Raw genomic sequence first — 60,821 nt, forward strand, 5'->3', positions numbered from 1 at the left:
GATGGACTTTCGTAGTCCTTTCACACAACTACCATTTTGTAGAGTTTAAGCATTTATAACTGTGTATTGTACCTTTTCTTATACCCTTTAATTTAGTAAATAATTGTACGTCATATTTTATATTTATGTATATGATTCCTGGACCCCATGGAAGACCAGCAGTGTCGTGCCTGGCACAGCTGAATATGGGCTATCCAGCCGTTTTATTTACACTATGTATATACTTGTATTATATGTTTGTTTTTAAAACGGAAAATAAATACTATACTATACTATACTATAACATACTAATATGAGATACCAAAAGACCACTTCCGCCATGCATTGAAATCCAATCGCAAGGAAATATCAACAAGATCTCACATTCGCCCGCCGGAAGACACTGCACTCCAATAATTTAGAACGCGGACCGCGAAAAGCATAATATTCGTCCAGTCCAGCAACGACTTATAGTAATACACGCACTCCGCACCCGAACACCGATACATCGAGTTTCTGCCCTTTCATATGACACCTCAGTCAAGAAAAACGGGTTAGGAATAACAAAGTTCTGCTTGTTTAAAGTAGTGCTTGCATTTCCATAATTTTATCAAACGAATTCGTTTTCACTGGCTGCCTGCCGTAGCAACAAGCAGAATTGACAAAAGACTTAACTCCGTTTCGTTGACAATCAGCCATGCATGAAGTCTTTCGTCTACGGCTGATTGTCAACGAAACGGAGTTAAGTCTTTTGTTAATTCCGTTTGTTGCTTCTGCAGGCAGCCAGTGAAAACGAATTTGTTTAATAAAATTATGGAAATGCAAGCACTACTTTAAACAAACAGAACTTTGTTATTCCTAGCTCCTTTTTCCTGACTGAGGTGTCATATGAAAGGGCAGAAACTCAACTTTCTAGAAATGTGATTTTCTCTTTGAAATTCGGATACCGTCCGCAAAATGACTTTTTGGTTTCCTCTCTTCAAATTCACTTTAATCACTCAAGCGTGAAATATGCGAGTTGCATCAAATGAACGAGGAGGATCTAAGCTTTACAAATATGTGTCATCTATTAATTATAATTGTGATCAAGTTATGATAAAAACATCGATAATTCTCGGTTTCGTTTTTTCTGGGACGCACTGTATGATTCCACGACTTTCAAACCCATGTAAGATTCTCTTCATGAAACGCATTATGTTCACTGTTTTTATTATCACAACGTATTATTTTATGTGGTTTCTTTAAATGTTATTGCACAAACGATTCATTCATTTGTGTTATGTTGGCACATTGCATATTATTAATAGAACTACACAAGCTTGTCTACTTTGTTCCCTCTTTACTTCTGCATGTGGCTATTAAATGTCATGTTCATAGTATCCCAAAGGTTCATCATGCACAATGTATAAACACGTTCTCGCTTTAATACCATCTTACTAGTTTCATACGAAGAGAATGTACGAGACCTTGCCGGGAAGGTTGGATGTATCGTGCTCTTACTGCAGTGAGTATTATTTTTTTTCGCTCTCCATATTCACATGGGCCATTCAAATATTGACTGAAATCAAATAACTTTTTTTAATCGCAAATCTGACGCCGGAAACAAACAATGCACACAAGTAGAAGGCACTGGTTTTAGCGATTTGATCAAAATTCAGTAAATGCACTTGTTAATGATAAGAACAGATTAATAAGAATTAATAAAATAATAAATAAGGACTAAAACACTAATTATGAGAATAATAGCTTATATAAACTCACATTTCCTTTAAAGTCATGTCACTAAGTCCATTTATTAAAATTTCCAAAATACGTTCGATTAATATAGTATCATAGACAAAGCAATGTCAAACACTAACTTAAAGTACAATTTTATTGCTAGTTATATCTGTATCGGGTGGGTAGCACCGGACTGTATTCAAAGAGTGCCCAAACTTTCACCGATGTGCTTCTCTGAATTTTCCTTTTTTCATAACACCTTGTTAATGATGTTCGCCTTTCGCTTTCACATTGACATCCACATATAAGTTGATTCCTGTCGATGTACAGGGCTGCATACAAATCATATTTTGTTTTTTAAACATCTAAATATATTTTCATATATTTTTAAATATTTTTTAAAATAATTTTCTCAGACTTGCTAAGCTCCACCCTAAAAAAAATGACCCAGATCTTATCTACTTGTGACATCATCTGTCAATCATTGGCGAGCCCCTAGCAGAATAATATTTAGATACGCACTGTTTATCACTCTCGTCAATTCATAAACATGATCTTGTAACGTTTCTCCTAACTTCTGTTACCCGAAATGTTCTAATTCTTTTTTCTATGTCCTTATTTTTGCCAAGCTATTTTGTTTACAGAATTCTGTCCCAAGAGTCTTTCTGACTTTATTATCTCAATTCCAAGACCACTTTCTACACCTATTTGTTGTATTATTATGTTCTATGCATACATAAATGGCACTGTTTCATATATCACCGTTTTTCTCCCTGAGTGTCGCGGCAAAATGCTGCAAAATATATTTATGGATGCAGCGAGAGAAATTTAGTTACAATTACAAAAATGGAAAAACGTAGATTTCTTGAAACTTTAATATAAATAACCACTGTCGTATGTAATTGCATGAAGAAATATCATATTAAGTAATACAAAAGTGATTTTCATGCCCGCTAGCTGCGCTCTCTCGCCTCTCGCAATGCGACAATGCACCAGCTTAGAGCACACTGCAAGAACATTAGTATATGAATAACTAGAATGATGATACTATTATAACAATAGAATTAAAGGGCCCCTTTTCCGATTATTCTTTTCGAGGTTCGTTATATTATGTAGGCCTATCGAAATATTTTGAAAGTGTAAGGGATCGAGCAGAAAGAAGGTATGGCACAATACAGGGTGAGTCAGAAAGAATGTCCCACTTTTTAAAAGTTGTATTGTTTGTTATCCTCCCAGTAAATTTAGGAACCATTTTCATTTGAATCCCTTCACGCATGACTTAACATCAGACAATCTTTACAAGACTGCCAGATTTCACTTGCGCCAACTTACTGGGTGAGGAATAAAACAGTGCATTGAACAAAGACAGGCAGACAGACACAGACACACACACGCACACACATACGCACACACACGCACACGCACACGCACACACACACGCACACACACACAAACACAGACAACACACACGGTTACAAATGTCTCAGAATTTCTTTTCTTTTTTCTTTTCTGATTAAGCATTGATTTTTATCAAGATCCCTGAATGTTTAAGTGGCATTTCCCTGACAATCTTTCCCTTTAGTACACATTCACTACCACCATATCATCATCATTGTCATCATCTTAATCTTAATCATAATCATCGTCATCTTCATCATCATCGTCATAATCAAAATTGTTTGTGTGTGTGTGCTTGTGTGTGTGCGTGCGTATGCGTGTGTGTGTGTGTATTTGTGTGTGTGTGTGTGTGTGTGTGTGTGTCTGTCGGCCTGTCTTTGTTCAATGCACTGTTTTATTCACCACCCAGTAAGTTGGCGCAAGTGAAATCTGGCAGTCTTGTAAAGATTGTCTGATGTTCAGTCATGCGTGAACGGATTCAAATAAAAATGGTACCTAAATGTACTGGGAGGATAACTCTATCAAGACATATCATTAAATCCCTAATTAAATATTCATCCTTCAAACAATACAACTTTTAAAAAGTGGGACATTCTTTCTGACTCACCCTGTAGTACTCAGGTTCTACACAAATGATAAAAAAGTTAAAAATGTTAGTCCCTGACCAGAAATGAATTTCGAAATTAAGTCCGTAATTTACTTTTGAAGAAAAATAACAAAATAAGATGTAGTCCTACGTGATTTTTCTTCTTCCATACTATTGTGTGCATTTTTTAAATTATTAACTCTTTAATCATCACCACGTAATAATAACGATTCTGAATCTGTGCATTTCCTCATTTTTATTAGACCGTCTACTTTCGACCAGTACCAACAATGGATCAAGACAACCAAGAGGTTTACAGGTAAGTTTGCCCATAATTCGTTACGCTAGGTAGGACAATAAACCATATTATTATTATCAAGCCCTTGGTTGCACATCATCAATTTCGATCAAGTTGATATCGTGAACTCTCACACGGCCTTTGTCCGTTCAATTTGTAAATTAAATACCTTTCCCTTCCTTGTGCAAGCATGCTGATACTTTCCTCTTTTTGTACAGCCCTGTATTATCATATAATTGGCCTATGTGATTACAAATGTTCATCTTCATAATTGAACATGTATAACTATCTCCTGACTATCGATGTTTACTCCCTATTTCGGCTCTTAATTATGCAGTCTCCTTCCTTCATCATTCTTCTCTCTTCCCTGTCTCTCCCCGTCGATCCTTCTCTCACTCACCAGTTCTATTTACAATCCTAGAAAATGGTGTTATACTCTATGCGCATACAGCACGTGTAATGGCAATATTTGAAAGATGTGAATGGAAATTTACAAATTCGATCCTTACTCTGGTGTAAAAATACATCCCATCCTCCTAAAAAATGTCTGGTATATAGAGGTCATGAGTCGATTAAACAACTACTTTTAACTGATTCGTTTTCTTTTGGATAGGTCACGTCCCTATATGTGCCATGGAAACTACCGGGCAAAGTGAAGTCATCGAGAAGGCAAAAAATAAACTAAAAAAGCTCGGGATCACTGACATCTATGACCTACCTCCCAGTAATGACATTCTCTCATATGAGAAAGGGTTGCAGTGGCTTGACCTCCTTCATGGATGCCTTCAAAAAGGTGACGAAGGGATTTTTGCTGACTTAATACAGCTTTATTCGTTACCCAGCTTTGAGCGGTTATGGAACCAAGGGAGAAAGGATGTCACAGAAGCAGAGAAGAGACACGGAGAAGACATTAAAGAAGAAGAAGAAGCAAAGAAGTTACTCCAAGGAAGAATTACAGACTTAGAGCAGGAACTCAACGAGTCCCGTGCAAGTCGCGCAAGCATAGTCAGTGAAAATGGAAGACTACAAGATACCATGAAGGTTGAACAAGAAAGGCGTGAACATAGTGAAAGGGCAATGATGGAAAACGAGAAAAGAGCAAAACAGATAATGGAGACGTACAAGCAGAGGGAGATGGAATTTGAAAAGAAAGTACAATCACAGGGTCTGCGTATCGAAACAATGGCTGAAAAATTACAGGGGACAGAAGAGAAGGCAAGACGTCAGGTTGAGCGACTAGAGACCGACAACGAAGAAATGATGAAGAAATTAGTGTCTAAGCTACAACGGGAAGACACTTTGACAAAAATGCTAGAGGAGAAGAAGCGAAACGAGACGACTCTAAGACAGCAAGCTGAAGAATTAATGAAAGGAACAGAGGGAGATAGAGCGCGATTTGAAAAGGAAAAACGGTCAATAGAATTAAGTTGGAAGAAGGAGCTTGATCATAAGGAACAGCTTATGGAGCAACTTGAGCGTAGGACATGGAAGCTGAGAACCAAAATTCAACTAGAAAGTGAGATACGATCAGCAGAGCAGAAGAGGAAAGCAGAGACATATCAATCGAGTTTCATTCGCTGGGTGGCTTTTGGAAAACAAGCTCAGAGTGGTAAGACTGTATTTTTTCAATCTCATTTTCCTTTATTTTTTTTAAAATTTCTACATTATTCTATACTAGTCCCATCCCATTTTTTCCATTTTGTGAAGTATTTATAATGTGAAGCTTATCAAGTCAAATAATGGTCTTTATAGCTCCCTACCCCATTTTTGCTACTTTGAAATTACTTAGAATACCAAGCTTATCACAGTCCAAGATAGTCCCAAACCTTAGTTTATGTATGTTTCTTGTTGGTTGTTGTTGATATTATGCCAAAAATAACGCCATTTAATCACATTATCCTAGGAAACTCGAGGTATGTAATGCTTATTGATAAGTATTAATATTAACAGTATTTCTGTTAAACATAGAGATACAGTGAACGATAGAGAAAATTCCAAATTTGTATCTTATATTCTTCTTTTTTCACTTCTCTTTCAAACTGACTTCATTCCTTCATGACAGGCACATCATCATTTGAGGATAATTCAACCGGACTAACAGGGTTACTAACAGGGTGAGATGCAATATTTTTACTCTTTACATGAAAAATTGACAATGAACACATTATTTCTCTTATAGTGACAAAACTACTACGGAATGTACTTTGGTGTGTAAAATGAGTGGTGCTAGACTGCCTACAGCACTTCTAAAAGAACGGCAGCACTTATGTTCTATGAATCCAAAATCATGTTGAGACATTTCGTGACCACCTGTGATTATGTAAAAGGCAGAAGTGAATAAAAGATTGAAACTCATCAACAAAAACATAAAAATCCTAGCTGCATTAATAAAGTGAAATCCTTTAATGAATTTAAATCAATAATTTGAGCATGTGAGCATGGTCTCTAAATGAGATCGCTGTCTATTTGTGTCAGTCAGCTGCTATATGTTTAACAATGAAAACGTTCTGTAATGAAACTAGTAGAATAAAATACTCTTGATTAGAGTTATATTATAACATAATCCCCTAGTCTCATTAGAGTTATATTATAAAATAATCCTCTAGTCTCATTACCGGAAGAACGTATTTTTACCCTTTTTTTCTTCTTCACTTAAGTAAAGATTTGTATCAATTTTAAAGTTGATTCGTCAAACCTAAGTTCTCTGACTGCCTCCATGTTTTTTTCTTTGTTATTACTGTGAATCATTTAGAGAGGAGCCCCCAGATGATGATTTTGCATGCATATTACAGCAGATAGCTGACGACCTTTACGATGAAGCCAAGATCGACAGCCTTGCTGGTCAGCTGGGAATCCTACATGGTGATATACAGAGAGCGCTCATGACCAATGTGAAGTTCAATCGTGTTACCAGTGATGGAACTCGTCATATGCTAAAACAATGGAGAAGAGGTGTGTCCAGGGAAGATGAACGGATTGAGCTAACGAAGGCACTGCAAGCTGCCAACTTAGTCAACCTTACAGACCTGTATCTCAGCGGAGGTAAAGATATAATTTCATTAAGAACAATTGTAGTTTCATAATACGGTTCATGTGTTTCGAGTCAAATTGACCTAATTTTCTGAAGTTCATTTTTACACTCTTGATATTAATACTAAGGTGACGTAATGCAGACAAAATATAGGAAAAGAGAGTTTAGGTACATACTACTTTTAGTTAGCATTTTCCTAATGAATAAAAAACCAAACAAATGCTTATGGCCCTATCTCACTGAGCGGCGAATGCTTGTGAACGTAGCGAATTTTGATTCGCCAACTTTTCTGACGAATGTTGGCGAAAATCGGCAACCTTTAGTGACGTTTGGCGACAATTAGCAACATTTGAGTGAATGTTTCTGAAAGCGTTTGCGAAAGGCAGTTGGCGACTATTAGCGACTGTAAGCAAATGTTAGCGACAGTTTTTGCGAAGATTAGCAACTATTTGCCAATCCTTTGCCACTATTTGTGAACGTTTGAGACCTTTTGAGAACTCCTGGTACTCAATGGGTCGATTTTTATAAAGGAACCATATGGTAACGTGGTCGCTAGCATTGGCGAAACAAACAGAACTGGCGATAACAAAGAGCGACGTCGTCTTACAACCGTTTGCAATTAAGGCTTACGACTGTTTTGCAAACGCTTACGACTGTTTGGCAAACGCCTGCAACTGTTTGCGAAACAAAGACAAGAAAAACTGTTTGCGAACTTTCTTGCAACCTTTTGAAAACTTTTACGAACCCTGGCGAAACCCTAAATTCGCTACGTTCGAAAGCATTCACCGCTCAGTGAGATAGCGCCTTTAAGTTCTCTTCTTCTACCTGGTAAACATAAAAATAAAAGAAATTTGAAATTCACTGCGATAAGTTCTACACAATCATAATAATTCCAATTCGATGTGTTTTGAGAAATAACTTAATTATTTGTTTGCTTTCTTGCTGCCGGTTAGGTGTAGTAGAAGAACATATCGATGCTGAATATGAAAAAGAAGACGTCAATGATCAGCAGCTCTCTACTAAAGATGAGGCCTCTCTAGAAGAGGACCAGACCAAAGGACAAACTGATAACCAGGTACTTCAGGAAGCTACAGCAAGTAATGACCACACTCCTCGAGATGGGCATACGGGAGACATGGCTTCCAAAACCCAGGAGGACTTGACAGATAGAAGTAGGAGTCCACATCCTGACAAATCGCCGGAGAGCAGTACACAGAACTTGGATGCATCTAAAGTGACTTCTGAAGACATGTCCTCTAAAGAAGTTCAAGCTGGTGATGTAATGACCAATGTAAGTAGCATTCAACCTGCTGAGCAATCGTCAAGCCAAGAAATGCAAGACTTACCTGAAGATATGTCTGAGATAGCCCAACTGGTATCTTCTGGTGGAAAACCCGACGAGGAATCCACCATCTTGGAAGAAGAAGAAGATCTAATTTCTCAACTCGTTCTTATTGATCCATTCCCGGAGAAAATAATGCTCCTTTTCTTCGTAAAGATAATAATGGATGTTCCCCAGAGAGTACTCAGTTTATAAGGGATTACCAAGGAATCTTCATCAAGCCAAGTTACTAACACACATTTAAGCTTGCGACGATTCAGGTTTACTCCGGGAAGCTTCATCGGGCCGACTGGTCTTGACGCCATATGATTCTTGACCCGTGAACATGGCGCTCCGGTCGATGAACGTCAGGAAAAGAACTGCCCTTCTCTGATAACCTTTTAAAGACCCGTCGGTATAGTCGGCCTGATGAAGCGTCCCGCACTGGACGTTAAAGATAAACTCCAGTTCTGGTAAAAAAAAAGAAAATTAATTCTCACAGAATCAAACGAAACTTACACTGAATGTTCAAGATTACAAATAAATGACATGTGTCAAACAATTTTGGAAGAAAATGTATACTGGCTGAGTAATGCGCATAGAAAGATAAGGAAATCAAGGTAGTACTAGCCCCGACACCATGTGTGTTGTCCCATATATAGCTTTCTGTGTACAGTGCTTGTTACTTTACCAAGACTCGGTCAAATTTATTATGATTTTGATGACTCCAGAACCTTGCAGTGCACACCAATACTTGCATGCTACATGATCAACTGTTTCTGATCCTTTCCACACCTTTTCTTTCACAATGCAATCGCATTACCAGTACTAAAGTTTATCTTTAAGCGTCGAAAGCGGGAAAAAATCCAGTTGATTTGTTTATAACATTTGGTGTTACATGTATTAATTAATTACCTGAATGGCTGAGAACAGTAATTTCAACTATGTTTTTTTTTATATGACAAGAATGGCATGCAGGACGTGATTTTTTTAAAGAGTAGATTTCGATTTCTCTTTTGGTAAGTAACATGATATAGAACTTCAATTAATGTTAATAATTCTTACAATAGTCACTTATTACAGCCGGAGCAATTTTGATATATTTTAAAACTTTAATCTGTTCAAAAAATATTAGTTATGGTCAATCATTTAATGTTCGAATTTCACATTTCATTTAATTGCTTAAAAGAATAGTTCGAAGCAGAAGAATCGAACTTTTTCAATTAAAAAAGTTGCAACGCTCGTTTCTAATTTTGTACCTACCGCCAGTTTGAAATAGATAAGTAAGTAAATGAATACATGAAACAATAACGAAAACATGAATAATAATGAATATTAAAGTAATGAACAACCAGTGGTATACAGAATATAAACTTTGAATGTATAATACCCAACACATTGTACATAAGTTTCATAAAGTGAATTGTCATTGTTTCACATTCAAAAAGGTTATTTCATTTATTTATTTATTTAGAATGCTTTAATTCATTAAAAAACATTCGCGGCCCGAGAGCTGAATTGCAGTTTAAAAAAAAAGAAAAAAGTATACATCAGTGACAAAGTAAAATTACACGTAATACATACGCGTATTAACATTATGGTAGTAAAATTTCAATTCGTTTTGTACATATAACGCATAATTGTGCTTCTATGACACCTGCTCCGGCTACAATTACTCCGTGTGGCAATTCAGTACATGGATCAAACTCCCGATTCCAACCCCGGTCAGGAAACCTACATCGCACCTTAACCCCAACACCAAGCACAAACCCAGCCCCCAACCCAAATGCAACCCCAACCCCACATCCCTGATGAAATAAAGCCTAGAGCAACCGCCGCCGGAGCATTTGTCGTGTCACCATCGTTGTACATTGTGGCAGATTACTTGGCACATACATGTATACAGAAATCTGAATATTATAACCATACTTGCATTCAAATTATATATTGAACTTATACAATATATAATTATCAATATATTTGTTTGAAATTCCGATGAATTAAATGTTGTGGTGTAAATTGCATAGCCAGATGGCTAGTGTATTTTCATTAATAACAGAAACAGAGACAATAAGAGAAACCAATAAAAATAATACTAATACTTTTATATAGCGCGAATCAGGATTAAGTCTCTAAGCGCTTCCAAACTTGGAGATTATTACCCCGGTTTTAGCTGTGCTGCCATTACAGCGCTTTAGCATTTCAAGGTACCCATTTACATCACCTGGGTTGAGTGTGGCAAATGTAGATCAATGTCTTGCCAAAGGACATTAGTGCCGCGGTGGGACTCGAACCCCGACTTGTGATCAACAGTCCGGCGACGTAACCTCTCGACCACGACCCCAAATCTTGGAATTATATAATGAAATAGATGCTACAATGAATTAAACAAATTATGCTTTGTAGGTCAAATGCAGATTTTGTTTTGTCTTTGGACCAATTTAGTAAAAGGTAGGGTAGTGCATAACAATTATTTTCGCAAAAAAACATGGTTAAAAGGTTGCCATGGTAATGATCGATATATCAATAAAGAAACAAACAATATTTTGCACAATTAAATCTGATTCAGTTGCTCCCATGATTGGTATCATTCACACACCACATTTCAAATTATACATTTAAGGCTTTGGCAATTTGCAAGATTGTGAAAGCATCAGTATGAAATAAAAGGGAGAAAGAGAGAGAGAGAGAGAGAGAGAGAGAGAGAGAGAGAGAGAGAGAGGGAGAGAGAGGGGGAGAGGCATAGGAAGTAAAGGGTAGGAGGAGGAAGAGGAAGAAAGGGTAGGAAAGGGAATATTGAGACTTAGAAAAGATTAGCGATCGCATGCTTGTTCCAATGAGGAGAGAGAGAGAGAGAGAGAGAGAGAGAGAGAGAGAGAGAGGAGGGAGGGAGAGAGAGGGTGTCAACGAGTTTAAATTCCGCATTTTCACGATTTTAAATTAGTAATCATGATTTAAAATCAAGGCAAAGTGGGGATGAGTTGGTTGCAGGACATTAGTCGTCAATGAAAAAAAAGCCTACAGATGGCGCTCTTCCTATTGAAGAGTTTTTTTTTCAGCAAGAGTCGCGTAGTGTCGCATCAGATAAATAAATATTGGCCTACCCTCAAACATGTTCTCTCCCTCTCGAGAAATAGGCTGATGACTCAGATGACCCTCTCTCTCTTTAAAAGGATGCTTTTTTTAATAGATGAGATGTTCCTCTCCGACAATTAATAAGGTTCCGATATGCATTTACTCAAAGTCTTTGATGATATAATATTTAGAGACAAAAACAAAACTAAGACCAATCCATATTGCAATTGGCAATATCACGTCTTTTAAAATAAAGAGTTGAGCTCAAGAATTACACCAAGTCATGCTGACTTCTAATAAATTTTGCTCTCTTTTTAGCTGTTTTTAATTACTTGTTAAACACAGAATTAAACTTCAAAGCATTATTATACGAATTAAAACACAGTTTTCCGTGAAATGATAAAACTTGACTATTGAAATTTGGATTTTAGAATTTTATTAGAATTTTTTAAATGTTCATTTATATTGTGCCCTATCTCTATTTCCTTCTTTCCTATTAAAGCGCATAGGGACTTTGTTTGTGTTAGTGATATGCGCTATACAAGTAACGTTATTGAATACTTATTCTGTAATTACCTTACAATGGTACAAGCATTGGAATATAACATAGATGGAAGAATACATTGCATTTCTCCTCATAATTCATTAAAACGCTTAAATGCATTATGTTGTAGGTCAGGCGCGTACGCAGGGGGGGGGGGGGGGGGGGGGATTTGGTATTTTTAATGTGTGTATTTTGAAGAAACCCCCCCCCTTTTTTTTTTTTTTTTTTTTTTGTAATTAAAAAAATTTAAAAAAAAAATCATACCAATAGCTAACCTAAAAAAGTTGACCTTACCCCCCCCCCCAACGGAGCAAAAAGTCAAATCTTCAAGGCTGAGTGGTTGCCCGATTTTAAAATGTTAACCCCCCCCCCCTTGAAAAAAATCCTGCGTACGCTACTGTTGTAGTTTATTCTAACTTATTATCATTATTATTATCATTTGAATATATGACCCCCAAGCAAGCATATATTACCATGCATTACAATTTGCCGTGAAATGATGAAACTTGGCCATTGAAATTTGGATTTTAAAATTTTATTTAACAAGTTTTTTTGTGGAGAAATAAGTACACATGGACACCTGCTCATGCTAAATATGAATACAAATTCCACCACCTGGTAATATTATTTCTCCAAACCTGTAGAAATAGTACAGGCGGTTTTAAAAACAAATAAATAACACTTGAAATTCAGGAGAGTTGGACCACCACCTGAAACTATTGAGGACGGGTGCATATGGTTAAGTACACTTGAAGCCAATCTCTCGTTGTAGTGTCTAGCATCAGTTATTTTTCTCCACATAAGCAGGCTGATGTTTACAAGCTTCATATGTAATGTTTTTTGTAATACATCAATTCATAATGATCTGGATATTGAATTACTGGCCTATATTACCACACGGTAGCTGCACTTTTATAACTTCAAATCCAATTTTAAAAAAAAAGAACATCAATTCTCCTATATCTGCTATGTGTCATGAAATGAACAGAACAATTGTACGGTTTTCAGTATCATCATTGTTTGTGTCCGATGTATTATAAACCCCAAAGATTCAAACTTCATAGAACTAAATTTATACTCATTAAATCATCATTGCACATCTAGTATTTATTTATTTATTTATTTATTTATGTATTTCTAATCTTTTGACAGGGTAGCCCATTCACCAACAAGTAGTGGTCTTCCATGGGGCCCTGAATGAACATATTTACATCGTTTATAACATTTATACAGAACAGTTACAAAAATAATACTCGTTTGCAAAATAAACATGTATCATTAACCTAGTAAACAGTAATGTCAATAGGAAAATATTAATTAAGTCGCAATTATGTGAATAAGTCATATAAATATTACAGAACATGCACGTAGTGTATGTACGGCTGAGCCATTCACAAATTATAACTTTGTTTAAACAATCTCTTAAATGAATTGACAGAGGAAGCCGTTCTCAATGAATTATCTAGCTTATTCCATTCAAATATGGAAGAAACAATTGGGCTACACTTATAACAATCAGTGTGAAATCTAGGCACACGTAAACATCCACTGTCTATTTGCCTTGTATGATGCTCATGTACATCATTAGGATTGATTAAGCCTACCTGAAGGTAAGAAGGTGCTAAGTTATGAACGCATTTATATATCATCATAACGCGACTTAACTCAAACCGCTTGTCTAGTGTCATCCATTTAAGACTTGTGAACAAATCAGCCGACGGTGTGTCATATGTCTTGTTCAATATTATTCTTGCGGCCCTCTTTTGAATTTAGTATGATACAATGATATACATGTATATGTAAAACAATGTAGGGGAACAATCCAACATATTACAATTGTTCTTCAAGATATCTGGAAAATGATACATGTTATTCATAAGTTGTAATAAACACTAGAATGAAACTAAAATAAAAAATACACAATACATTGCAAGTTTTCCTCAATAGGCATAAATAGCGCCAAGTGTGTAGATAGCTATATCTTTAATCTAATTTATCAATTTAAATCGGGCATTTAAGATTGCTCTCCTCTTCCCTGGCCGCCATCTTTTGCACTCAGAATATTGCTACAAAAATTTGTATTTGTATAATTTTTGTCATTCAAATATTGTAATCACCTTGATTATATTGTTTCATTGTGATATTTCTTGAAAGTGCCGAATAAATAATAAATAGAATAAATAAATATTGCTAAACTTTAATTTGAAAAAAAGAAATTGTTACATCAACCATCATAGACTTGAATATACTCTGAAATATACTGCTTTTTAGTTTATTGTATAGTCTATTCTTTATTGTATCTTGCATTCTACCTTAATATTATATTTGTATTTCTATTTGATATTCTACTTAATTCTGTACTTTATTTTTCTTTATACTTTACTTTATTTTAAAATCGATATTCTAACGATATCAATGCCAGCTATGTACAGCTATTTAAATAAAGATAGGAGACGTACTGCCAACTTGCGACTGATTCGGATCAATTGCTACTCTGTATATAAAGCATGCTGGTCCACGGTGTAAGACGGGCCGAGAATTCTATTTTTCAAAGTCTCCTTCAAAAAATTTCCAAGCTTCTTCCATTTCCTGCGCTGATAGCTCAATCTTGAATAATCGTTCCCTGTTTTTTGCGGGTGGCGATCTTTAAACCATCTATGTCGGTCAACAATTCTGATGTTTAACTTGTCCAATAGTATACCGCAATAAACATCGTCAAACGGTATTCTCGCTGGGTATTCTCTGGATTTCAGATACAGTTTTTCGACTACGTGATGTGACATAACATACCCATGCCCGAATGGAAATGGAGGCCACGTCTTACCAGGGTAGATGTCCTCTGGTATGTACCATTTATTATTTACGTTACGTTCTGGACTGAACCCCACTACCCTAGATCCCAGCACGAATTGAGAGTGATCATTCGGGGGTAAAGCGTCCAGGTCGTTGACCAGGGTCACGATATCAACCATGACATCGTCATCCATTGACATCAAGAATTCACTGTTATTGCAAAATTGTAAGGCCCATTTAAATCCCATGACGAGCTTGACGGTAAGATTGTAATAACTATCGTGAAAGCCCACCTTCAGGATATCGCTATGTCTTCGGGCCTCTTCCTGAATGTTTTCTCTCTCGTCTTGTGCTTCGGAATCTCCCACGATGAAAAACAACCTCGTGGACACATTATATTTTGCGGCTCCACCGGGCTCCACCGATGTACGTCTGTCTGGCAGCATTCCTGCGTGCAGTATGACCTGGTGCTGATTTGACTAAGACAAGTAATGTGATATTACCTTTTCCAGCATTGCACTTATCGACAGGATTGATTAAAAAGTCATATATATCCAGCTCAGCTCCTGGTTCCCAGTGTACATTTTTCATCCATCCGCGCAATGGAGTCGGACTTGGTTTATGTTCCGGTAGCATATCTTGTGCCGTGACATTATATCCCACAGCGTTGACATTTCTGTTTTTCCCATTCGAAAAACCAGCTCTTGGTGGTAATCTTCCTTTGGTGACTTTTTCTACTCGATACGACGTAGAGCATATGTTAAGGTAGATGGGAATAGCAATGCAGAACACATAAATAATAAGCCGGCTCTTTATATATCTCATCGTGTTGACTGGTTAATTCCACTGATAAGAAGAGTAGGGTCCATTAGTATGCTGGCTAACTATTGATAATAATATTGTATTTTCAGACAGATCCGGTCTATGTATCCAAACATATCTTAGAGGGCGCTACCAGGAATCCAAATCTACCACAACTAAGCTACTTTTGAAATATCTGCTAACATCGTAAGGTAAATTTTTACTTGATTATTTGGATTTTCTGCTTTTATTGAACATTTGTGTCCATCTGTGTACTGAAAATATCAAATACCAGATCTAAATCCGTGACCATTACGGGCAAACACAGTGACACGCCCATTTCTAACACGTACGCTATACGGAAGAAGCGGTGTCGGAATTCTGAATCCAATTTGACAAATTTTCTTCGATTGTACTTGACAAACTTGGTTGTGTTACAATAACTTTACTATCAGTTCGTGATGAAATATAAAATATCAAATCTTCTCTTCGTGAAGTTGAAGCATCATCGGCATATTCAGCGGCGGGAATTGATACACTTGAACGTGTGACCCTCACTGCTATGTCAAAAACCGCACATAAGGAATGTGACCTATTAATCTAATTAAAGGATGCGTGACTCATTAGTTGCATGGAGATCCACGATCGTAAACAGAACCTTCTGCTTTACGGTGTTCCTTAGCGCACACGCTATTCTAGCGAAAGGGAATCGTCGAACTCGGCATAGCCTACCTGAAGATCAAGTCCAGAAAATGCAATTCATCAATGCTCATCGTTCGCCGCGGAAACCGACGTTAACATTAGGGAGTTTTAGATTTGCACGAAGACAACGTGGATTGCTACGATCGACGTCCTTTTAATGCACTGCCTTGAATGGACGTCACACGTATCAGTCCACGCAAATCTAAAAGTCCTTAGTATCTCCCAACGCTCGACCGTCCAACCTAGACCTGATCATTGTTCGATTCGTGTCAATATTCGACCGTGATGCTGTCCTCAAAGCGTTCTATCAATCGCACAAACGACCAGGACCGAAGCCGGCTATTTCAGTTTGCATAGATCTACCCCCGGCACTCAAACGAGTACGCTACAACCACTTCAAAAAGGCAGCCTACGAGTTGAGAAAGCAATTTAAAGGAAATGTCGACAAGAGTTCGTCTTATTGGCACCAAGCTTATTCTGGAGTACAGACCGAGAGCACAATTACGTCAAGCGTCGTGGCTGTTATTCCAGGGGTGAAGGTGAACTCTGCCATAAGCAATCAACCCTGTATGTATTATATATATGCTGCTACCGATTTTCTCAACCTCTTCAACTCGTATTTTATATCCACGTGTACAATCACTCTTTTAGCCATGTGCTTTGTGTTTGTAAACACCGATCTTTTCCCACGATTAATTATGCAAATCTCATTTATGGAGTTCCTTTATCTCTGACACAATGGATCGTATACAACGACAAAGTTTGTCAACCCCATCAGGAACGTTGGTAACTATGCGTGGTTCACACCATTTGACACCATATGCCTTTTACTACACACCTGTAGTAGACACTGATCCGTTTACTACGTCGGCTTTATTAGATCCGTTTCCTGTTTTTGAACTCTAATGACGTATCCATAAATTATCTTATGAATTTAAGTATATTTTCAGTGAGTGTGATTTTGGAGAAATAGCTAATGTGATCTCATATTTTTCAGGCCATAATATTTCACTGCTCTCGTAGACCTAGAATATGTACGTGTTTGTTTGGACATCTTATTATTAGTCTTTATATTACCTTGTTTCTTTTTTGGGGGTTCGTTGTGCAGCATTTTGTGTGTGTGTGTGTGTTTAAAAAAAACCTTTATGAGGGGTATACATTTATCGCTCTCTTAGACTTCAAATATTTTAGTGTTTGTTTGGGTAACCTTTTTGTTTGGCCTTCGTATTTTTTTCCTATTTTTTTTTTGGTACACTTTATGCAGCAGTTTTCTTTTTTTTCTTCTCATGAGGGGTAATTAACTACTCTGTCAGAACTGTTACAAATTACAATCATTCAAAGACGATGCATTTTGTATTAATTGCAACACTGAAATATTTCCTTTCAATCATCACCTAGTCAACGATGTGTTTTTGTTATCTATATTTACTTTCTTTCACTTAGAGCAATGTATCGATGAAGACAAATATCACTCTCTGTCCATAAATCCTCTTAGTCTGAATGAACTTAATAACGAGCTAAAGTCTACACAAACATTACAACCTAAAAATGTAACCAATGATTCCTGCAAATATATGTTTTCTGATGATTTTGTACAAGAATATTTATCTACTCCAGATAATTTCTCTATATTTCATGTTAATTCCAATTACGACTTATTTAATTCTTCTTAGTTCAATAGACTACAAATTCACAGTTGAAACAGCTGAAACATGGTTTCGAAACAACATTTCAGTTAATATGTTTAATATTGACGGATATTCTCTTATTCATATTGATAGACTCAACACACATGGGGGAGGAGTAGCTTATATATAAGAGATGATATTGATTATAACCTGTGTTCTAATTTATCAGTTAGTCGTAATCATTGTGATACTGTCTTTATTGAAATATATCAAGAGAAAATGAAACCTATAATAGTTGGCTGTGTTTACAGAGTACCTAATACTGATGTCAACGAATTCAACGAAACACTCACGAGTCTGTTGATTTCGATATTAACTAACTTAATCAAGATATTGATCATAGAACCAATGAATTTCTAGATACACCCACAACAAAAAGTGAGTCACCCTTACTCAAATTGATGAGTCACTGGTTTGTCCGTACAGCGAAACACTTGAAGGATCATGTGAGTCACTATGACTCGATACAAATGAGTCTTATTTATCTAAGAGACTCATTTGTATCGAGTCATAGTGACTCACATGATCCTTCAAGTGTTTCGCTGTACGGACAAACCAGTGACTCATCAATTTGAGTAAGGGTGACTCACTTTTTGTTGTGGGTGTATCATGACATAGACCCCCCTACTCCCTAGGCCTATCACACACATACCATACCATGCCAGAGTCACTGTCCACATTTGCAATGGAAAATATATCCTAAAATATCACATTTTAGCGATGTAATCGGTGGTCCCGCTACCCGAATCTGAAAAATCTACTTTGTACGCACTAAATTAAGCCTTAACTTGAGATTTATTTGTCACCCATACTGTCACGAAACAATCTTGAATTAATTCGTTTTACATCAAATAACAAGGATCTAGGAGTTTCGTTGTATAAAACAATGATGCAAGATCATGCATGTTTTCATTCGACACGGCTTCGTGCGATACAGTAGAATCTATACACTATGAACATGACTGACAATGAGAGCGGACAAAATATACAGTTCCTCAGGTAGACAAAGGAACATCCCTTCACAGCTATTATGTAAAAAGGTGAATATGCATGTGACACCTGTTCTACACAGTTTTACATAATAGCAGTAAGGGATGTTCCTTTGTCTACCTGAGGAACTGTATATTTTGTCCGCTCTCATTGTCAGTCATGTTCATAGTGATAGTTAAGTTACACACAGCCTCATCAACTCGAGTGCGGATATCGTAAAATGAACGCATGCATCATTTGTATAATAATCAGAAGATTCAGCCCACGAATCCAGTCATAAAAATCATCGTTTAAAACCATATGAATAATTATGCGTACCAATTTTTCACTAGCTGCAGTCAAAACTCTTCTGAATCCAAGATATAAGATGGCGACGTCGCGTCGTCGATCGGGAATTCAAATATGGCTCGAGAATGCGCATTTTGGATGACGTCACGAAAGCATGCGCGCGCATGCATACAGCCTCACTTTCAAGTTGACTCACTTTTTTCTTCTAAAATGCTCTTATGTCGATCTTGACTCATTTTTTACGACCATGTGAGTCAGTCGAAGCATTTTGCAAATGCGTCAGCTCATGATTTACACACTGGTGAAATATAAATGAGTCAATAGAGACTCATTGGTTGTTACTAATGAGTCAATTTACACCTGACTCACGAAAATTATGCTTAAATGTGTCAAATGACTCACTTTTTGTTGTGGGTGTACAATGTTTATACCGTGTGAGTCAAAAAAAAGTTTACACCTAGAAAATTGCTAATTATTTAAAAAATCATCTATGAACAGTAAATTATTATACATTTTATGAAAGAGTGTTTGATTTCAAATCATTTGGTATCAATTTTGTTTGGTATGTGTTCACGCTTGGACGAACAGGAGGCATTGTTTGCGAGAGTGCAAAAATCGACTTGCGCCAAAGTGATGCCTACAGTATGTATTATGTTGGAAACCTAAATTTATGTGTGTTTCTTGTTGGTTTTTGTTGTCATTATGCCAAAAATAACGCCATTCGATCACATTATCGAATGAAACTCGAGTTATATAATGGTCGTGCATTATTAACAGTTGATAGGTATTTTTGTTAAACATAGAGATACAGTGAACGATAGAGAACATTCCAAATTTGTATCTTATATTTTTTTCTTCCCCTTCTCATTCAAACTGACTTCATTCCTTCATGACAGACAAATCATCATTTGAGGATAATTTAGCCGGAGGACGGAAACGGAGTGATATCCTAACAGGGTGAAATGCAATATTTTTACTCTTTACATGACACATTGACAATGAACGCATTATGTCTGTTTTAGTGACAAAACTACTACGGAATATACTATGGTGGGTAAAATGAGTGGTGCTAGACTGTCAATAACACTTCTAAAAGTACGGCAGCACTTATGTTCTATGAATCCAAAATCATGTTTAGAGATTTTGTGACCACCTGTGATAATGTAAAAGCAAAAGTGAATAAAAGATCGAAACTCATTAACAAAGAATTGAATATCTTAGCTACATTCCAGTCTACAGTGATTTGAGTTGAAAGTGAAATACTTTAATGAATTTAAATCAATAATTTGAGCATGTCGAGCATGGTCTCTAAATGAGATCGCTGTCTATTTGTGTCAGTCAGCTGCTATACGTTGACTTTAACAATGAAAACGTTCTGTAATGAAACAAGTAGAAGATGATACTTTTGATTACAGATATATTATAACATAATCCTCTAGTCTCATTACCGGGAGAATGTGTTTTTTACCTTTTTTCTACTTCACCTAAGTAAAGATTTGTATCAATTTTAAAGTTAATTCGTCAAACCTAAGTTCTCTGACCGCCTCCATGTTTGTCTTTGTTATTACTTTGAACCATTTTAGAGAGGAGCCCCCAGATGATGAGTTTGGAGGCATATTACAGCAGATAGCTGACGATATTTACGATGAAGCCAAGATTGACAGCCTTGCTGGTCAGCTGGGAATCCTACATGGTGATATACAGAGAGCGCTCATGACCAATATGAGGTTCGGCCGTGTTACCAGTGATAGAACCCGTCATATGCTGAAACAATTCCCAGAGTGGACGTAAGGCGTCGTAAGCGGGACAAAACCCAGTTGATTTGTTTATAACATTGATGTGACATCTATTAATCAATTACCTGAATGATTGAGAACAGTAATAGACGGTGGCAGATAGACGGTGCGATTTTTCCTCCCCCCCCCCCCCCCGCTTATTCACCGACTGGCTGTTAAACTAAATAGATACTACGTCTCTTTGGTAAAATTTGCATCCAAACACCGCATACATAATTTCAACTATGTTTTTTCTTCAATATGACATGAATGGTATGCAGGGCGTGATTTTTTTTAACGAGTTTTTAAAGAGATTTTGATTTTTCTTTTGGCAAGTTACATGATATAGAACTTCAATTGATGTTATTAATTATAACAATAGTCACTTACTAGAGCCGGAGCAATTTTGATATATTTTTAAACTTTAATCTGCCCCAAAAATATAAGTTATGGTCAATCATAAATTGTTCGAATTTCACATTTTATTTAATTGCTTAAAAGAATAATTTGAAGCAGAATAATCGAACTATTTCAATTAAAAAAGTTGCAACGCTCGTTTCTATTTTCGTACCTACCACCAATTTGAAATAGATAAGTAAGTAAATTAATGGGAAACCTGCACCGGCTACATTTGCTCCGCGGCAATTCAGTACATAAATCAAACTCCCGATCCCAACTTCGGACAAGAAACCTACACCGCACCTAACCCCAACACCAAGCTCAAACCCCAAATGGGCCACATCCCCGATGAAATGAAGCCTGGAGCAACCGCCGCCGGAGCATGTGACGTGTCGCCACCGTTGTATATTATGGCAGATTACTTGGTACACAATTATACAGATATCTGAATATTATACAATTATATTTTGAACTTGTACAATATATGAATATAAATAAATTTGTTTGCAATTCAAATGAATTAGATGTTGTGATAGGAAATTGCATAGCCAGATGGGTAGTGTATTTTCTTTAATAACAGAAATAGAGACAATCACATAAACCAATAATAATGATACTCAGCTTGTATATAGCGCACATTGCAATTAAGTATCTAAGCGTTTCCAAAGTTGGATACATGGGCGGCCCTCCCGGGAGCAGGGGGCAACAGTGCCCTCCCCCTTTTCAACCCCCGAAAAGTGCCTCTTTAACTTTGTTAGAAGTGCCCCTGTTTACATAGGAATAGTGCCCCTTTTATTTTGACAAGTGCCCCTATTAATTTGTAAAAGTGCCTCTTCCCCTTTTCAGCTCTTATAAGTGCCCCTTTTATTTGGAAACGTGCCCCTTTTCCTTCGACAAGTTCCCTTCTTCCTTTACAATAAGTGTCCATTTTCCATTCTCATCAGTGCCCTTTTTAATCTCTAGTAAGTGCTTTTTCAGGTACGAGAAGTGCCCCTTTCCTTTGTAATAAGTGCCCCTCCCCCCTTTTAATAACTACCCCCATTTTAACCAGAATAAGCGCACCTTATATTTTCACATGTGCCCCTTTTCCTTTCTAATAAGGGCCCCTTTTCCTAATGATAAGTACCCCTATTTAAAAAAGAGCCTCTTCCCCTTCTCATAAGTGCCCCTTCTTTGCTAAATGTCCCCTTTTTTAGGTACGAGAAGTTACTCATTTTCACTTCAGATAAGTGTCCTCTTTAACCTCCGATAAATGCCCCTTTAAAATCTGATCGGTCCCCATTTTCTTTCAACTAATGTACACTTTCCTTTATTATATGTGCCCCTTTTTCATTCACATAAGTGCCCCTTTTCATATTTGGTCATTGCCCCTTTTCAGGTGCGATAAGTGCCTCTTTTCACCTCTGATAATTTCCCTTTTAACAATTATACGTACCTCTTTTCCTTTCTAATAAGGGACCTATCCCCTTTTCACAAATGCCCCTTGTCACCTCCTATAAATGCCCCTATCAAAATCTGATGGGGGCCCCTTTTCCGTCGAAAAATGCCCATTTCCTATCCTCATGACTGACTCTTTTCATCCCTGGTGAGCGCCTCTTTTTGAGGGTGTAAGAAGTGCCCCATTTTCACCTCTGATAATTACTCTTCGTACTTTGACACATGCTCCTTTCCTTTTCTGATAAGTGTCCCCTTTTCCTCTCATTATTAAACGCGCCCCAAATTTCAATTTCAACGACAAAGAGCAATTTCTCCCAAATCTCACTCGCACGCATCTATAGATGATATACTTATTATACTCAAAGGTCTTTTCAGTCTTTCTTTATGAGAATGTGCTTATAATCCCATCAGGTTTGGGTTTTTTCCTCTTTATAAGATGTAATATTTTGCACTGCGATCTCACAAATATTAAACATTTTCTTTGCTCGCAAATAATTTTCAGACTATTACACCCAACTGCAAAGCATGATGCTTAAGCAATATCTTGTATGGTGTATAAAGTGAAACAAATATTGAAATCATCCCTGATATTGTAATTACAATGTCTAAAGATTGTATATTTCGCTTTGAGATTCGCTTTGTAGGTGCCCCTTTTCCCCAGAAAGTGCCCTTTTTTCTTGGTGCCTTCCCCCCCCCCCGCTTTGGAAGTTGCTCGGCCGCCTCTGCTTGGAGATTATTACCCCGGTTTTAGCTGTGCTGCCATTACAGCGCTTTAGCATTTCACGGAATTAATTCCTGCCGGGTACCCATTTACATCACCTGGGTTGAGTGTGGCAAATGTAGATCAATGTCTTGCTTAAGGACATTAGTGCCGTGGCGGGACTCGGACTGCGGACCCAGTGATTGACATTCCGGTGACATAACCACTCCACCTCGACACCAAATCCAGGAATTATGAAATCATATAGATGCTACAATGAATTAAATAAATTATACTTTGTAGGTAAAATGCAGATCTTGTTTTGTCTTTGGACCAATTTAGTAAATGGTAGGGTGGTGCAAAAAAAAAAGGTTTTCCCGCAAAAACATGGATGGCATACAAAACATGGTTAATGATAATAATAATAATAATAATAATAATATTTAATTGTTATATAGCGCTTAATACAAATGTCTCTAAGCGCTTTACAAATATACTATTACCCCGGTCATTGGATTCAGTGCTTGCCCGCACACACTGTGTGCACAATCTCCACTCCCTGGGGAGCATTCCAGCCGGGCGTTACTTGACGCTCACAAGCTGTTTGACCAACAATGACGGCCGCGTCCTACCGGGTACCCATTTGACACCTTGGTGGAGAGTAGCAAGTGCAGATTAATATCTTGCCAAAGGATATTCGAACCCTCAACCTTCGCATCTCCAGTCAAGCGCCTAAAAAATGTTTTTAGAAAAAAAGTTCGTCTTTTTTATCATTTTTTTGAGGAAGGTTACCATGGTATTGATTGATATTTCGATAAAGAAACAAACAAGATTTTATACAATTATATCTAATTTAGTTGCTCCCTTGATTGGTATCATTCACATATCGCATTTCAAATTATAGGCTTTGGCAATTTGCAAAGTCGGGAAAGTGTCAGAATGAAATATAAGGGAGAAAGAGAGAGAGAGAGAGAGAGAGAGAGAGAGAGAGAGAGAGAAAGAGGGAGAGGCATAGGGAGTAAAGGGTAGGAGGAGGAAGAGGAAGAAAGGGTAGAAAATGAAAAAGTGAGACTGAGAAAAGATTAGCGATCGCATGCTTGTTCCATGATGAGAGAGAGAGAGAGATGGGGTGTCGACGAGTTAACATTCCGCATTTTCACGATTGGATATTAATAATCATTATTTAAAAAGAAGGGAAAGTGGGAGTAAGTTAGTTGCAGAACATTTGAAGAGTCGTCAATGGAAGAAAAAAAGCTTACACGTGGCGCTTTTTCTATTGTCATTTTTTCCAGCAAGAGTCGCGTAGTGTCGCATCAGATAAATAAATATTGGCCTACCATCAAACATGTTCTCTCCCTCTTGAGAAATAGGTTAATGACTCAGATGACCCCTCTCTGTTTAAAAGGATGCTTTTTTAAATAGATGAGATGTTCCTCTCTCCGACAATCAACAAGGTTCCGATATGCATTTACTCCAAGTCTTTGATTTCTTTTTTCTTTTTTCCCTCAATCTCTCCGTCTCTTCCCCAATCCCCTCTCTCTCTCTCTCTCTCTCTCTCTCTCTACTTTGAAGACTTTTGACATGTTCAAATTCTCTTAATTTGGTAAATAGGGATTATCGATTTTATATCATTATTATAATGATTGTAGCCATATAAATTATGACGTTGATGGTGGTGGTTTTGGTGATGTTGGTAGAAACGAGGATGGTGATGGTATTGATGATGATGATGATGATGATAGTAATACGATTTGTATGGGAGACGGGGTTACGGAGCAACTTATAGACCCTATACGGGTATAATCGGCAAAACAAATCATGATTTCATTTGTTTAAATACCTAAAAATGTTATGGTTAGTATGTTGTTACCTTATATTATAGACATACAAACAAATAGAACATCAGTTGAATAAAGTTCACCTTGCGAATTTTATGAAATGTATCGTCATGATAAAGCGATAAGTTTTGCAGGTTTTCTTTGAAAATGCTTTAAAATGTTCGCACGTTTTAGATTATGTACAAAACACATTGAAAATAGAATTTGACCTAAAATCTTGCGGTAGAACAGAACGATGCATGGGCCATTCGTGTAATGTCCAATTCTTTGATGATATAATATTTAGAGAACAAAAACAAAAAGAACCAATCCATATTGCAAATTGGTAATATCACGTCTTTTAAAATAAAGTGTTGAGCTCAAGGATAACACCAAGTCATGCTGACTTCTAATTAATTTTGCTCTCTTTGTAGCCGTTTTTAATTACTTGTTAAACACAGAATTAAACTTCAGAGCATTATTATACGAATTAAAACACAGTTTGCCGTGAAATGATGAAACTTGACCATTTAAATTTGGATTTTAGAATTTTATTTAACAAGTTTTTTTGCGGAGAAATAAGTCCACATGGACACCTGCTCATGCTAAATATGAATAGAAATTCCACCACCTGGTAATATAGCCTATAATCTAGGCGGAGTGCCGAGCTTTTTTCTTTGCTGCTAGACTAACCTTAAGCAGAACGTCTGATACAACGAGACTACGAACCGTGAGCCGCGGCTCACGACTCACGGTTCGTAGTCTCGCCGTATCAGACGTTCTGCTTAGGGTTAGTATAGCAGCAAAGAAAAAAGCTCGGTACTCCGCCTAGATTATAGGCTATCTGGTAATATTGTATCTCCAAACCTGTAAAAATAGTACAGGCGGTTTTAAAAACAAACACATTAAACCTGAAATTCAGGAGAGTTGAACCACCACCTGAAACTATTGAGGACGGGTGCATTATGGTTAGGTACACTTGAAGCCACTCTCTCGTTGCAGTGTCTAGCATCAGTTATTTTTCTCCACATAAGCAGGCTGTCGGCCTCGTTGGTGTGACCGGGGTATCATGCTTTGAGAACGCTGATTTAATATTTGGTGTACGTTCGGTCCTTCAGGTACTGCGTGAGTGGGGAATCATTCTTGAATGACTCGTAGAATTTGACGAGGTTTGGGTAGGGTTCAAAGTAGGTCTTGAGACCGACACTGCTGTCCAGGAAGAAATCTATGAGGTTGAAGATGACCAAATCGGCTATGGTTAACTGTAAAGAAAAAGATTCAAACGACTGTAAGACATGCGGCATTGATATAAAAGTGTTCCAGGTTAATTTTCTAATATTTTCTAATGCTTCAACCCTCGACCTGAAATACTCATGATGCGACCATAAACCTGTATTATATTCCCGTAAAGGCGTGTATAGAACCACGCAAGTTATATATTACTTGTAATTTTGACATTTGCACCAAATTATCTTTGTTACTCTATCATTCTAGTTTTTGGTATTAATTGAGAATGATTCTTCATTTTGGATATTAATAATTTGAATTTAAATTTGAATTTAAGCCTAAACCTGATGTAAAGCCAGATTGTAAACCGAACTCTATAACCAGTTTGATCGTAGGTCTATGACTCTATGTCATTGATAGACCATTTTGAATGGAGGGGTGGACCGTTATTTGTCGACAAGTTGCCCCATATTGCCAACCACCGACGAGCATCCATTTTAATATTAGACACGAGGGCAGGCGCGTACGCTTACCCCCCCCCCAGCTTATTCAGCGGTTGGCTGAGTCGTTGCGATTTTTTTAGGACTCAAAAAAAAAAAAAAAAAAAAAAAAAAATGTCCTCTTACCCCCCCCCCCCCCCGCTTATTCAGCGGCTTGCTGAGTCGTTGCGAAATTTTCGGCCCGATTTCAAAATGTTAACCCCCCCCCCCCTTGAAAAAAATGAGGGCATTAGTTTTTATAGCAATGCTTTTCAGGGGACATTTTTATTTTAATTTTCTTCAAACTGTCATGAAGGAAAGAGAAAGCCCAATAAATCTGAACTCAACCTTCTCTTTTAATTAACTGGCGCTGCTCAGTGGATGCCGGGCCCACGATCAATTGGGCAAAAAGAATTTCCATTTTCGGTTTAACTTAATAAAATTTGAAGAGGACTTTAAAAGATTATCATTATTATTATATTATTATAATTAATTAACTTTGCCAACAGAAAATGAGTTGTTGCGTGGGGTATCCTCCTAGTGCGGCTACTCATTAGGGTCACAATATTTCTCACTTGTCGAACCATCGCTTGTTTGAATATTTCATGCTTTTGATAATATATATGTTTGCAGAAATGAACACTTTATTTCGCGTGCTTACTTCGAATCACCACGTCGACGACTTCGCGTCCGGTCGGCTTACACGACTTTTCGTGAAACGAAAGTTGAAGTTCACGCGACCTTTCGTAGATTTGCCCTAGGGTATTCACAAAGTGTTGGGTAAATTGGACCAGACCATTTGTAGGAGAGAGTGATTTATTCCACATACATTACCCCGACATTATGTCGTGAATAAAGGGTCGGGTAACGCGACCACCCGACCTGACCTGATGACCCGATGATTTGAAGTAAGCCCTTTATGATATCGTGTGACTTACCCGGTTCCCTATAAAGTACTTTCCTCCTGCTTTCTGAAGAGATTCAGAGAAGAAATCGTAGGAAGGCTTCAGAGTACTGTCTCTACACTTGGCAAGGTCAGCTTCCTGATAATATCAATGAAAAAAACATATTCCCATATTTTTGATAATTATTACATCGTCTGTCTATAATATCAACCGGCGGCTAAAGACCGCGGGGTGGTAGCCTATCCGATATGCGTCGGGCTTTCTACCAAGTATATTAATCGTGTTATGGAGACGGGAAAATCGGCGAGGGTATCAGCAATCATCACCGGTGGAAGCGAAAAGTAAATTTTCTTTTATTTACAATGTTTCGTTCGTAGAAAATCTACGAACCCCCTAATGCTCTTTCATTATCAAAGTAGGTAGAAGATGTAAACAGATGTAAGAGAGAAAAAAATATTATTCGATTAAACTGGCGCTCCACAATTTATTATTACCCTAGTGTTTACATGACTATACGGTGCTTTAGCATTTTAAGAAATTTGTTCATGCCAAATACCAATTTACCTCACCTGGGCGGAGTCTAGTATGATATAGATTAATGCCTTGCCCAAAAAACATTATTGCTGCGACTGGGATTCGAACCTGTACCTCATACCTTGTGGTTCACAGTCCGGAGAATTTTCCACTAGACCGCAACACCTCTGCATACTATATGTAACAGACTTAAAGGTTTATATTCATAATTATTCTTACTCTTTGAGTAGCATCGGGTGTCTCGAAGGCTGGTGCGACTGCAATCTCAATGTCAGCCACAATCCCAAGGATTTCATCAATTCGGGCACATTCCTCGTTGTTCTTCCCGTAGTAATCTACAAAAAAAAAAACGTTTGCGATGATACAGTAGGATGATATAAACCTTATGAAATTATTGTGTGTGTTCCAACACAATCTCGCTATTGAGTGTATGTATAAAGTGTGAGTCAAAAAAAAGTTTACATCTAGAAAATTGCTAATCATTTTTAAAATCACCTATAAACAGTAAATTATTATACATTTTATGAGAGAGTTATTTATCCTAAATCATTTGGTATCATTTGTGTGTGGTATTTGAATAATTCTGCAAATCAAAATACAATTTACTTACCACCTGGAAATTGACGCGCGATAAAGCGGTATATAGCTCTGCTCTGAGTCAGAAGCTTGCCGTCTACATCCAGTACCGGGAGCTGACCGAGTGGAAACCCTGGAGAAATAAAAATATTTAAATATCATTTTAACCCGCTGACTACCGAATTGTCATGTTCTCCATAGATTAGTCCAGAAAACATCCGGTTCCAGTAATCAATGGTGAAGATGATTTGGGAATGAAAATGCGGTTGTATACGATACTTTCTCATACGACAGCGCTTCCTGGATCGAACCGATTTCGTTGGTTGATTGGTTGATTTCCTTCTAAAAACATACATAGAGCCTACCTACATACAAGTCACCCTCACATCCACGCGTACATCCACACAGGCACGCACGCACGTACATGCGCGCACACGCACACCCACACAAACACATACACGCACGCGCGCACACACCCTCACCGTTTCACGCGCCCCTACATAATTATGAACACGCGCGTACTAATCCATTATCAAAAAAACGACTAATTGAATGCTCTATTAAGCGCCATTAACGCTATCATGGTAATGACTCTGTTCTTCCTAGAGGTCTAGAATTCTCAACTTCAACGCTTAATTAACCAGAGAGACTACTCCATAGGCTACCCCCTAAACCTAATCTAAACCCTTGTTGCAACCTTTACCCTAATTAAGCTTAACGTATTGATTATCTATATTACCGCTACAAAAAAACTCGGAGCGATTGTCGCCCGTGCAAGCTGTTGGATGAATAACATGGCGGTTGAGGAGAGAGAAAGAGAGAGTCCAGGAGTGAGAGAGAAAGAGAGCGCTAGAGAGAGAGTAAGAGTGAGAGAGAGAGAGAGAGAGAGAGTAAATGAGAGAGCTATTCAACTGATGTTGAAACGTAAGAAAGAGAGAGAGAGAGAGAGAGAGAGAGAGTGAGAGCTAATCAACAGCGTATATAGAGAAAAAGGAGAAAGATAGAGAGAAAGATAGAGAGAAGGATTGAAAAGGGAAAACAGTGGAAAATGGAGAATCAGTACGAAAAGATGGGGCTAGAAAAACATTCGGGAGATAAAGGACGACAAAAACTGAACAGTGAAAGGGGTAAAGAAATTCAATCAATGAACGCTGCAAGGCCTACGGTATTCCTTAGTTCCAAGTTATAATTCTCAGCTATATTCGTTACGAGTTATATCACTGTTCAGGCGCGTACGCATGATTTTTTCAAGGGGGGGGGGGGGGGTTTAACATTTATAAATCGGGCCAAAAATTTCGCAACGACTCAGCCAGCCGCTGAATAAGCGGGGGGGGGGGGGGGGGGGGGGGGGGGGGGGGGGGGGGGGGGGGAGGGGGGGGGGGGGGGGGGGGGGGGGGGTAAGAGGTCACTTTTTTTTTTCTTGTCCCAAAAAAAATCGCAACGACTCAGCCGACCGGGGGGGGGGGGGTAAGGTCAGCTTTTTTAGGTCAACCATGGGAATTTTTTTTTTTATTTATTTTTTTATTTAAAAAAAAAAAAAAAAATCCAAAGGGGGGGGGGGGGGGGTTTAGAGAAATTTAGGGGGGGTTTGCACACAAAAAAATACCAAAGGGGGTGGGGGTTAACCCCCCAACCCCCCCCCCCCCCCCCCCCCCCCCCCCTGTGTCCGCGCCTGTCACTGTTGTATTAAATTATGAAACATACAGATGCGGTGAAACAGCATTTTCGCTGACACAGAATGCCTATACATGCGCATGACTGTATTCAGTCTAAGGAACAGACACAAGGTACGTTGTGCATGCATCCAGATGAGTTTCCTTTGGTAGCTTGGCTGTGGATCACATTTTAGCCAGGTATACATATTCTATAATATGCACCTGTGAGAAAATGAATGTGGGCAAAAACACACACATTGTATACAAAGCTGGAAGCATCGAGTAAAGCTATATAGAACCCAGGACCTCTCGTATACCTTTATACAACAGTGTACTTCCCTTTTACAGATCAATACACTTTAGATGAATGATATTAACATGTACGTAATAGAAATTAATGATTATACTTCTCACTTTTCCTGTCTCCTTTTATCTTCGGCCATTCCTCTCCCTCGAAGTCATAGCGAATATCTTCATATTTTTGTCCCACCAGGTGAAACAGCATCCTGGCAGGTTCTCCTTTGGCACGTGCATCGAAGTATGTGAGCTTGTAGTTAGGCATCGTCAAAGATGATAATTAATTCACACAATAAGATGAAATCGAAAACGATGATTGAACGACGTCAATGATACCCAAGCTAGCCTGTGCGTAGTGCTCAAGTGAATGCAAACGGCGACGAATGTACTGCATGCGTTATCGCGCTGCTCAAACCTAACCCGACACATACAACGACTAAAACGTGCATGCCTCAAAATACCATTCGATTTCCCATGTCTGTGTGTATCCATGGAGTACTAGCCTACTCCATGGTGTATCTTTAAATTTTCATTCCTCGCCAGTTGAAAGGTATGGGCAAATATAGAAGAGAAAGAGAGAGAGAGAGAGAGAAAGAGAGAGAGTGTGTGTGTGTGTGTGTGTGAGAGAGAGAGAGAGAGAGAGAGAGAAGTACGCTGGACAAACTGTAATTCATAATAGAGATTAGAGAAAGAGATGCGCAGAGGGAATGATTGAGAAGGAGAAAGAGGACGAAGACGTGAAAAGAGTGAGGGAAGGAGGGAGACAAAGAAAAGGCAGAGAAAGAGAAAAAGATAGATAAAAGAAATGGATTGAGGGAAACCGAGAGAGGGAGAGGGTGAAAATATGTTTTCGTAAAGGTATGGGCAAATATAGAAGAGAAAGAGAGAGAGAGAGAGAGAGAGAGAGAGATTGAAAAAGAGAGATAGAGATAAAGAGAGTGAGAGAGTGAGATAGAAAAAAAAAAAAATATATATATATATATATATATATATATATATATAGGAAAGAGAGAGAGAGAGAGAGGGGGACGAGAGAGAAATGCGAGAGAGTGAGAGAGAGAGAGAGAGAGAGAGAGAGAGAAGTGAGAGGGAGAGAGAGAGAGGGGGGGGGGGGGGGGGGTGCCGGACAAAATAATATTTTGAAATTTGAAATAATATGAAATCTATAATAGAGATTAGAAAAAAGAGAGATGCAAAGAGGAAAGGACTGAGAAGGAGGCGAAGACGTAATAAGAGATAAGGAGGAAGAAGAGAACGAAAGGGAGAGGCAGAGAATAAGAGAGATGAAAGACATAGATTGAAAAATACCGAGAGAGAGGATGAAAACGTGTTTATGTTCTCCGCTATTCTCGTCGATCCGGTTTCCCGAACTTAGATTAACCTAGATTCCGAGGTTCTCCATCCGTCTTTTAGAAAATGAGAAGGAGAGCAGGAGAGGAAATAGGAAGAAGGGGGAAATCACTACATACTTATTCGGACAGCTAAACTCACGAGAATTTCTGTCATTGGTTTCATAGGTTGCCAAATATACTTATGATATAGCTAGACAGTTTAGCTAACCATAGAAGCAAAAGTAACTGTCTGAATTGTTGAGTGTGTTTCCTTTATCTACTCACATTTTTTAAAAATTTAAATAAGTATACACTGTCCTTGTTCATATAGGATATGATTATAACTCCTATAATGTTTGTGTTGCTTATAGTATGTTAAATCCATGATAATCATCTTGCACCTCCATATAATAAATGACATTAAGTATCATCGGCATGAATTATATTAGTAATAATAGTCTTAAGCATATTATTATTCACTTGGATCAGTGCACAGATTGAATGTAGATGAATGACCGATATCACACAACACGTTGTACAGAAGAGACAGGCAGAAAAACGCGTATGGAGGACATTATGAGTATACTGCGTGATGGCGCCTCGGTGTCATATCACGTGGTATTATCTTGATGTTGAGCTTATGTTGAGCTGGATTCCAAAATTTTACTAAGTATTATATAGATGTAGGCCCTAATTCAGCAGCTAATATTGATTCAGGTGGTATGAACTACAATAATTCCTTGAATTTCCCATGTGAAAATTCCTACTTATTTCTTACTCTGACCAATCATTAAGAAATTATTAATATAGTTCAACACCTTATTTCTACCAAATCTAGTTCCATGAAAGTACATGTGTTCACTTATTGAAACAAATACTCTTTCATATCGTAACCCTCTCTGAATTTTTTATTGAACTTATCACTTTTAACGGGTGTTTGCCGAAATTCTGTTAAAATCGCAAAAGTAATTTTTATTTATAAACAGGATGATTTGTCAGTAATAAGTAATTATAGACGAATATCAATAATACCAAGTCCAATGTAAAATAAATTTCGTTTATTTAAAAAAGACTAACGTACATGGTATAAGGAATTGTAATATTTAGATTGTAGTCTTGTCTGTCATTGAGAAGAAAAAAATACGGTTACATTTTTGAGAGTCACTATTGACTCCCATTAAAATGTTAATAAGCATATACGCAATTTACATACGTCAATATCAAGGAATATTGACTACTGTATAAGTTTTTGAAAAATATTCTGAAAGATTTATGAATATATCATATAAGTCCCCAAAGTCATCACATGTGTTATATTGTATTACTGTATAGGGCAATTGTAGTATAACAAGAATGAGTGCATTATTTTTGCTTCAATAGAGAGCGATTCGCATGAATAATAACTTAAATTATTTATCACACACCCAACCTTTATTTCATCGTTTAAAAAACATTAAAAATACAAGATATTCACATTTTTTTAGATAGGCATTATATGTTTAAGTATTCTCATAATCAACTCCCATCCCTATATCACGACATTTACATTTAAACTCAAACATTCACAGATATCCCACCCGTCATTCAGTCAGCATGGACTAGACGTTTAAAATGTCTTACAAAATTCAATAAGGCATTGTTCATTTCTCTTTTCTTTTAAAGCATCTCTTATAAAACTCTTATATATAAAAATTTCAACATAATTAATTACCACATGCAGTAGGCAATTATTAATATTTCTAATGGTGGTCACTTTGCGAGTCTTTTTTGCTGTTTCGTATTCTATTTCGTATTCTTTGTTATCTTTATTTAAATGCTTACATTTCTTTCTAATTGTTACTTCTTTCAACATAGTTTTACTTTGGTAACACCGCCAAATCGGCTCCACAACGACTAAAAACCCAGCTGATATGTTCAATAACGGTTGTCGGTCTGGGCATCGTTTCAATTAACTGTCGTAAGTGCAAGTTCACCGCCATCCAATTGATTCACATGTTTTAAATACATTGTCGGTGAACTTGTACTTATAACGGTCTCGTGAAACGCCGTCCAGGTGTCGGCCTCGTTGGTGTGACCGGGGTATCGTGCTTTCAGAAAGTTGATTTAATATTTGGTGTACTGTCGGTCCTTCAGGTACTGCGTGAGTGGGGAATCATTCTTGATTGACTCGTAGAATTTAACGAGGGTCGGGTAGGGTTCAAAGTAGGTCTTGAGACCGACACTGCTGTCCAGGAAGAAATCTATTATGTTGAAGATGACCACATCGGCCAGGGTTAACTGTGAAGAAAAAAGATTCAAACGATTGTAAGACATGCGGTAGTGAAATTAAAGTGCTCCAGTTTCAATTTCTAATCTAATAATACTGGCTTTGATTCTTTACTCAACATACTCAAGATACGACCATAAACTTGTATTATATTCCCGTAAAGCATGTACAAAACCACGTAAATTATCTATTACTTGTTTATTTGGTGTTTGTAACCAATTATCTTTGTTACTCTATAATTTTTATTTATTTTTCATTAATTGAGAATGATTCTACATTGTGGTTAATTAATAATATTAATTTTAATATGAATTTAAGTCTAAACCTGATGTAAAGCCAGATTGAATCGTAGGTCTATGACTCTATGTCTTTGATTAACTATTTTGAATGGAGGGGTGGACCGTTATTTGTCGACAATTTTGTCCCATTTATCCAACCACCGGCGAGCATCCATTTGAATATTATTATGAGGGCATTTGTTTTAGAGCCATGCTCTTAAGTGGACATTTCTTTTATGATTTTCTTCCAAACTGACAGAAAGGATGGAGAAACCCCAACAAATTTGAACATGACCTCTTTTTTCAATTCCCATCAAACTTTGTGAACAGAAAATGAGTTGTTGCGTTGGGCTACTTCCTAGCGCTTCTACCCATCAGGGTCACAATCTTTAGTTTGAATAATTTTGGCTTTGATAATGTATAAAATGTTTGCAGGATTGTTCTTAACGTATTGAGCACTTTATTTCGTGTGCTTACTTCGAATCACCGCGTCATCGCGTCCTGTCGGATGGTCGCGTTACACGACTTTTCGTGTAACGAAAACTGAGGATCACGCGTCCTTTCGTAGATTTACCGTAGGGTATTCACAAAGTGTCGGGTAAATTGGACCAGACCATGTGTATTTCGTGAATAAAGGGTCGGGTAATGCGACCACCCGACCCGACGCGATGACCCGATGATTCGAGCTAAGCCCTTGACTTACCCGGTTCCCTATAAAGTACTTTCCTTCTCCTTTCTTTAGAGATTCAGAGATGAAATCCCAGGAAGGCTTCATAGTACCGTCTCTGCACTTCACATGTTCAGCTTCCTGACAATACCAATAAAAAATAATTCACGTATTTATTATTATTATTTAACATCGTCTATCTTTAACAGGGATCTCAAACTTTTTTCCTTGACGGTCCTGATGTGATTTCCTTGAATGCTTACAGGTCCGAAACAATGGTCAAATCTAGTTTGATCTAGTCTGATCTAATGGGAATTGTTACAGTTTAACCCTGAAAAGGCCGGGTTAATTTGGTACTCGCTCATCAGAGGGGACAGGGAGAGGGGTGAGCTAGGTTACCCCCCCCCCTTGGAATCTCGCCCATGGAATGACAAACAATTCTAATATAGGATTTTCCGGCCAAATTCGCGTGTTTGTCATTCGAATTCATTTGCTTTGCATTTAAGTTAGCGCAGATCGGCTTTGTCATACCAATTATCATTCAATTTTTCAGTTTTTGTATTTAATTTAGGATTTCGGTCGAAGGGTTTCATAGATCTGTCATTCAATTTAGTAACTGCTCAACTAGCATTCAAATTAATATTCACTTGTCGAAGCGTAATTTTTATCATTCAAATTAACACCTGTCATTCGTATTCGTAATATTTTTATTCAAGTTAGGAATGATAGGGGGGAGAATTGCAACAAACTTTTATAGTTTTTAAATAATGCAGTTAAAATGCATGATTTGCCATTGGGGTCTAAGCTGTTATTCCATTTATTTATTTTCAGGACAATGCAGATGGGTGTAGTCAGACATAAAGTAAAGAAGGGGCGAAATCAAGGGATATGGCATTTCTGCACAGACATGTTCATATACCCGGGAAAGGTGGGGGTACCCTCAATCGCCCCGTTTTACTACAGACTCGGAATTTTACAAAAGTAATTCACATCGTGTCTTATACCCATCACACCCCTCTGTTTTTCTTAAAGAGTTTCATAGTTAACTTGCCCGCCAGCAGATCGATGGCTAAAGACATGGCTAAGTAATGAATCATGTTCAAATTGTTGACTCTAGTCGCTACCCCAGTCACAATATTGTACCCTTCTGCCATAATGAAATTATGATGAAATTATGATAAATTTATGATGAAACATAAGACAACCAACTTCCTTACATGAACATTTACAAATATACTGAGACCATCAGGTCCGTAGATGAAAGTCGTTTTTTCTTCTCAATCAAACTTAAATGCTGATGGAAGTATAAGTGTATAAATGCAAGAAAATGAAATATGATGAAATATACATCATTAGTGAAAAAACAATCTTGAAAGAAAAAGAATGAGCTATAAAAAGTGTGTAATAAACGAGAAATGTATATTGACCATCAATTTAAGTGCACAAAGTGCTAATTTGAATGCTACAAATGAATTAGAATGCCAAAGGTACACCGTCGCGTTGTCAGAAAATCGTGTTGCGCCAAATCGAATGACCAAATAGCGAAAGAAGCACATTGTTCATTAATTTGAATGAAACATACGTAGATTCTATAACGAAAATTCCATAGTTTTGAAAACTAGAAAAGGGAATATAAACCCGAAATATACCTGACTGCACTAAAACCGTCGAATTTGAACGCAAGACAAATTAATTTGAATGACAAATTCGCGAATTTGGCCGGGAAATCCTATATTTGGAATATTGGTAGAGTAGTTCATAACAAGAATCTGTATCTCAAATGTTTTATGAATGAATACTAATCAACAGTAATATTCACATATCCGCGAAGTAACAACTCTGCATTGTTACAGTAGACCTACATATTTTTTTTATGGGGAAATGTACATTTTGGCCGCGCGAAGTGCCCATTGCACAATCTGGTCGATGAATTTTGTATCAAAAGATAGGGAGTCGGGTGGATTCCGCCCGGCCCTTTAAGGGTTTGAAGAAAATGAGAGAGCCTCCCGGCGGTCCGGATTAACATGCCTTGCGGTCCTCACTTTGAGCAGCCATGATCAACCGGTGGCGATAGACCCTGGGTTTGGGGCGGGGGGGGGGGGGGGGTAGGGGTTGTCACATTAAGCACTGTCCATAATTAGATAACATCTCTTCCTGAAAAAGACCCTAAACGAGGATCGAAGGCTAGATTAGTTTTTATACCATAATCATAGGGGATCCTCCTTCTCACATCTCCGACTTTTAGATTCTTAAAGACCCTATCCGGTGAAAATAAAACTTTATAAATATATGAAAAAAACAATTTAATAGAAAGCTGAAAGGACGTACATGTAGTATACAAATATAAAAACGATTACAAAATATTCCCCTTTCACTATTGCACAAAAGCAAATTAAAACCCCATTTCCTTAAAACCTCCAAATTTCAGATCAACAGGGGTCAAATCTGCCGCAGTTACGGTGACGACATAACATGTGGACCCGGTGGGCTCGCCCATGTAGCTGAGGCGATGAGCTTGACACTCCACAATTGTTACGCCGGTTTTAGCATGTCTGCTACTATATGGCGCTTTAGCATTTTCAGGAATTAATTAATATGCCATGTACCCATATACCCCACCTTGGTGGAGTGTGGCATATACAGATTAATGCCTTGCCAAAAGACATTAGTGCTGAGACAGGGATTCGAACCCGTACCTCATCCCTAGTGGTTCAGTCCGGAGTCCGGAGAATTATCCACTGAACCACAACACCTCTGCATAATATATGCAACATACAAAGACATGACGGTTTATAATTATTTATAATAATTCTTACTCTTTTAGCAGCATCGGTTGACTCAAAGGCTGGTGTGATTGCAATCTCGATGTCAGCCACAATCCCAAGAATTTCATCGATTCGGGAACTTTCCACATTGTTCTTCCCATAGTAATCTACAACAAAAACAATCGCGATAATACAGTTTTATGATATAATTTGTGTGTTCTAACACAATCTTGCTTTTGAAGACTATAAGTAGGCCTACATACTGTAGTTATAGTCCTCCTTTAGGATAGTTATAACCTGTAGGGGATGACGTCATCATCATTAAAAACGTGAAAGGTTCAAGTTTATTTATTTCCACTTTATCGAAGATAACATAATTGAACATAATGTACATGGTAATATATAGTTATAACAAAAGATACAATCATAAGTATGATAAATACATTGCAAAAAGCTAAATAGAGTGGGGGATCTACTAGAAGGCAAAGCTTGTATTATGTAGGTCCCAGTTAATAGGTTTGTATATAAATCAGGGTATCTGAATAAACATAAGATATTTATAAAAGCATTTGAATACTTCTGCTAATCAAAATACAATTGACTTACCACCGGGAAATTGACGCGCGATATAGCGGTATATAGCTCTGCTCTGAGTCAGAAGCTTGCCGTCTACATCCAGTACTGGGAGCTGACCGAGTGGAAACCCTGGAGAAATATAAATATTTTAAATATCATTTTAACCCGCTGACTACCGAATGATCATGTTCTTGCACGCACGCACGCAAGCACACGCACAACCACACACCCTCACGCACATCTAACAAGTTATGAACACACACGTACTAATCAGTAATAAAAAAGACGACTGGATTGCTCTACTTACAGTAATTAATATAACCATAATAATGACTGTGTTCTTTCTCGAGGTCCCGAATCCTTAACTTAATCTATGGACCAGAGAGACTACTCCATACTAAGCTACCTCTAAACCTAATCTAAAACCATTTCGCAACCATAATCCTAACCAGTGGCGTACGCAGGATTTTTCAAGGAGGGATGTTTGAAAATTTGGAAATCGCGCCGACCGATATTTCGCTCAGTGAGGGGGGGGGGGGGGGGGGGGGGGGTAAGGAGTATTCATTTTGTCTTAAAAAAAGACAAGAAGGGGGTTAACCGTGGAACAGTTAAGGGGTTAAGAAATGTAATCAATGTACGAAATTATATAACATGACCTACGATAATCTCTATGTGAAGTTACCCTTTACTGATTTGTTTAACAAGTATATAACATGCTCTGGTGCACTTTAATTGTCAACTTTATTCGTTACGAGTTATAGCATATCAGACAAACACGGTGACATAGCGTTTTTGCTGACACAAATTGCTTATACATGGACGTGTATACAGTCCAAGGATTAACGAACACAAGATACGTGGTACACAAGCATCAAAATGAGTAACTGTTTCCCTTGGTAGCTTGGTTTGGGGTCACAGTATATAGCCAGGTACATATTCCATTTGCACCTGCAAACGAAAAAATGAATGTGGGCAAAAAATACATTGCCTAAGGATGTAAGCACCGAGCAAAGATCGAATCGGGGACCTCTCGTATACTATTTTACGACAGTGTACTTCTCTCTTACAGATCAATACACTTTAAGTGATAGAAATTAATGATTATATTCCTTACTTTTCCTGTCTCCTTTTATCTTGGGCCATTCCTCTCCCTCGAAGTCATAGCGAATATCTTCATATTTTTGTCCCACCAGGTGAAACAGCATCCGGGAAGGTTCTCCCCTGGAACGGGCATCGAAGTATGTGAGCTTGTAGTTAGGCATCGTCAACAATTATTATGAATTCACAAAATGATATGAAATCCAAAGCGATAGTGAACAAAGTCGATGATATCCCAAGCCAACCCGTGCGTAGTGCTCAAGTGAATGCAGATGGGAACGAACGTATTGCGTTATCACGCTGTCGCTCAAACTTGAACCCCACAGAGCGTAAACAATGGCAAAGAACGTGCCTCAAATTTGACCTTCGATGTAAGGACGGGTCTGCACTATTGGCATTTCCAAAGTCTGTGTTTACCTTAAAATTGTCCATTCCTCGCCAGTTGAGAGGTACGGGCAAATATAGAAGAGGGAGAGAGAGGATAGAAACATGTTTTTGTACTCCGCTATTTTCTTTGACCCGGTTTCACGAACTTGGATTAACCTAGATTCGAAGGTTCAATTCAATTCAATATATTCAGCCAATCGTTAAAAAATATTTACAACCACACTGGTACTGGTACAGTTATAATATGATGACAGCTATGGACCTCTGAGAAGCAAAGCTTGCAATTGGGGCCCATGAACATACAATAAATAAAATATAATAAAAACATACAATAACAAACAAAACAAAAAAGACGTAAATGTATATTCATAATTCTTACAAAACAATTACAAATATCTTGCAAACACACTGAGCCATACTCACTCACACACAATGCGATGCACTTTAAAGCATATCATAAGAGAGAGGGAGAGAGAGAGAGAGAGAGAGAGAGAGGGATATTTAAAAGAAAATGTAAGAAGAGAAAACACAAAAGCGAAACATGAGATTAAAGCTTATAGTCCTACCTAGTTTTACAACATAATAAATAGTTCCCTTTGCACAAAACTTTAAATCCGGACAAAGTTAAACTTGATCTTATATCCTCGTTTAAATCATTCCATTTGCTCATTCCCACATTTCGAAATGATTTCAATGCATATGTTGTACGTACAAGGGGTTTGTGTAATAACATTTTTGCCTTGTGTTATGTGAATGAACAGATGGATGACTAACAAACATGTTTTGAAAAATGTGCGGAAGATTACCAGTTTGTAGGCATTTGAGGTCTTAAACCAGTTTTCCATCCCACTATCAGAAAATGAGAAGAAGAGCAAGAAAGAAAGAGGAAGAAAGAGAGATCACCACATCCATATTTGGACAGTTAATCTCATATGATTCTGAAATAAACTCAATTAATAGCTGTACAGCTTAGCTAACCAACCCCATATAAGCAAAAGTATCTCTCTGAGTTGTTGAGTGTGTCTCCTTAATCTACACATCCATAAAAATGTTTTTTTTTAAATAATGTCTACCCTGTCCTTTTCATATAATTTTTTTGTTGCTTATAAGTATTGTTAATCCTTGATTATCATCTTACACCTCAAAATAATAAAAAAAGACATTCAATATCACCGGCAGAAAGTACATAATTATGTTGGTAATAATAGTCTTAAAGGGATTGTTGAGTTATGTTGCAGAGGGCACTTCTCAAAATAATCTTTTTGTGAGATAATGAAAACTGAGTGTCAAATTTGAAAAAAATATAAAATTTAAGTGACAAAACCATCTTTGTTTGATCAAAATCGGTTCAGAGACCGCAGGAATATCCATAAATATAACCATTTCCAATATTTGTGGTACCCACAAATATTTGGAAATTTTTAACCAGCCGTTGAAAAACGAAATAGCGCCTTATATTTTTAAATCCAGCTTTGTGTTGGCTTTTTCGTGTTGGTTATAATACGCACAACCGTGTATAATTTTTTGTTTAATAATTAATTAACGGCCAACGTATTTTTTGAGAGTGGATCTGAATTGATATGATCGTATTCAATCTAAATTCACACATTTTGGGGTATACACTTACCTTCATAGCAATTCTAGGTTCTAAAGGGGTACTAGAAATGTCATAAATGAGAATAAAAGCAATAACCAAGCACTTTAAAGGCATTTGCGGTCTTAAACAAGAAATCAACTATCCCTTTAACCATATTTTTCACATGGATCAATGTAGAATGTAAAGATTGAATGTAGATGAATAGCCAATATCACACAACGCGTTTTACAGAAGCAGGAAGAGACAGGAAGGAGAAAAACGCGTATGGAGGACATTATGAGTATACTGCGTGATGGCGCCTCGGTGTCATGTCACGTGGTATTATCTTGATGTTGAGCTGGATGGTGTCACAACTCATGTTTCTTAATTAATAAACAACAAATTACTGATCCAATTAAAATTTCAAACGCTTTTAATGAGCATTATATAGATGTAGGCCCTTATCGAGCAGCTAATCAGGTGGTATGAATTACAGTAAGTCCTTGATTTTTCCAAGTGAAAATTCCTTATTTCTAATTACTCCCACCAATGATTATTAAATTGTTGGAGTACCACAAGAATCGATATTGGGTCCCTTTTATTTATTATTCATATAAAAGATACGAACGAATCCTCTTCACTCTTAAACTTTATCATCTTTGCTCATGATACGGTACTATTTGTTATTCCTATAAAAAAACTGTAATACGCTAATAGACCAGTTAAATTGTGAATAAATGACAATTTCTAAGTGGTTTAAATCTAATAAACTATCATAAATTTAAGCAAACCCAATTTCATCTATTTCGAAAAGACTAACGTATGTTTACGACTTGCCTGTCATTGGAAAAAATCTATTTAGGAGTCACAATTGACTCTCATTTAAATTTAATGAGCATATACGGAATTAACATACGTCAATATCAAGGAATATTTGAATACTGTATATGTTTTAAAAAAATGTTTCTGAAAGATCTAAGACTGCATTATATAATTTTCAAATTTATTGAATTCATTATTTTTGCTGCAAAAACGAGAGATTCGCATGATTACTAACTCAAATTATTCATTACACAACGAACCATTAATTCATCATTTAAAAACATTACAAATTACAAGATATTCACCATTTACAGACAAGCATGTTTTTGTATAAGTATTCTCATAATCAACTCCCATCCCTATTTCACAACATTTATGGTTTAAACTCACACATTCACACATATCCCACCCGTCGTTCAAATAATTATCACTTAGAAACTCCTAAAATAATGTTAGCCCTAAAGTCAGTAAGACATCATGGACAAGATGTTTGAACTCCTACCAAATTCAATAAGACACTGTTAATCTCTCTTTTCTCTTAAAGCATCTTTTTAAAAAACTTCTATATCGAAAAATCAACATATTTAATTTCAACATGCAATAGGCAATTCTCGACCGGGATTCAAAATAATTCGCAACCGGGATATCGTGCTTTCAGAAAGTTGATTTAATATTTGGTCTTCTTTCGGTCCTTCAGGTACTGTGTGAGTGGAGAATCATTCTTGATTGACTCGTAGAATTTGAGGAGGGTCGGGTAGGATTCAAAGTAGGTCTTGAGACCAAAAATGGTGTCCAGGAAGAAATCTATTATGTTGAAGATGACCACATCGGCTATGGTTATCTGTGAAGAAAAAGATCAAACGATTGTAAGACATATGGCAGTGATATTAGAGTGCTCCAGGTTAAATTGCTTATACTAATATTCCTCGCTTTAACCCTCGACCCCAACATCCCCATGATACGACCATAAACTATTCTAGTAAGAGGCGTGTATAGAACCACGTGAATTATCTTTGTTACTCTATAATTTCAATTTTTGTATTAATTGAGAATGATTCTACATTATAGATATTAATAAATTGAATTTAAATATTGATTTAAGCCTAAACATGATGTAAAGCCAAATTGTAAACCAAACTCTATAACACGTTTATTCGTAGGTCAGTATGTCATTGATTAACCATTTTGAATAGAGGGGTGGACAGTTTTTTGCCGACAATTTTTTCCTATGTTTCCAACCACCGGCGACCATCCATTTGAATATTATTATAAGGGCAATTTTTAAAGTCTTCGGGGGACATTTCTATAACTTACATAAAGGAAAGAGAAAGCCCAACAGATTTGAACTCGACCTTCTCTTCCAATTCCAAACAGACTTTGCAAACAGAAAATGAGTTGTTGCTTGGGTCAAAATCTTTCTTAGTTGCCGAATTATTACTAGTTTGGATAGTTCAGGCTTTTTGGTCCTGTATATACTGTTCTAAACGTATTAATACACTTTATTTGGCTTACTTCGAATGATTGGGTCATCACGCCCTGTCGGGGGGTCGTGTTACACGTTTTTTTCGTGACCTTTCGTAGATTTGCCGTAAGGTTTTCACAAAGTGTGAACCGTAGTGTCGGGTTAATTGGACCAGATCTCCATTTGTAGGTGAGAGGGGTTTATTCCACAGCCCATTCTTTCTTGTGACTTACCCGGTTTCCCATAAAGTATTTTCCTCCTGCTTTCTGAAGAGACTCAGAGAAGAAATCCCAAGAAGGCTTCAGAGTACTGTCTCTACACTTGACGAGATCAGCTTCCTGACAATATAAATGAAAACAACATATGCATGTACTTCTGATGTTCTACAATGTTTAGTCATAATATCAACCAGGAAGGGGGTATATTGCATTTACATTGAGCACTATAAGGCAATGAGCTTGGTACTCTTGGCGCTCCACAGTAATAACCCCGGTTTTAGCATGGCTGCCACTATGGCGCTATAGCATTATAAAGAATTAATTCACCCCAGGTACCCATTTACCAATTTCTACCAAGGACATTAGTGGTGCTACGAGGATTCGAAACTTAACCTTGTGGTTCACAGTCTGGAGACCAATCTACTGGACCACAACATCTCTACATATAATATAATATGCGACGGGAATTAAGGTTTTATAATTACAATTATTCTTACTCTTTTAGCAGCATCGGGTGTCTCGTAGGCTGGTTCGACAACCACCTCAATGTCAGCCACAATCCCAAGGATTTCATCAATTCGGGCACATTCCAGGTTGTTCTTCCCGTAGTAATCTACACAAATAATTGTTGTGAAGATAGAGTATGACTATATGAACCATGTGAACCCCCTTTGTGTTCCAACACAATCTCGCAAACGAGGACTACGACTACATAGTTATAGTCATCCAATAAGCAAATTATAATCTGTAAGGTACAACTTCTTCATTGAAAACACGACAGTATTTGAATAAACCTGCTAATCAAAATGCAATTGACTTACCACCTGGGAATTGACGCGCAATATAGCGGTATATAGCTCTGCTCTGAGTCAGAAGCTCGCCGTCTACATCCAGTACTGGGAGCTGACCGAGTGGAAATCCTGGAAAAATATAAATATTTAAATATCATTTTAACCAGCTGTCTACCGAATTGTCATGTTCTCCATAGGTTAGTCCGGAAAACATCCGGTTCCAGTTATCAATGGTGAAGATGATTGGGGAATGAAAATGCGGTTGTAAGCAGGGGCTTCGCTAGACCTTTTTTCAGTGTGGGGGAGGGGGTGTAGAGGCCATCAATTACCGACAAAACTACCAACCAATTACCAACAAATATATATTAATGCCATGGGCCATTGTCTACGTATTTAACCCTATAAACCCGGGGCCGGGGGCTAATTTTCCTACGAACTATCTATGCCTGTGCGTGTGTACATGGTCATTTTCCTCGACATCATAAATATACGGTAAATTCCGTCAAGACTAGACAGCATCGCAGCTATAAAAACGAATGTGCAACATCGATGTTCTCTAGTAATTGCTCCATGAAGCAGTTTATATTGAATTTCTCTTAGTCTGTTAACAAGAGTTAAAAGGGACTACTAAATATCTCCCTATATACCTCATTTGAAAAATCTGAAAATCCTTACCCATCCTGAATCTTCAAAACAAATAAATTTTAACTTTTCTATGAAATATTCATAAACCTTCCTCGATAAAAGAATCTCTGAGGAGCTTCACAGTACCGTACCGTTTAATTGCATTAAAATATCATACTCTTTTACATCCACTACACTTCAGTTATCCTTTTCACCGCTTCTCAAAATAGCTTCCACAATACTCCATATATCAATAATTTTGTTTCCTTTTAACTCCAAAGGTTGAAAAAGAGATATTGACCGCATGCTATTTTCAGCAAAAATATCTTGAACTGAAATTGTATTGCATGTTAACAACTCCTCATCGAGAATCATTTTCTTTTTTAATAAGAAATTTGTATTGTTAAAAATGGTTCAACCCCCAACCCCCCTTAACTTTTTTATGTATATGTTTTGGATACCCCCCCCCCTTTGCGTTTTTTTTTTATTTAAAAAAAAAAAAGAAATTATGGTAATGGGTGACCCGAAAAACCTGATTTACCCCCCCCCCCCCCCGCGCTTATTCAGCGGCTTGCTGAGTCGTTGAGAAATTTTCGGCGTGATTTTGAAATATTAAAGCCCCCCCCCCCCCTCGAAAAAAAAATCCTGCGTACGCGCCTGCTCATCGAAAATCATTTTCTTTTTTAATAAGAAATTTGTATTGTAAAAAATATTTGGATTATTCTTTTCTTCAAAATTCCTACAAGCTCCAAACTCTTCCCATGCTTTAATCATTTCTAAATAGAACTTAGGTACTTTGAAACTCAATAACTTGGAATCATAGTTACGCAAGAAAATAAATCCACTCAAGGTCCACACACGCAAGCACACATGCGTTAACCCACACACTCAGACATACACACACACACGCACTCCCACACACAACCACACACACGTAGATCGATCATGCCTAGAAAACAGAGTGCATGCTCTGGTGCATGGTGACCTTAATTTTTTAACTCTAATATTCGTTACAAGTTATAAACCATTATTGTATTAATATGAATCGTACGGATGCGGTGACACAGCACTTTTTGTTGACACAGATTGCTTATACATGCACAATTATTTTGTATACAGTCCAGGGATGAACAAACACAAGATACGTGGTACATGATAATCTATATGATTTGCCCTTGGTAGCTTTGGTTGTGGTCACAGTATAGCCAGGTGCATATTTGATATGCACCTGCAAGGGAGGAAAGGAATGTGGGGGAAAAAACACCTTTACAAGGATGTAAGCACCGAGCAAAGATCGCAACCTGGGGGTGTTTTACAAAGATCCCAAGTCAAACTTAACTCTAAGTTGGACTTAAATATTATGGAGAGCCATTTGTAGCCATAATATAATATATATTCAAAAGCGTAAATTCAAGCATTTTAGACTTTTTATAAATCCCACACCAAGAACATGAAATCTCCTTGATAATATAAAATATGAATGATATGAATCTACATGTATGCCTTTTAAAAAAACTTTTACAAAATATTGTCATGGATGATAATGGCTTTCCATAAATTTTGAGTCCAACTTAGAGATAATTTAAACTTAGGATCTTTGTGAAACACCCCCTGGACCTTTCGTATACTATCACACGATAGGTAGACTTCTCTTTTACAGATCAATAAGCTTTTGATGAATGATATTTGTATGTGATTAAAAATGTGGCATAGTCCTTACTCTTCCTGTCTCCCTTTATCTTCGGCCACTCCTCTCCCACGTAGTCATAGCGAATATCTTCATATTTTTGACCCACCAGGTGAAACAGCATCCTGGCTGGTTCTCCTTTGGCACGTGCATCGAAGTATGTGAGTTTGAAGTTAGGCATCGTCAAAGATGATAATTAAATCACAAAATGAGATGAAATCCAAAACGAAGATTGAACGACGTCGATGATGACCAAAGCTAGCCCGTGTGAAGTGCCGAAATGAATGCAGACGGCGACGAATGTACTGGGTTATCACGCTATCGCTCAAACTTGACCCCGCAGAGCGTTTACAATATGTACTACCCACTCTGTCTTTTCTCTTTACTTTGTATAATTATCTGTGACCATTGGAGCCCAGCCTTTGTAAGGCCTATCGCCTCTGCTGGCTCCTCTATATGCTTTGTGTTGTTTATATATTTTCTCATATGTATAATCATAGACCTACGTTGGTGGTAGGTCTATGGTATAATATATTGTTGAATGTATTTTTTCGTCCGACCTGTGCTTCAGAGACCATGCACATTGCTCAGTTATTATCTCGTCAGCCACACCTACGAGACCAACACCAGACCGACAACAGACCAATCGAAACATGACATTACCCACAGTGGCCAAGTATATTGGTCGGTTCGGACTCTTTTTTGGAGTAGGCCTGGTGGCAAGACTGACGTTTCAATGATTGGAGTTTATGTAATTTGGTTGTCTTCACTTGTGTCATATTTTACATTTCCTTCCCTTATTTGTTCAAAAAGAAAGCACTTCATTCAAATAAATCCAATTGAGGTTAGAGGGGTGGACTTTAGCAGTCCTCAGTTATTTGCATAAATATTCCATTGTGATTCAGTGTCTGTGTTCGTGTACTATTCGACTAAACCAAGCCATTGCTAGTTTAATATTAATATTTGAAGAACCTGTGTTATATTTTTCATTTTGTGCTAAGTCATCGAGTAAACACTCTTTGAAATGTCGGATTCCCAAGGGTATTTTATAGACACCGGAAGTACACGTAGTCATGGTATAGGAGACTATTCGAGGATAAGTGATTATGAGGAGGCGTGTGTGGGTGAGGGTGAGGTGTTGATTACGGATGCTCATTAGTCCCACAGATAATTCCTCTTATATTTTAATTCACATGGTTTCAGTGTGGTGTGACCAAGGTATTAAGTATGTTAAAAGAAAGATGGTGTTTCATACCTTATTTTTGTCCGACTATGTTTCCCAAAGTCTGTTAAGAGTGCCGTGCAAGAAATCTCATAGCTACGCATCATCTTAAAAAAGGGTTCTTTGTGTCTCTTAAATGTAACTAGGTTCAAAACATTTCTTACAAACTTATGAATTGTAAGATCCAATTTCATATAGAACACGAACTTGGATTAACCTAGATTCCAAGGTTCTCCATCCATCTTTCAGAAAGTGAGAAGGAGAGCAAGAAAGGAAATGGGAAGAGGGGAGATCACTACATTTTCATTCGGACAACTAAACTCATAAGAAAATCTGTGATTGGTTTCATAGGATTCCGAAATAAATTTAATAAATAGCTAAAGAGTTTTTTCTAAAATTCTTGAAAAACTTATATGTAAAAGTTTTAACATCATTTAAAAAAAAAATGATTATTGATTCCTAACCAGTTCGGATTTAGAAATGGTCATTCTACCGATAATGCGATTTTATATTATTTTTGATAAAATAATTGAGGCTTTTGGGAACAGTGACCATATCATTGGAGTATTTATGGACTTGTTAAAAGCATTTGATACGATTGTTCATAAAATATCAATTTATAAATTACAATACTATGGCGTAAGAGGTCAAGCTCTTTCTTGGTTTACCAATTATTTACGAAACAGACAACAAAACGTATCTTTCCAAAGTCACGAATGTAAACAAAAATAAATCACTATTAAACGTGGAGTACCGCAAGGATCGATTTTGGGTCCTTGTTATTTATTATTTACATAACAAATCCTCTTCACGTATCATCTTTACTGATGATACGAGTATTTGTTATTCCTATAAAAAATTTGATACGCTCATATACCAGTTGAATTGTGAATTAATGACAATTTCTAGGCGGTTTAAATCTAATTAATCATCATTAAATGTAAGTAAATCAAATGTCATTTATTTTCAAAAGACTAACGTACATGATATAAGGAATGGTAGTATTGATATTTTACGGAGTGTCTGTCATTTGGAGAAAAAAATCTGTGCAATGTTTAGTAGTCACTATAATTGACTCTCATTTAAATGTTAATGAGCGTATACTTAATATACATACGTCAATATCAAGGAATATTGGAATACTTTATAATGTTTCTGAAAGATCTATAATTACATTATATAATTTTGGAATGTTATCACATGTATTTCATAGTGATATTGTATGGGGCAATTGTAATACATGTATACCAAGAATGAATTCATTATTTTTGCTACAAAAGAGAGAGGGAGATTAAAAACATTGCAAATTTCAAGATATTCACCTTTTTACAGACAAGCATTTTTATGTATAAGTATTTTCATAATCAACTTCCATCCCTATTTTACAACATTATGGTTTTAACTCAACATTCACACATATCCCAACCGTCGTTCAAAAAATGATCACTAAAGCCCCGTCTTAACAGAACTTTTTCGATCTCACCCGAGCGACATGAGAAACAGTGGGGAGTCTGATCGTAAAACACGGGGTGAGCTTTTGGACACCGTCTTAATCAGCAATCCGCAAAAACCTCACCCAGCGATCAGCTGGCGCGCGCTGTGTACATGTATACATTTTCTCACGATGATGACGTAATTTACCCGGATGAATATCACCCTGGCTCGTCTAGGGTGATATTTACCTTGATATTGTCCGGACGTTACCCCGATTGACGCGTCTTGGGCGCGTTCATGCTTGATTTTGACGGCCAGAATCAGGCATCTGTTACGCGTTTAGTTTAAAACACGGTTGCGTCTTAGCTCACTTTTGTAGAATCACCGACAAACGGCGATCACGATCGCCGATCGTAAACTCACAAAAAGATGCGTTTACAATTTGTAAACGCGTTTAAATGGGGTCAACGCACTGACCTCTAGTGGGTCTACGTAGCATGCACAGTGAAGGTTTGCGAATCCAGCTGGAAGACCAATTAAGGCCACACACTGAGAATTGCCTGGGGGAGCCAGAGAAGTAAGCATGAACACTACATCGTGGAACTGCGATCACGATGAGCGTTTACGATGAGCGTTTCAGATCGCTCATTCTGCCTTCAAAATTTAAGCATGAACGCAGCCTAAATTGGAAGGTGGTAAATGTCGTCCGGACGTCACCGCGACTTTATTTTCCAATTAAGACGGGGTTTAAGACGGAGTTTTAGAAACTCCTAAATAATCTTAGCCCAAAAGTCAGTAATTAAGACATCATGGACCAGATGTTATGAAGTCCTTACCAAATACAATAAGGCACTGGTCATCTCTCTTTCCTTTTAAAGCGTCTTTTAAAACACTCTTATATCGTAATATCAACATATTAATTTTAACGTGCAATAGGCAATAATAACTGACATTTCAAATGTTGGTCACATTGCAAGTCATGTTTGCTGCTTAGTATTCTATTTCATATTTTATTTTTCCTCGGTTGAAATGCTTATATTTGTTTCCAATTGTTACTTCTTTCAACATACTTGTAGTTGATACCCTGGTCACAGCACCGAATCGGCTCCACAACGACTAAAACCCCGGGCATCGTTTCACGAAACCTTCGTAAGTGCGAATTCACCAACATCCCATTGATTCACGTGTTTTAAATACATGCATTTCAATTAGTTGTCGGCGAACTTGTACTTACGACGGTCTCCTGAAAGGCCGTCCAGATGTCGGCCTCGTTGGTGGGACCGGGGCGCGATTTTTTTTTCTTCCCCAAATTGGTTTATATTTCAGGTCTTCTGAAAGGCTGATATGTTTTACTTCATTAGCAGCTTGGATAGCGGTCACAAACAAATCAACTTTGATTTTGTTGTTGTTGTATTGCTTTGCCTCACTATTTATAAAGGCCAACAAGTAAAGGACTGACAAATTCCTCGGAATCGAACCCACAACTCTAAGATTGCAGTACGCTGGCCTTTTCGATTGAGCCAACTATGGGTTGATGAAAGATGGGTTTGCATGATTATAATAACCCTAACCCTAACCCTAATCCTAACGGTTACGTCATTGCTAATGACGTAAAACATATCAGCCAATCAGAAGACAATCAGAAGACAATATTAATAATAGCAAACCTGTTTGGGACAAAAATTCGCAACCGGGTTATAGTGCTTTCAGAAAGTTGATTTAATATTTGCCGTATACTTTCGGTCATTCAGGTATTGTGTGAGTGGAGAATCATTCTTGATTGACTCGTAGAATTTGACGAGGGTTGGGTAGGATTCAAAGTAGGTCTTTAAACCAAGACCGCTGTCCAAGAAGAAATCTATTATGTTGAAGATAACCACATCGGCCATGGTTAACTGTGAAGAAAAAGATTCAAACGATTGTAAGACATGCTGCTTGGATATTAAAGTGTTCCAGGGTCAATTTCTGTAATACTAATATACTTGCTTAAACCCTCGACCATAATACAACCATAAACTTGTAATACATTCCAGTAAAGGCGTATATAATTATCTTGAACCACGTATTTAGCATCACTTAAATTATCTTTGTTACTCTATAATTTTAATTTCTGTATTAAATTAGAATGATTCTACCTTTTAGATATTAATAATTTAAATTTAAATATGAGTTTTAGCCTAAACTTGATGTAAAGCCAAATTGTAAACCGAACTCTATAACCCGTTTGATCGTAGGTCTATGACGCTTTGTCATTGATAGACCATTTTGAATGGGGGGGGGGGGGGGGGTGGACCGTTTTTTTGCCGACAATTTTGCCCCATGTTTCCAACTACCTGCGAGCATCCATTTGAATATTATTATGAGGGCATTTGTTTTAGAGCCATGCTCTTCGGGAGTCATTCAAACTGACATAATTATAGGAAATAGAAAGCCCAACAAATTGAACTCGACCTTCTCTTTCAATTCCAAACAAACTCTGCGAACAGAAAATGAGCTGTTGCGCCGGGAAAAGCTCCTAGTATATATACTGTTTGCAGTTATGTTGTAAACGTATTAGACACTTTACTTGTGTTGCTTCGAATGATCGGGTCATCGCGTCCGGTCGGGTCGTTTTTTACACGACCTTTCGGGAAACGAAAAGGGATCACGCGACCTTTCGTAGATTTACCGTCGGATTTTCACAAAGTGTCGGGTAAATTGAACCAGATCTCCATTATATTTGTGGGTGAGAGTGGTTTATTCCACAAACATTACCCCGACATTTCGTGAATAAAGGGGCATGTTTTCACAAAGGTCGTTTTACGCGACCACCCGACCCGACGCGATGATCTGATGATTCGAAGTAAGCCCTTTATTTCTTGTGACTTACCCGGTTCCCCATAAAGTACTTTCCTCCTGCTTTCTGAAGAGATTTATAGATGAAATCCCAGGAAGGCTTCAGAGTACTGTCTCTACACTTGACAAGATCAGCTTCCTGATAATATCAATGAAAAAAATATATTTCTGATAGTTAGGACATCGTGTATTTATAACATCAACCAGTAGCAAAAGACCAGGAAGGGAGTATTATTGCATTTACATTGAGCACTTATAGTGAAGGCGATGAGCTTGACACTCTTGGCGCTCCATAGTTATTACCCCGGTTTTAGCATGATTACCACTATGGCGCTATAGCATTTTAACGAATTAATTCATGCCAGGTACCCATTTACCAATCATGTAGATTAATTTCTTACCAAAGGACATAAGAGCTGCTACAGGGATTCGAACCTGAAGCTTGTGGTTCACAGTTCGGAGACTAATCCACTGGACCACAACACCTCTACATTATTATACAACGGGTATTAAGGTTTTATAATTACAATTATTCTTACTCTTTTAGCAGCATCGGGTGTCTCATAGGCTGGTGCGACTGCATTCTCAATGTCAGCCACGATCTCAATGATTTCATCAATTCGGGCACACTCCACGTTGTTCTTCCCATACTAATCTACAAATTAAAACAAATTTTGCGAAGATACAGTATGACAATATTATGAACCAGCTTTTTGATTCAACACAATCTCGCAATCGAGGACTATAACTACATTGTTATAGTCCTTCTATAGGCAATTAATAATCTGTAGGGGACAAATTCTTCATTGAAAACATGAAAGTATTTTGAATAATTCTACTAATCAAAATATAATTGATATCAATCTCATGGTATATGTATAAGTGACTTACCACCGGGGAATTGACGTGCGATACAGCGGTTTATAGCTCTGCTCTGACTCAAAAGCTTGCCGTCTACTTCCAGTATTGGGAGCTGACCAAGGGGAAACTCTGGAGAAATACAAATTTATTAGTATCAATATAATTTTGACCCGCTGACTACCGAATTATCATGTTCTCCCACGCACGCACACGCACAATCACACAACTTCACGCACCCCGAACAAGTTACGAACTCACGCGTATTAATCAGTTATCAAACAGACGACTGGGTTGCTCCATTCATAGCTATTAATATAACCTTGATAATGACTTAAATCCTTAACTTCATCTATGGACCAGAGAGACTATTGCAACCACAACCCTAAATAAGTTTATCCTATTGATTACCTCTATTACCGCTACAAAAAAAACCCCGGAGCGATTGACATTTTATGCCTTTTAAAATAACTGTTGCAAAATATTTTCATAGATGCGAACGTCTTTCCATAATTATTAAGTCGAACTGAGAGATAAGTTCAACTTAAGATCTTTGTGAAACACCCCCACTCCCCCCCCCCCCCCACAGGAGTGAGTGACAATTAAGGAGAGAGCGAGCGAGATACTCTATCGGAATAGCAATGTGTAGAAAGAGAGAGAGAGAGAGAGAGAAAGAGAGAGAGAGAGAGATGAAGACATCTAGGGAAGGATAGGGAAAAGAAAGCTGTGGAAATGAAGAATGAATACGGAAACAAGGACATTAGAAATACGTTAGGTAAATAATAAGGTACCGAAATGGAACAGTCAAGGGGAAAAGAAATCTATTTAATGAACGAAATTATATTGCATGACATAAGATAATCTCTATATCAAACTGATTGGTTTAAGAAGTATATAGATCAATCATGCCTGGAAAACAGAGTGCATGCTCAGGTGCACTTTAATTGTCAAGTATATTCGTTACGAGTTATAGCATTTGATTAATATGAATCAGACAAACACGGTGACAAAGCATTTTGCTGACATCAAGATGCTATGTACACATAGATGAGTTTCCCTGGGTAGCTTGATTTGGCCGGGGTACATAATTCAATATACACTAAAAGGAAAGGAACGGTATATAGGCCAAAAAAACACCTTGTACAAGGATTTAAGCACCGAGCAAAGATCGAACCCGAGACCTCTCGTATAGTATCATACCACAGTGTACTTCCCTCTTATAGATCAATAAGCTTAGATGTTGTTGTTAGATTATGCTTGAAGGCAATTCAGTCAAAATTGACTATTTTTGCGTTTGTCTACCTCTCATTAGAAATCTAGCCATCTGATTGGTCGAAATTGGAGTCGTGATTTTAGCCACTCCCGGTCATTAGTTCATGATTGAGATTCCCTATAAAGATTCCGGGTACCGGAACAATAGTAAAATTTTGATGAGATCTCCATTAGTTTACGTGTTAACATTTTGTTTGTGCGAGCGCGGACACCATACAGTGCTTGTTCCCAAATGATTGTAACATTCAGTCATCTTTTCAGCGAAGATCAACAGACAGTGTCTCAGGTTACCAATCTTTACTCAAGAACAGGATAAGGTTGGAATTCTTGGTAGATTTTTGTGTCAATTCTCTATAATAAAGTCATATCGACTGCTTTAAAGGCCTACTTCACTACTTGTAGCTACTTGCGCCCTCTATATAACAAACAATGCCTAATCGGTGACCATTGGTCCCCCATGATCCTCTTTTTCTTATGTTAACTGAGAGCTGAGTTGATGAGATAACCACCTGTCCAGTGACCTTGCAGTGCGCTCTAATTCCCCCTGTAAACTACGGCAGATAAGCTTTAATATTCGAGGCCTGGCTGTTGGCTCTCGGGGACGCCATCAGGCCTCTCGTAGCAGTCGCTTGTCTACATTATGATAGAAAATGATTATACTTTTTACTTTTGCTGTCTCCTTTTATCTTCGGCCATTCCTCTCCCTCGAAGTCATAGCGAATATCTTCATATTTTGTCCCACCAGGCATGGGTGTCGATCCCGGGGGGATGGGGGGGGGGGGGGATATATCCCCCCCCCCCCCAATATTTCAGGTGGGGGGGATGGCCTGTACAATCATCCCCCTCCCCCAATAATTCACCATCGAAAAAATAAAAAAAATAAATAAAGAGAAAAATTAATGATGAGAGCCCGATGAGAATAGTTCATGGTTATTACTCGCAAGATGACCATCAATATACACATTTTGCTATCTCATTTTCATAATACATACACATATACGAAATAAATGAGACAACCGTATATGGGGGAGGGGGGAACTGAATTCAGACAAGGACACGATACGACGAACCGTCTTCCTTCTCTAATAGTTTAATAAAACGGTAAAGCTCCCGCGCTTCGCGCGTGATGGGTGAAAATGAATATAGACAAGGATTAAGAGTAATAATTTTTTGAACCGTCAAAGCTTCCGCGCTTCGCGCGGGAGGCGGGGGGGGGGGGGGATTGCACTCAGACAAGGACACGATACAACGAATCGTCTTCTTTCTCTTATAATTTAATGAAACGTGAAAGCTTCCGCGCTTCGCGCGAGTTGGCAAAAATATAGACGAGGATTAGGTAATAATTTACTGAACCGTCAAAGCTTCCGCGCTTCGCGCGGGAGGGCGGGGGGATTGCACTCAGACAAAGACACGATACAACAAATCGTCTTCTTTCTGTATTAATTTAATGAAACGTGAAAGCTTTCGCGCTTCGCGCGAGATGGGAGAAAATGAATTCATACAAGGATTAAGAGTAATAATTATTTGAAACGTCAAAGCTTAACCCTCTTCGCGCGGGAGGGGGGGGGGAGAACTGAATTCAGAGTCGAGAACGGTACAACGGATCGTCTTCTTTCCCTAATAATTTAATGAAACGTCAAAGCTTCCGCGCTTCGCGCAGGAGGGTTGGGAAACTGAATTCAGACAAGGATTAAGAGTCGAGAATGGTACTTCGAATCGTCTTCTTTCTTTAATAATTTAATGAAACGTCAGAGTTTCCGCGCTACGCGCGGAGGAAGGGGAACTTGGTTTAAACATTAAGGATTAAGAGTCGAGAATGGTACATCGAATCGTCTTCTTCCTTTAATAATCTAATGAAACATCAGAGCTTCCGCGCTACGCGCGGAGGAAGGGGAACTTGATTCAAACAAGGGTTAAGAGTCGAGAACGTTCAGACAATAATTTAATGAAGCGTCGAAGCTTCCGCGCTTCGCGGGGGAATGGGGAAACTCCTCCCTCCCTGCACCCAACCCCCTAGGGAGTGTGCTTTGCGTGCTCACTACCCCCCCCCCTTAAATGAAATCCTGGCTACGCGCTTGGGGATGGGGTGCAACCTGCCACACGTTTCTACCTTTTGGTTGCTTTGATCCATTGCCGAAATTTTTTTGTCACCTATCATCCCCCCCAACCACGGATACAAATCGACACCCTTGCCACCAGGTGAAACAGCATCCTGGCAGGTTCTCCTTTGGCACGTGCATCGAAGTATGTGAGCTTGTATAGTTAGGCATCGTCAAAGATGATAATTAATTTACAAAATGAGATGAAATACAAAACGATGATTGAAAGACGTCGATGATAACACAAGCTAGCCCGTGCGAAGTGCTGATTGAAGTGAATGCAGACGGCAAAGAAAATACTGCTTTATCACGCTATCGCTTAAATAATTGGACCCCACGTACCTCAAAATTACATTCGATGTCAGAACAGACGTTCCATCAACATTTGTCCGCCGATAACTGTCAGCGCTCACTAACTTTGCCAATCAGAGGCCTGGAAAATAGTCGGTGACAATGTTTCATGAAACGCCCCCCCCCCCGGTCTACACTATTGACATTTCCCATGTCTGTGTTTATCTTTAAAATTTTCATTCCTCGCCAGTTGAAAGGTATGTGGAAATATAGAAGAGAAAGAGGGAGAGAGAGAGAGAGAGAGAGAGAGAGAGGAGACATCGAGAGAGAAAAAAATATGAAAGAGAGAGAGAGATAGTGAGAGGGAAAGAGAGGGACGTCGGACAAATATTTACATGTATTTCATAATACAGATTACATAGAAAGAGATCCACAGAGGGAATGATTCAAGGAGAAAGAGGACGAAGACGTGATAAGAATGAAGGAAGGAGGGAGAGAGAGAAAGAACAGAGAAAGAGAAAAAGAGGGAGATCAAAGTAACAGATTGGAAGAAAGAGGGAGAAAGAGAGAGAGAGGATGAAAACATCTCTTTGTAGTCCGCTATTTTCGTCGATCCGTTTTCCCGAGGTTCTCCATCCGTCTTTCAGAAAATCAGTAGGAAATGAGAGATCGAAATAGGAATAAAGGAAGATCCCTACATTCTTATTCGGACAGTTAAATTCATAAGACTATCTGTGACTGGTTCCATATGATTCCTTAATAAACATATGAATATACCTAGCCAGTAACTGTTTAGCTAACCAACCCCATAGAAGCAAAATTATGTGTTGCTTTTTTATGGTAAATTCATGGTTATTTTCTAGCTTGCACCTCCAAATAATAAATGACATTAACTATTTCATCGGCATAAAGTGCTTAATCATGTTAGTAATAATAGTCTTAAGTCACTTGAATCAGTACGAAGATTAATGTAGATGAATGGCCAATATAAACACAAGGCGATGTACAGTAGAGGACTAAGAAGGAGAAAAACGCGTAGAGAGGACTTTCGAGTACAATATACTCCGTGATGGCGCCTCGGTGTCATGTCACGTGGTATTATCTTGATGTTGAGCTGGTGTTGAGCTAGCCTATCCAATATGCATCGGGCTTTAAGGCATATATACTCTCACGTTATAGGGACAGACATCGGCGATGTCTGTCTCCATAACGCGATTAGTACTTGCCTGGACCCGACGCATAGCGGATAGGCTAGTGTTTAGCTGGATGGCGTCACAACTCATGTGAAGACAACTCGATGACGTCATTATAGATAAGTTAATAACGCTAAGTGATAATGCAGCGTGGATGATTCGAGAAGGGGATTGAACACGTTGCGATAAATCACAAGAGGATTTTTGAGCAGCACGACAGTTTTCATTTCCAGTTGTCCCCAAAAAGCACTTCACTCAATTAAAACCAGTTGAAGTTAAGGGAGTGGTTTTTAGCAGTGCTTATTTGCACAACCATCGTGTTTCAGTGCACGTGTTCATGTATACGTCGAATAAAAAAATCTATTGTTGGTTCACTATTAATATTTGAAGAACCTGGGCAGAGTCATCGAGTAAACATTCTTTAAAATGTCGGATTCCTAAGGTTTTTTTGTTATAGAAACGGAAAGTGCACGTAGTTACGGTATAGGAGACTATTCGAGGATAGAGATTTTGAGGTGGGGGCGTGTTGTGTGGGGCGTGACTTCTCGAGTGTGAGGTGTTGATCACAAAAGCTAATTGTTCCACAATGTGAATTAAAATTTAAGAGGAGCTTTCTGACCTATTTAGTGGGCTTCCGTATGCAGTGGCGGATCCAGGGGGGCCGTTAATTTTAACTTTGGGGGAGATGGCCCCCCTGGCGCTCAAGGGGGGGGGGGGGTGCGATTTTTCGAGGGCCCAAAAACAAACTTAGTGTTCACTTAGGGTTCCGCGCCTGTCCGTATGATTGAAACTATTCCCAGACCGACAACATAATATCGCACAAACATCAGCTAGGTTTGAGTCGGTGTGACCGAGGTATATGTATTGTTATTATTGTTTCATACCTTATTTGCCCGACTGTTTTGAAACATTCCCCAAGTCTTAAGAGTACTGAATAAGAATTGACATACCAAAAAAAATCTTTTGAAAAAATTATATTATTATTATTGTATTATATATGTAACAAGATTAGAAATATTTCTCATAAATTATGAAGTGTGAGATGCAATGTCATTTAGAAACACATCGCCTTTCAAAGTGGTCGGATCATTTCATCGCATCGGACTCATAAACATTTTTTTTGTCCCTACTTCAAAGAGTTTCGACATGTTCACCCGATTTTTATGGAAATGAAAGGGCGCACATATTTTTTTCTTTAGTTTATAACACACAGGTGCGGTGTCCTTTTTGATAGCGGAAACAAAATCAGGGGTTGCCAAGACACATTCCCCAAACCCCTCCCCTTTTCGTCTAGCCATAGATTCCATCCTCCCCCTTTACATGCATTATTCCTGGATACCCCACTAATGGTATTGTTAATTACCAAACTACTTAGGGATTCACCCCCCCCCCTCCATCCCAAATGAGGGAAAAATCGAAATCGATCCCTCTGAAATATAATTGCACGGGTTAAATTTCTTCACCGAAGCAGGGAGATGTGAGTTTAAACTAACATCTCCCTGACCGAAGTACTCTGCATGCAGTGATCAGGAATCGATTGGTAGCGCGCATTAGTTAATGTTCGTCACGATTTGGGCTTATTGCTACTTAAATGCACTGTACTAGTTCGCCGGGCTATATGATAGCGAAACCAAATCATGGAAGCCAAATATAGATGAACACAATCAATAGAAATGTATTTTGTAAATGTTGGCGTTTCTCTCTCGCGCTCTCTCTCTCTCTCTCTCTCTCTCTCTCTGTGTGACTGTCTTTGTACCATGAAAGACCGAAGATTAAAGAGGTCACATTTTTCGTAATATCCGCTATCGGCTAGCGGCCGCAATACAGCAGTTTAAAATGTACTGGGTAATGTTGAAATCGATGTCTCAATGTATTTCTGTAGAATGAAACAATAATTTGTGTCTTTTTGAAGAAAGTGCCAGTGGCGCCGGAAAAAGTGTGTGTGTGGGGGGAGGGGGGGGGGGGGGTAAATGCATTTTCGCCCTCCCCCACCCCCAAAAAATAAATAAATTAATTAAAAAAAAAAAAAAAAAAAATTAAAAAAAAAAATAGCAA

The 60,821-nt window shown here is 37.9% G+C and overlaps 6 protein-coding genes across 6 annotated transcripts; 1 reads left to right on the forward strand and 5 right to left on the reverse strand.

Annotated features, from left to right (window-relative positions):
• The first annotated feature begins 4,597 nt into the window (after positions 1-4,597).
• Positions 4,598-6,106, forward strand: LOC105437546 (caldesmon-like). The gene is made up of 2 exons (XM_011664252.2): positions 4,598-5,589; positions 6,043-6,106. Exons 1-2 carry the CDS (start codon positions 4,614-4,616, stop codon positions 6,096-6,098), a joined length of 1,032 nt encoding a protein of 343 aa, XP_011662554.2. The 5' UTR covers positions 4,598-4,613; the 3' UTR covers positions 6,099-6,106.
• Positions 6,107-8,593: 2,487 nt separating this feature from the next.
• On the reverse strand, positions 8,594-15,190 carry LOC100889343 (beta-1,3-galactosyltransferase 2). The gene is made up of 2 exons (XM_030979217.1): positions 14,776-15,190; positions 8,594-8,802 (listed from the first exon to the last, which is right to left on the reverse strand). Exons 1-2 carry the CDS (start codon positions 15,188-15,190, stop codon positions 8,594-8,596), a joined length of 624 nt encoding a protein of 207 aa, XP_030835077.1.
• An 11,151-nt stretch (positions 15,191-26,341) lies between these two features.
• LOC580461 (glutathione S-transferase 1) lies at positions 26,342-31,313 on the reverse strand. Its single transcript, XM_030979957.1, has 5 exons — positions 31,132-31,313; positions 29,097-29,195; positions 28,706-28,821; positions 27,986-28,090; positions 26,342-26,603 (listed from the first exon to the last, which is right to left on the reverse strand). Exons 1-5 carry the CDS (start codon positions 31,277-31,279, stop codon positions 26,430-26,432), a joined length of 642 nt encoding a protein of 213 aa, XP_030835817.1. The 5' UTR covers positions 31,280-31,313; the 3' UTR covers positions 26,342-26,429.
• A 1,919-nt stretch (positions 31,314-33,232) lies between these two features.
• On the reverse strand, positions 33,233-40,330 carry LOC754707 (glutathione S-transferase 1). Its single transcript, XM_011664249.2, has 5 exons — positions 40,012-40,330; positions 38,928-39,026; positions 38,373-38,488; positions 35,593-35,697; positions 33,233-34,622 (listed from the first exon to the last, which is right to left on the reverse strand). Exons 1-5 carry the CDS (start codon positions 40,157-40,159, stop codon positions 34,449-34,451), a joined length of 642 nt encoding a protein of 213 aa, XP_011662551.2. The 5' UTR covers positions 40,160-40,330; the 3' UTR covers positions 33,233-34,448.
• Positions 40,331-42,930: 2,600 nt separating this feature from the next.
• On the reverse strand, positions 42,931-47,913 carry LOC100889420 (glutathione S-transferase 1). Its single transcript, XM_030979218.1, has 6 exons — positions 47,540-47,913; positions 47,049-47,103; positions 45,282-45,380; positions 44,958-45,073; positions 44,476-44,580; positions 42,931-43,621 (listed from the first exon to the last, which is right to left on the reverse strand). The coding sequence occupies exons 1-6, from the start codon at positions 47,741-47,743 to the stop codon at positions 43,448-43,450; spliced, it is 753 nt and encodes a 250-aa protein (XP_030835078.1). The 5' UTR covers positions 47,744-47,913; the 3' UTR covers positions 42,931-43,447.
• Positions 47,914-51,924: 4,011 nt separating this feature from the next.
• Positions 51,925-58,781, reverse strand: LOC115921607 (S-crystallin 2-like). The gene is made up of 4 exons (XM_030979220.1): positions 58,746-58,781; positions 53,593-53,703; positions 53,088-53,192; positions 51,925-52,113 (listed from the first exon to the last, which is right to left on the reverse strand). Exons 1-4 carry the CDS (start codon positions 58,779-58,781, stop codon positions 51,925-51,927), a joined length of 441 nt encoding a protein of 146 aa, XP_030835080.1.
• Between the last annotated feature and the right edge of the window lie 2,040 nt (positions 58,782-60,821).

The sequence above is a fragment of the Strongylocentrotus purpuratus genome, unplaced genomic scaffold, assembly GCF_000002235.5.
Source record: "Strongylocentrotus purpuratus isolate Spur 01 unplaced genomic scaffold, Spur_5.0 spur5_scaffold_10, whole genome shotgun sequence".
In the NCBI taxonomy this organism is placed as follows: Eukaryota; Metazoa; Echinodermata; class Echinoidea; order Camarodonta; family Strongylocentrotidae; genus Strongylocentrotus; species Strongylocentrotus purpuratus.

What these genes read in the sequence shown, in the direction of transcription:
- LOC105437546 (XM_011664252.2), top strand. Translation starts at nt 4,614, where the DNA reads ATGGAAACTACCGGGCAAAGTGAAGTCATCGAGAAGGCAAAAAATAAA. An exon ending in TGGAAAACAAGCTCAGAGTG is followed by an intron (nt 5,590 to 6,042) that starts GTAAGACTGTAT and finishes CCTTCATGACAG; the next exon opens with GCACATCATCATTTGAGGAT.
- LOC100889343 (XM_030979217.1), bottom strand. Translation starts at nt 15,190, where the DNA reads ATGCTGCCAGACAGACGTACATCGGTGGAGCCCGGTGGAGCCGCAAAA. An exon ending in ACCAGAGGACATCTACCCTG is followed by an intron (nt 8,803 to 14,775) that starts GTAAGACGTGGC and finishes TTTTTTTACCAG; the next exon opens with AACTGGAGTTTATCTTTAAC.
- LOC580461 (XM_030979957.1), bottom strand. Translation starts at nt 31,279, where the DNA reads ATGCCTAACTACAAGCTCACATACTTCGATGCACGTGCCAAAGGAGAA. An exon ending in CGCGCGTCAATTTCCAGGTG is followed by an intron (nt 28,822 to 29,096) that starts GTAAGTAAATTG and finishes TTTTTTTTGTAG; the next exon opens with ATTACTACGGGAAGAACAAC. An exon ending in AGTACTTTATAGGGAACCGG is followed by an intron (nt 26,604 to 27,985) that starts GTAAGTCACACG and finishes TTTTCTTTACAG; the next exon opens with TTAACCATAGCCGATTTGGT.
- LOC754707 (XM_011664249.2), bottom strand. Translation starts at nt 40,159, where the DNA reads ATGCCTAACTACAAGCTCACATACTTCGATGCCCGTTCCAGGGGAGAA. An exon ending in GATAAAAGGAGACAGGAAAA is followed by an intron (nt 39,027 to 40,011) that starts GTAAGGAATATA and finishes ATATTTCTCCAG; the next exon opens with GGTTTCCACTCGGTCAGCTC. An exon ending in CAACCGATGCTGCTAAAAGA is followed by an intron (nt 35,698 to 38,372) that starts GTAAGAATTATT and finishes TGGTATTGTCAG; the next exon opens with GAAGCTGAACATGTGAAGTG.
- LOC100889420 (XM_030979218.1), bottom strand. Translation starts at nt 47,743, where the DNA reads ATGCCTAACTTCAAACTCACATACTTCGATGCACGTGCCAAAGGAGAA. An exon ending in ATCATTCATCAAAAGCTTAT is followed by an intron (nt 47,104 to 47,539) that starts TGATCTGTAAAA and finishes CCTCCCTTGCAG; the next exon opens with GTGCATATCAAATATGCACC. An exon ending in CACCCGATGCTGCTAAAAGA is followed by an intron (nt 44,581 to 44,957) that starts GTAAGAATAATT and finishes TTATATTGTCAG; the next exon opens with GAAGCTGATCTCGTCAAGTG.
- LOC115921607 (XM_030979220.1), bottom strand. Translation starts at nt 58,781, where the DNA reads ATGGAGACAGACATCGCCGATGTCTGTCCCTATAAC. An exon ending in CACCCGATGCTGCTAAAAGA is followed by an intron (nt 53,193 to 53,592) that starts GTAAGAATAATT and finishes TGATATTATCAG; the next exon opens with GAAGCTGATCTTGTCAAGTG. An exon ending in AGTACTTTATGGGGAACCGG is followed by an intron (nt 52,114 to 53,087) that starts GTAAGTCACAAG and finishes TTTTCTTCACAG; the next exon opens with TTAACCATGGCCGATGTGGT.